The following is a 72,089-nucleotide window of genomic DNA, read 5'->3' on the forward strand; positions in this document are numbered from 1 at the left end:
AGATAGATGCATACATACATACATACGTACATACATGCATATATATACATAAGCCTCATATGAGGTACAGTTTACGTTGGTTATAAAACAATGACTCAGAGGAAGTCAACTACCTTACAGATAATCGTCCCGGCAGGGTTAATCTATGGTTTTATCAAACAAAAGATAAGCCTCATGTGTGATCCTCAACTAAACCAACAAGTTTGATGCAAATCACATCAATACAGTTTTACTTTGTTAGACAGAAACAAACGGGTCAGATTTTGACCTTGGACTGTGACTTGACCTTTGACAGTTTGTTCTCAAAATTAACCCCCTTCGTTCTTGCCTGACGCCTAACCCTTCCATAAATTTGTTTCACATCCGATCAACACTGCCTGAGTTGACCTTACCACATGACCTTGGCCTTTCCCCTTTTCCTGTGACCATGACCTTTGACTGATTGTTTTCAAAATTGAATAACTGCATTCTTGTCTTACCCTCATCCCTTCCCAAAGTTTGGTCTAAGCTGGATAAAATATTTTATGCTGATTTTGTCAGGTAAGATAATGATCTAGCACTGCATCCTTGACCTTTGACCTGTTATGTCAAAACAAAAGGCTTACTCGTTGGGTAGCCCTCCACCTTTCCACCAAGTGTGGTTATAATCGGATACAAACTGTTTGAGCGGTTTTTTTAGTTTACACACACACACACACACACACACACACACACACACACACACACACACACACACACACACACACACACACACACAGTACCTTCATCACCATTCCTGCCACAATAACAATTGCAAAACTTTAAACATCATTGTTAGTGCTTCAGCTAGGCCTGTGTAAATCATTACTACCACCACTAATACAATGAACATTGATACTACAACAGTCAGACTCATCACTCTCGCTACCACCATAAACACCATCATTATCACCGCTACAGTCACAGTTGCCACAGTCACTATAATCATATTCATTACCAAGACTACCACTATTACTAACATTACCTCAGATGCTAATATAAACACCACTACCAAAACTACCACATCCATCACTACCACAAATACTATAGTTACCATCACTACCACTATCACTAACATTACCTCAGATGCTAATATAGACACCGGTACCAAAACTACCACATCCATCATTACCACAAATACTATAGTTACCATCACTACCACTATCACTAACATTACCTCAGATGCTAATATAAACACCGCTACCAAAACTACCACATCCATCACTACCACAAATACTATACTTACCATCACTACCAACACTAGCGTTATGGTAGCACTACCACAAATGCTAATATAGCCATCGTTACCACAACTACCACATCCACCACTACCACAAATACTATAGTTACCATCACTACCACTATCACTAACATTACCTCAGATGCTAATATAAACACCAACACCAAAACTACCACACCCATCACTACCACAAATACTGTAGTTACCATCACTACCACTATCACTAACATTACCTCAGATGCTAATATAAACACCAACACCAAAACTACCACATCCATCACTACCACAAATACTATAGTTACCATCACTACCACTATCACTAACATTACCTCAGATGCTAATATAAACACCGCTACCAAAACTACCACATCCATCACTACCACAAATACTATAGTTACCATCACTACCACTATCACTAACATTACCTCAGATGCTAATATAAACACCGCTACCAAAACTACCACATCCATCACTACCACAAATACTATAGTTACCATCACTACCACTATCACTAACATTACCTCAGATGCTAATATAAACACCAACACCAAAACTACCACATCCATCACTACCACAAATACTATAGTTACCATCACTACCACTATCACTAACATTACCTCAGATGCTAATATAAACACCAACACCAAAACTACCACATCCATCACTACCACAAACAGTACAGTCACCTTCACTACCAACACTAGCGTTATGGTAGCACTACCACAAATGCTAATATACCCATCGTTACCACAACTACCACATCCACCACTACCACAAATACTATAGTTACCATCACTACCATCAATACAGCTATGGTAGCACTACCTCAAATGCTATTATATCCATCGTTACCACAACTACCACATCCATCACTACCACTATTACTAACATTGCCTCAGATGCTAATATAAACACCGCTACCAAAACTACCACACCCATCACTACCACACATACTATTATAGCCTACACAAATACTGCAGTCACCATCACTACCAAGACTACCACTATCACTAACACTAACTCAGATGCGAATATAACCACCTCTGCTACAACTACCACATCCACCACTACCACTAATACTATAGTCACCATCACTACCAAGACTACCACTATCACTAACACTAACTCAGATGCGAATATAACCACCTCTGCTACAACTACCACATCCACCACTACCACAAATACTATAGTCACCATCACTAGCAAGATTACCGCTATAGTAGCACTACCTCAAATGCGAATATAACCATCTCTAACACAACCACATCCAACACAAGCACGAATACTATAGTCACCATCGCTACCACAACTATCGCCATCATCATCACTGCCCCAGCTAGACTCATCATCACTATCACAATAACCACTGTCATTATCATTAACACAGCTAACATTATCACCATCTCTGCCACTACAACAACTTTCACCATCACTACCAAAGCCAGCACTATCACCGTTTGCTTTCTAATTCCGTGTTATTCTTCTTGGCCTTATTCCCAGTCTGGGTTGGTTGGTATTGTGCACCTCCTCCACTGTCTTCTGTCTGCCGTGTCCTCCATCCACTTGCCAGATTATCTGGCTTGACATGCATCTTTCCATCTGAAGCTTTGTCTCGCTCGGGCCCTCTATCCCCCCATTGACTCCCGTCAGGCCACCTTAACTGGTTGCCTATTGTCCATTGTCAACATTAAGTGCATACCAAAGAAATATCGCCTTATCCATGTCTCACTACTACTACTTGGCTTATACTATATTTTATTTTTAGGTTTTCTGTCAATGCAATGTTAAATGTCTATTACAATATCATTGCTGTCCTAGCCACTACTGTCTCATACCTTGCATTAAGTGCCCACACTTCCAATTCCATGTTGTCTATAATTGATGTGATTTGTGAGAGGGACAACTGGAGGTGAGTACAGTTTACGGACGACAACAGGACTAAGGATCACCCAAGGGCAGGTAAGTATTTTCTGGTTTCTAGTTAGGTTAGCTTAGATGGGGTGAGGGGAATAACACATTTCGGTCATAACACTTAATCAGTGATAAGAACTCTCAGTTAAGCTGATAATGTAATACTTGAGTTACCAAAAATGTTGACCCTGCAGTGTTAACTACTGTGAACTCTTTTCATGGAAATGTGTTCTGTATAGTTAGGAGCCAAATTAGCTTGGTTGCCACTTGTGCAATGTTGAGCATTTCTCAGAATTCAAGATGGCGGCGGCCGCCATCTTGAATGTTCAACTTTTGATCTCGATGACACAGTGGGTCGTGTAATACCATTTTTTAGGGGTTTAGAGGGTAGGGAGCCTATGTCTGGAGTTATATCCCGGATAAGGGGTCAAAGCCAAGGTCAGATCAGAGGTCAAAGGTTAAATTTGACCATAAATAAGAAAAACCACCGCTCTTGACCGTATATGTCATTTGTCATCTTCTCGTGGTTTAGTGGTTTACAACTTTTTTCCGTATTTCAGAGCGCGACGATCGGGCGTGATCAGCATCCCACCATCAGTCCTGCAGCACCCAGGCCATCGCAGTCGTCATGGCTGCTGCAAAGGGGAAGTGCCTCTTAAGACCTTGTAGCACCGAGGGAGTATTGCAAACATTCAACACCGTGGCCATGCAGAAGATCGTCGCTTCAAGCAAAGTGAAACGCGATGAACTGTACACAACTCTGTCAGGAAGTGATATTCTAGCTCACAAATCATGTTACTGTAGCTATACATCGAGGACTAGAAACAATGAACAGAGAAAAGAGACTAAAATCCCCAAGCTAGTCCTGGATAGATCATATAGCCCTGCTAGGTGAAGTGAGAGTACTACTCCTCCCAGCAAGGCAGCTACCCTGGCAGGGCGTGAACTCTCGACCTTGCAGTCTCAAGTCACGTGCTCTACCACTGAGCTACCTTTCCCCCCCCCCTTAATGGACAGAGAAAAAGAAGGTCTGTGCTGGTTTATACTGATGTTTCCCAAAGGTTGTTGAAGGCCAAATTTAGTGACCTTGATTTCAAGTAAGACTGTCTGTTGTGTGGGAAAGAGTGTAAGCCAAAAGACAGTAAGAACCCACACAAGTGGGTGCAGGTCAGACAGTGTACAACTGTAGACACAGGTAGTGCTATCACGTTCAAGCAACGGTTGGAGAACCTCTGTGATGAGAGACAGGACCAGTGGGCTAATGAGGTAATGGCTAGACTCAGTGGGGTCATTGATCTGCATGCTGTTGACGGACAGTGCCATGTAGGTTCCGTGTTCCGTGTTCCCGTGATCCGCCCCTCCATCATGGCGCCTGTGGCGGAGGCGCTGAGGTACGTCATGTCAACGATTGCTGAGAACGCAACAGAGACATGGAAGACATAGCAGCTGTAACCCACGTACCTTGCTGCCTCAGGCACTGTGTCAAGAAGACAGTTCCTGTCCAGTGTCACAGCCTACTTTGGCAACAAGTTGCTCCTGCTCCACTTCGAGGGCTGCAACAGCCTAGTTGGATTTTAAGCCAACCTTGGACCATTTATCAAAACTGTCAAGATAAGCAACAACAAGGGCGAAAAAGATGAATTGGAGAAGCTGGTGAGGAAGATCCAGAGTGAGGTCATGGCGACACTTAGGTCTGGGGACTACCTCTTCAGTGCCTATGCTCATCACAATGTCAACTTGCTAATCTTGACAATTTTGATGAAGTGTCCTAAGTTGGCTTTAAATCCAACTGTGCTGTCACAGCCCTCGATGTGAAGCACGAGCAGCTTGTTGCCGCAGTATGCTGTGATGATGGACAGGAACTGTCTTCTTGACACAGTGCCCGAGGCAGGGAGGTACATGGATTAAACCTCCTTTGCCATCCACTTCTCTGTCACGTTCTCAGCAATCATCAAGACAACGGACCTCAGCGTCTCCTCCGCAGGTGCCATGATGGAGGGGCGGGTCACGGGAACACGGAACCTACTGCAACAGGGGACATGGTACTGTCCGTCAACAGCACGCAGATCAATGACCCCACTGAGTCGAGCCATTACCTCATTAGCCCACTGGTCCTGTCTCTCATCACAAAGGTTCTCCAACTGTTGCTTGAGTGTGATAGCACTACCTGTGTCTACAGTTGTACACTGTCTGATCTGCACCCACCTGTGTGGGTTCTTACTGTCTTTTGGATTACACTCTTTCCCACACAACAGACAGTCTTGCTTGAAATCAAGGTAACTGCATTAGGCCTTCAACAACCTTTTGAAAACACCAATGTCAACCAACATAGACTTTCTTTTTCTTGGTTCACTAGGGGGGGGGCAGGGTAGTTCAGTGGTAAGGGACGTGACTCGAGACCGCAAGGTCGAGAGTTCGCGCCCTGCCTAGGTAGCTGCCTTGCTGGGAGGGATAATAGTGTCACGTCACCTAGCAAGGCTATATGATCTATCCAGGACTAGCTCGGGGTTTTTCGTGTCTTTTTCTCTGTTCACTGTTCCTAGTCCTCGATATTTAGCAACAGTAACATGATTTGTGAGCTAGAATATCACTTCCTGACAGAGCTGCGTACAGTTCATCGCGTTTCATTTTGCTTGTAACGACGATCTTCTGCACGGCCACGGTCTTGAATGTCTGTAACACTCCCTTGGCACGACACAGTCTGAAGAGGCACTTCCCCTCTCCAACAGTCATGATGACTGCGATGGCCTGGGGTGCTGCAGGACTAATGCTGGGATGCTGGTCACGGAGGATAGTCGTGCTCTGAAATGAGGAAAATAGTTTTTTTTGGTTATTTTTTGTCAAATTTGACCTATGTACTCTGGTTTAACCTCGACTTTGACCCCATATCCAGAAAATACCTCCAGAAATGGGCTCCCTGCCCTCTAAACCCCCTAAAAAATGGTATTACATGACCCTCTATGTCATCAAGAGCAAAAGTTGAACATTCAAGATGGCGGCTGCTGCCATCATGAATTCTGACAAATGTTCAACGTTACACAAGTGGCAACCAAGCTAATTTGGCTCCTGGCTATATAGAACACATTTCCGTGAAAAAAGTTCGCAGTAGTTAACACTGGAGGGTCTCATAAAGGAATTATAAGGGCGGCAACTCGACTATAAGGTAAGGTAAAGAACTTCAGTAAAGTCACTTCATCCGTCTCAGTTCAGTAGCTTCAGCTAAATTTGGTAATGTTGGGTTTGTTAGGTCAGAGTAGTTTGGGTAGCAGTAGTGGCAACACTGCCTGCACCCGGTGGACTAGGCCTACACTGACCTGACCCCTCCTGGCAGGTCAAGTCAAGGCAGGGACACCACTTGAATAAAAACGAGCCACGACGCTACCTCCTGGGTGGCTTGGAAACGCGTCCACACACACACACACACACACACACACACACACACACACACACACACACACACACACACACACACACACACACAGTTTTTATCCTTGCCCTTTCCTTTACACTTCTTTCATCGCTTCTTCTACATACCAGTACTGTCATCCTGGTGGTAGCTGGTGGCAGCCATCGTCCACTCACTTGATGTAGTATTGCTTACTTCTTCCCTCATCTTTGCGATTCTGTTTCTGTATTTGCTCTCCTCACTTCCTACTTCTTATTTCTTTTTAATCTCCTGGGGAGGGGAAGAAAGAATACTTCACCAGCATCCCTGCCTGTCGTAGGAGGCGACTAAAAGAAGCCTTTTTGTTTCCAGTATTTTTCTCCTTACTGTGCCCTCCCTCTCTTCTGCCCCATCTCTCTTCTTGATATTTTCTTGTTTCTTCCGGCCTTCATTTTCCCTCAACTCCTATCAGGTTATATATTTGATTTTATAACATGGATAGTTTAAGGACCTCCCATTGACACTGACCCTTCCTCCGCTCCTCCCTATGCTTTAACGCTAAACCGTTTCATCACTAAACTGCTTCATCATGAAAGCCACTTCAACGCCAGGCTTAGTGCCATACCAGTATAGCCCATTTATGGCTTTGTGCTGGTTACTGATTAGTCCCTCCTTCCTTCCTTCCTTGCTTACTTCCACCCTTCCTTTTTTCTTTTTTCTTTTTTTTTTGTAACTCTTCTTTCCACTTCAGGTGGCTCTGCACAGAGTGCCAAGTCTAATGGTTTCCTGTAACTCAGAAAACCATTTACAATGCTGGGTGTTAGCCATATAACCAGATCACGGTATGTAGTGGAGCCAGCTATAGTGCCCCTGTTAACTAGGTGTAGAGACGCAAAAGCGGCATCGAGCCAAACCTCCATACTTTTAGCCACGCCTTGCCTCGGCAATGCACTGTCAACACACAAGGGAACATTACTTGACTGCATGGAACGACCCTCCAGGGGCTGTTGCTTGCCTTTGGTCGATGAGTCTGCTGAGCTAGACAGACTGGGGTTCATGAACAACAACAACAACAACAACAACAACAACAAGACTGTCATGCACTCATCATTAGCTACAGTACTTTCACCTTACGCTGAACCAGTCTTGCAATATCATCCCCCTCCCCTTCACAAACACAGTCTCACACCTCACGTCTCATCAATACTACAATGCCAACCTTTGCTCTTACTCTATCATTCATCCCAGACGTTTTTCCCTTGCATCTCAAAGCACCTCTTCTCACATTCCTTTCACTTTGTTTCTCTCTGCTTTGTTATAGCAATTGTCATTTAAAACACACTTGAATTATCTCATAGCCTAATTAAACGATAATACTTACTTCATCAATTACACAGAAACACCCCCGCTAATAGCATTATACCAGTCCTAAATTAGTCTAGTCTATCATGCATTCAATATGGACGGTGAGTATTAGTGTCAGATTGGCGCGTAAGGCACGTAGGCGGCAGGATGGGCCATAAGGAACAGGTTATTAAGTTTATGCCTGTTGTTTTGCACGGCAAATAAAGATAATATCCCAGTTAGTATTACATCCACACTCATTCAGACACGGCAGTCTGAGCCCCATTTCATTTTCTTACGCTCACCCCAGAACCAGGCCCCATTCACCACCCTTTTTGTCGGCTTTTATAACATGTAGGAAATGTGTAGTAGTATTTTCCCCCATAACCAGGGAAAAGTTTTTCGGTGTTTAAAAGACGTGTATACCGTGGTGGTCTGTGTCTACACTAAATATACTGTATAACTGTGTTTATCCCCTGCCCGAAGGTACTGAATGAGTTGAATGAGTACTTATTACTGGTTCCTTTCACTACCATGGTGTTACTTCCTAAGAATGACGGCAGCCAACCAGATGTAACTGAATACACCGGAGGGAATGTAGTTATTTTTGTTTGTAAAATCTGCAAGAAAACCTGGACGAGTAAACTTGGTCAGTGAAGTGAAAATCTGCAATGCCTGTACCTTTGTCCTAAAGCAAAGATGACTGTAGTGAGTGCAAAGAATCAAGTAATACGTCTGCTAAGTGTTAACTATAAGCTTTGTGGAAAGGTGGTGATGAGTAGGTTATGACAGACATCACAGCTCCTGGTGAGTGAGAATGAACAGGCTGGTATTGTGTAGTGTACGTCAACATTATTTTATACGTCCAGCTTTTGGCATAGGAGTAACAGCCAGTTCCATAAGGCCCAACAGTCTTTCTACGTACCATATACAACCCCATGTCACCACTTCGGCGCTAACAGCCACCATCCATATTGAATACACGAGAGGACTGTATCATACAGGTATGGTGTATTGGTATGGGGGAGGGGCGCTTTTACAACATGTCGGTGAATCATATGATAGATCAGTTAAGTCTGACTGAACGAAATTCAAATTTGACACTAATCCCTGTCCCAGCCGGGAATCGATCTCGTGTCCATTAGGGCAGCAGACCACCTCTCTAACGACTGGGCCACCACCTACCCTACTTGCCGGAGACAATGTTCTAGGTGGCCACTGAGTTATTATTTGTATATTTTATACAGCTGGACGGGGCCACTGGTACTTAACACAGGAAGATGTTTTTCTGTGTATTGCACCTTAAATCTGGTGACGTCTTTCTTAGTTCATTCTTGCCTCAGTTTGGCGATTTTTTCTTGGTACAAAATACCTTTCGTACTGAAGAGGTATGTGAAGGGTATATTTGCCTGTCTACTTTTAGAAAACTCTATCGAGCTGAATAATATTGCTTGTTGGCAACAAGTGTATAAATAAACATCACAGTACTGATGGGGTTACGGAAACGAAATGAAGTGATGAAGTTATACGATAGTGGCAGAGCATTTGTAAGAGTGTCTGGGTTTAGAATAACTATGGGAGTGATTTAAGGGTGTGTGATGCCTCTGCGCAGTCGTTCAGTGTTTATATGAATTGGATTATTGAAGAGGTCGCAGCGAATGAGGAAAAAGGGCGTTAGAGAATAAAGAACAGCGAAAGATAAATCATATCGGATTTCAGGAATGCAAGTGAGTTTCAATATTAGTTTCTACTGACGTGGTTATTGTATATACCGGTTCAAAATTTTGCTGTAAACTGAACTAATGATTCCGGATAATAAAAGTGATGCATCGTTCTTTCTACAATCACAGAATCCTTCTAGCTTCTGTCAGTGTTCAGTTGTGTACATTTTTGTATCTAAAATAAGAATAATTTATAAAGACCTTTCTTTCTTCACATAAGTTCTTCAGTCGACTTCTATTATCGTTTGCTCTGGCACATCAGCAAGACCTTTAACATAATTCACGGGACCTGGACCAACTCTTTTATTCATATCATTAATCACAATCACTGTAATGGTTCTGGGCACATATTCCATCATTCAATATTGGTGGTAATAATTCACATCTTCCTCCACACCTCTGTCAACACTGAGTACAAATGCATTAATCAGAACCACTTCTACCGCCTCACATTTAATGTTGACACATATCAAGGTCTGACGTGACACATTAATTACTGCACAATATTCTCCAACACTAATCATTACCAACAAACTCCCTCCTTCCTTAGTCTTCCCACGAACGCTCATACATAATTGTCTAAACATCTCACACCATTCATTCATTTCGTTTCACTTTATTGTCATTAACTTTTTTTTTATACTATAGAAAATTGTGCCGAAATCAAATAAAGAAAAGCTTCCCACAGCCATTGCCTATTAGAAGCCGAACTCCAGAGGGACCTTGAAGTCAAGGTCGCTGATTTTATGCATGTCACTTTAAGTCATCACAGTCTATAAGTCCACCAAGTTTGGTGGCTTTAATGCTTAATGGAAAATTAGATGTCATCAGAAATATCCGGAAAAGTCCCAGTTTTTGGTCGTGGACGACCTCGGAGGATATTCATCCGATTAAGATCATCCACCATCTTGTTGTAGTGATACCCTGTTTTGGGGGTAGCTCTACACTGACAGGTAAGCCAAATGATTTCCTGTAAACTAGGAAAGCATTTACAGCGCTGGGTGGTAACCTTATAACCAATCAACACGTGTTCCCTACGTTACAACAAGTGGGTTGGCGGAGGGTTAGTGCCCCTCCCTGGAAAACAACTAACAAAAAATACGAACAAGACGCCTCGGACCAGGACTGACCAAAAGGTGACGACTAAGGACAGAACAAAGGACATGGTACGGATAGCTACATGGAATGTGAGGGGTGCAAATGATGAGGTGAAAGAAACAGAGATTGTACGGGTGCTTGAGGGTGCGAAAGTGGATGTATATGGATTAACTGAAACTAAATGGGCGGTGAGAGTGTGAGAGAATGGGAGTATGGATGGGGTATAAGCGTGGGAGTAGGTGAGGATGAGAGGGCAAAAGAAGGAGTGTGTAATGCTGTGAGTAACAGATGGAAGGAGAATATAAAAAAGTATGGATCAGTTGACTCAAGGAGTGTGTGGGTAAGAGTGAAAGTTGGACTACAAATGTGGGCGATTGTGTGCGTGTATAAGCCAACGCGAGATCGTGCAAGCAGAGTGAGAGAAGAGTTCCAGAAAAATGTGGAAGTGTGCTTGGAAAAGTTTGAAAGGAATGAGAGAGTGTTTCTGATTGGAGATGTGAATGGAAAAGTAGAGAATGTGAAGGTGGATGGAGTAGTTGGTGATTGGGTGTGCCTGCAGAGATGGATGAGAATGGCAGTGCTTTAGTGGACATTTGTTCCGGGAGGGGGTTGGTGATAACTGATACCCTCTTCAGGCACAAAATGATCCATAGGTATACATGGCGAGTGAGGAGAAGGGTCGATGGAGCACTGAATGAACGGAAGGTAATGATTGATTATGTGTGTGTGGATGAAAGGATGAGAAGGTGTGTAATGGATGCAAGAGCATACAGAGGTTGGAGGAGTGGACTTTCAGACCACCACTAGGTGGTGGTCAGAATCAAAGGCGAAACAAAATGAAGAAATACAAGAAGGGAAGGACAGGAGGAAGTAGTTCTTACAAGGAGAGTAGAAAAGTTACAAGAGGATGGAAAAAATGCTGAATATAAGAGGGAAGTGGAGGAGCGATTGGGTTAATATAGACTGGAGCAGATGGGGGACATCGAAGGTGTGTGCAGGATATTCACAGAAGAAATCTGTGCAGCATGTGGGGTGCTGTGTGGGGTGAAGAGAAGGCGAAAGAGGATGCAGGAAACAGCATGGTGGGCTGAAGAGATGAGAGAGGCTGTGGCACAAAAGAAGAAAGCATATAGTGAGTGGATGAGCAACAGGGAAGTGGAAGAAGTTGAGAGACGGAAGAGTTATATGTAGAGAGGAAGAGAGAAGTGAAAAGATTAGTAAGAGAGAGTAAGAAGAGAGTGGATAAGGAATTTGGAAGGGATTTGAGTTTAAAATGAAGGGAATGTAACAAAATGTTCTGGAAAGAGGTAAAGAGAGTTAGACAGGGTGCCAAAGAAGTTAGTTGAGGAGTGAAAGATAAAAATGGCAGATTACTAGTGGAGGAGTGAGAAAAGGTGAGCAAATGGAGAGAACACTTTAATGAATTGTTGAACATAGAGATTGGAAGCAATGTATGTATAAGTGGCTGGGGAATGGCTGGGAGAGGGAGGGATGTGAGAAGAGGGGAAAAAATCAGCAGGATGAAAGTTGTGGAAGCAATGAAGAAAGTTAAAATGGGAAAAGCCACGGGAATTGATGGAGTGTGTGGTGAAATGCTGAAGCATGAGGGAGAGATAGTAATAGAATGGATGTGTGCAGATTGGCCTGGGAGGAAGGTAGAGTCCCGGAGGATTGGAAGTCAGGTATAATTATTCTCCTGTACAAAGGAAAAGGGGAAAAAGAAGTGTGTGGTAATCACAGGGGAATTTGCCTTCTTAGTGTAACAGGAAGAGTATATGGTAGGATACTTATTGACAGAGTTAGGGAAATAACAGGAATTAGTTGGAGAAGAACAGGGAGGTTTTAGGAAGGGATGAGATTGTGTAGATCAGATTTTCATTTTGAGATCTTTAGTGGAAAAGTTTCTAGAGAAGGGAAGGAAGTTGTATGCAGCCTTCATGGATTTGGAGAAAGTTTATGACAGGGTGGATAGACAAGGACTGTGGAAAGTATTAAGAACTGGAGTGGATGGGAAGTTGTTGAAGGCCGTGAAGAGTATGTATGAGGGTGATAATGCTGCAGTGTGTGTGTTTGGTGAACTGAGTGAATTTTTCTATTTGAAGGCAGATTGATACAAGGATGTGTCATGTCTCCGTGGTTGTTCAGTCTGTATATGGATGGCGTTATAAAAGAGATACAAGGTAGGGCAATGGATGTTGGAGATGCCCTAGTGCGAGAGGACAGTGTTTGGAAACTCCATGTACAGTTGTTTGCGGATGATACGGTGTTGTTAAATGAAAACGAAAGGGAGCTGCAAGGTTTGGTGGATGAGTTTGGGAGAGTGTGTAAGAAACGGAATCTGAAGGTGAATGTAGGGAAGAGTAAAGTGATGGTCTTCGAGAGAAGTGAAGTCAGTCCATGCACAGTGAGATTGGATGGGGAGGTAAAATGGAGAATGTAAGTGGGTTTAAGTACATGGGTAGTGTGATGAGTAAGGATGGAAGCTTAGAAGGTGAAGTGCTTGAAAGGGTGCAGCAGGGAACAAAGGTTGCTGGTTCCTTAAAAGCAGTGATAAGAAAGAGGGAAGTGAGCATGGAAGTGAAAAAGCTACTACATGACGGTATTGTGATACCAACTCTAACGTATGGAAGTGAAGCATGGGCCTTGTTGGAGGAGCAGAAGTCAAGAGTGAGAGCAGTGAAAAGGAGTTATTTGAGAGGAGCATGTGGAGTCACATGGAGAGACAGGTTGACGAATGAGGAAGTGAAGGAATGTTGTGGTGTGGATGTGGATGTGATAGGAAGCGTTGGGAGAAACACATTACGGTGGTTTGGCCATGTGGAGAGGATGGAGAGTGAGAGACTGACGAGGAGAATGTATGTGAATGAGGTGAAGGGGAGGAGAGGGAGGGAGAGGCCAAGGTTGAGATTGAGGGATGGGGTGGAGAGGTATATGAGAGAGGGGGATGTGAGCTGGGAGCAGGGCAGTGAAATGACGGGGGACAGAGCGACATGGAGGCGATTTGTTTGTGGCCACCCCTTACGGGATTAAGGCGTCTGGCAATAGATAGATAGATAGATAGAAGATCATATTCCTTTCAGACCTGCTCCCTGGCAATTGGCACATGCTGTAACAATTCCTGCTTTCTAGCTCCAGTCGTTCCTGAGATAGTGTCAACAATTTGTATCCCATGTTCCGGATACTATCCGGAGATCCGGTTAACACATTCCTTCCAATTTTGCCGGATGAAACGGCCAGCTGGGGGACTCAGCCGACAAGTTTGAAGGTTACAGACCAAACAGCCTCCAAGTAACAGCCATTCAGTTTTCAAAAAGAAATAATAATAATAATAATAATAATAATAATAATAATAATAATGATAATGACAAAATAAAATTGCCACAAGATTGCGGAAACTTTTAATATTTTCTCTTTATGTGTATGGCGGAAGGACTGCTCTCTCTCTCTCTCTCTCTCTCTCTCTCTCTCTCTCTCTCTCTCTCTCTCGAAACTTGCAAATCATCCTGTTGGTGGAGCTTGGTGAGCAGATGGATGGGATGGTGGTGGATTGGTGGTTGGGTTGGTAGGATGGGCAGGGAGTTAGGAGTATCAGCGGCTAGGCGAGTGGGAAGTATGGGTAGTGGATGGGCGAGGTGGAGTGGTAGATGTGGATGGGTAGGGGGTGAGGTATATCAGTGGTTGGGCGGGTGGGAAGGATGGGTGGTGGATGGGCGAGGTGGAGTGGTAGATGTGGATGGGTAGGGGGTGAGGTATATCAGTGGTTGGGCGGGTGGGAAGGATGGGTGGTGGATGGGCGAGGTGGAGTGGTAGATGTGGATGGGTAGGGTGGGTGGATGTGTATATTCTCTGAGGAAAAGGCAGGAGACGGGCATATGCTGCAAACTGTAGTTTTCAGCAAACCTAGCGACTTTTACTAAAATTTTGGTAATCGTGAAACATGTTTGTATAGGACGTTGGACCTTACTTAGTGACAAAACTTCTTATGTTACTGTTTAATTGGATGAACGAGGTTTAGTGAATATAGCTGCATTAACCCCTACGGTCCCAGGATGTCTTTTCCTTATATATTTGTTATCACCTGATTAGTTTTTACGTTTTATTAATCGCTTAACTACCAAGATTCTCTCTCTCTCTCTCTCTCTCTCTCTCTCTCTCTCTCTGCTTGAGGTGTTAAAGGCAGATCCTTTGCCACAGTCATTCTTAACGCTATCCAGCACACATTGCAGGTATTCATGGAGTACAGTTGTCAGTCGTCGCTGCAACACACCTTCTAATCCCACCCCAGGACGGAGGCAAGTCGTAGGCAAAGTTTCACACTGAACCAACACTTGTTATTGGTAGTTCAGAACATTTCCTAACTTCACCAGCATCAGTGCCACTGGCAACTGTTCCCCGTGTAGTCTAACAAAAGGTCGTATTGAAAGTGGATCTGGAGGTTCCTAACACCTTTTCCTTAGTGATTTATTCTGCATACTACTCATCAATAGCCTTTTCATTTTACAGATGCAGCTATATCAGTATTTAAACGATATAAATAGCATACTGTACAGGAGAAAGTCGAGTTTGAACATTCTAAATAAGTTCGAGAGAAGAAGGCGTTCTGGAACCTCTAAAGCCATATTGAACACGACCCAAGGCTTCAAACTGCCACCTGAAGCCACTTCACCCCGATGACGTATTTGTTATTATAATCCTACTACTTTCAGGTGATTTAATTCAACTTAGGAGAGAGACTTTCCGAAGCTGAGGTGTTAGATACAGCCTCCATCAACCTCTGCACAGCAAGAGGTCCTTCCAGAGTTGAATATAAATAGTTAAGGTGGAAACAAGAATTAATGAAAAATGTGTCATTGGACTGATGAACAAGGGATCTTCCAATCTATGAATTCCTTCCAGCCGGGAGAGAGAGAAGAGCGAGTTGTTGAAGTTATGAGTCAACGAACCCTTTCTCTAAATGCTTTAGGAATGGGAAAGTCGCAGATGTTATTAAGGTAAATATTGAAATGATGAACTGCAGTGCAGGAAGAGAACTGACCTGTTTATGGAAAAGCATTTCAGCTTTGGAAGGTTGTAAATGTTGATTATTAAAAAGGTAAAAAAAAAAAAAAAAGAGCGCAATGAACTGCTAATAAGTATTATGCAATGAATAGGTCTTGAGTCAGTCTCCGCGTGTATTCATTCATTATGCCCCTTATCGTTCCAGTGATATCTCACGATTCCGCTAAAGCATTTACTATCAAATGAGATAATACACTGTTCCAAGGTGCAGGTTGGTGTCCCGTCTCACGGTCGTGAAATACGGCATAGAGCATTACCGCATAAAAAAAATAAATAAATAAATAAAAAATCTTTCTTTTACACAAATATTGACAGTATAGTTTCCGGTAACCAATAAAGATACAGTTGCCTCCACTGCCGCACTGGCCACTCACAGCGTTGTCAATGTGTGGGCTGTCTGAGGTGTGAACCACTTGCGTATCGGAAAGTAGAGTTGAGCGAGGCAGGCAGTGGGTGGTTGGGGGTTTTATGGCAGGGTACAGGAGGTACTGTAGAGGTTTTGAAAAATAGTGGGTGTTTGAGAAGGTGGAGGAGACGGTATGAGGTGCATTATTTATGTGAGAGGGAATTTCTGGGTAATTCAATCATTAAAGTGTGTTACATCTCATTGTGGTGGTTACAGTTAATAAGAACACTACGAAGATATAATGCAGAATGTGGGATGAGGAAAGACCTAGCTTCGGCCATGTCCCTCATGGCTGTTGCCAGAACCTAAGAACCTTAGAGATATTATTTCATTGTCTTTTATGTAAGATCCATGACGTTGTATAAATGACATAACCATCGGATTTCCGGACACAACGGAATGTTACAAATTATATATGTTACCAATATTGTGCGAAAATAACGTATTGTATAGAATGGTTAGCATTATTTCGCAAAGTATGAAACAAGCTTATTTCATTCTGACCTTACATACACTACCTACAGTAGTGATTTTAATAGAATGCATAGGTTTTCTACAGAACGTCTAGAATATTTTTGGCAAAGTTTAATAGACGACAGGGGGTTAGGCTGGGATAATCTAGGTTAAGTTTAAGTTACGTTAGGCTGGGTTAACGCAGGTTAGGTTAGGTTAGGTTAAGTTAGGTTAGGGCAGGTAAGGTTCGGTTCGGTTAGGTTAGGTTAGGTTAGGTTAATTTAGAAGAAAGCTGTGTTGAGCGTCTATTTAAATTAATCTAACTTAACCTAGCCTAATCTTACCTAAGCTTAACCTATATTATCCTAGCCTAACCTAACCGCAGCTTAAATTAACCTAACGTATACGAAATGTCTGATTTCACAGTTTGCCTGTGTGTTGCAGTTTGGTAATTTCACACGTTGCCTAAAACGAACTAGGTAATCTATAGAATACCTAGGACATGTGTACAGATGACTTTATTTTATAGCCTGTCTTGAAGTTTTAGTCATTCTATAGAATACCTACACATTCTATACAATGACGGGTTTCCCACTTTGCCGGTAACATATATATTACCACGGCTGCCACGCACTGCTCAAGGATAGCCCCAACTCCCCCACCCCTCCACCTCACTGAGCGTGTCATTAGCAGTATGTGTTCACTAATATCCTGTATGGATTTCAGTAATGCTGGTAGAGGATGCAGTTACAAAATTCATAGCATTACATATCATCAATAAACAGTGAACTTGGTGTTACGACAAGTGGTACAGTAATTTCCATTGTTTGATGTAGGCTCAGTGCAGACAAGAATTAATCTTCACTGCAAGTGTGACACAGTATGCCGTCGGGCTTCCAAATCGCTCTAGTGTTAACATGCTACAGCAGCAGCTTCCAGCAGTCATTAACTCGCTCTCCCCCACGTAGGTATTCCTCTATGGCGTTACTATACACGTAGAGGCTCATTATTATCAGGTGTTGGCTGATCTATTATCTTAATAGGGGATGGCAGTCATCTGTATAATGCGTCCTGCTAATGGGGTTATGTTGCCTAGATTAAATAAAATTATGTACCGGTCTTTGAGCCCACGTCGTGTTATTTCATCGAAATTTCGCTTAATTGGCCAATACAAGACTCTAAACCCAGACCACATAAATGTAAGTATATATATATATATATATATATATATATATATATATATATATATATATATATATATATATATATATATATATATATATATATATATATATATATATATATATATATATATATATATATATATATATATATATATATATATATATATATATATATATATATATATATATATATATATATATATATATATATATATATATATATATATATATAAAACATTACCGATAGCATTTGCACCCACTATATAACAACTGGTAAATATCTAGAGAGTGGCTTTTGTTCACCTTATAATAGGGCAAGCTACATAGCTGTTGCTGAAGCAGTGATGTAACAACGTTCCTGTGCTGCATGTGACGAGCATTTTGCGGACATACTGGAAACCTGGTCATCCTTCACCCCCACCAAACTCAACCCTCAACCACCAAATCCTGCAATGGGTTGTTGGTTGTCTGAACACGGCAGACAAGTTTACACAGTAGAATATTTCTTCCATATGAGTGTCACACTTGTAGTGTTATGAACGTGTCACATAGAGTACAGTTACCGTCGGAGAGTAACGTGCCACATAGCAGATTATGATCTGTATGATGAACAAGTGTCTCATAACTCAGTTACGTCATAACCGTTTCTCATAGCCAGAAGGCCTGCAGTGCCACACAGTCACACAAATATTTATAAAAATGATAAAAAACAATATAAGGGTACTACACGGAAACTATTTATTCAAAACTACAATTATTCTAAACAACATCAATATGAAGGCGTGTCTGCCAAGGCCGCCAGCTTCGCTACCAAGTTTGGCACAACATCTCAGTCTGGAGGTCCAACAGCGTCAAAGTTAAAATTATATATATATATATATATATATATATATATATATATATATATATATATATATATATATATATATATATATAGATAGATAGATAGATAGATAGATAAATAGATAGAGAGAGAGAGATAGATAGATAGATAGATAGATAGGTAGATAAAATTATTTTTTAGTATTATTACCCCTGGGGGTAGGGGGGTTTCAAGAATACTCCCCCAGTATCCCTGCTTGTCGTACGAGGCGACTAAAAGGGTTGGTGGTGGGTTAGTGCCCCACCCCGTAAAAAGAACTAACTAAAAAGCAAATAAAGCGCCTCGACCCGGACGGACCATACGTTGACGACTAAGGAACGGACAAAGGACATTCTGAGAGTAGGAACGTGGAATGTGAGAGGAGTGAATGATGAAGTGAAAGAGAGAGAGATTGTCCAGGTGCTTGAGGATGCAAAAGTGGATATATGTGGATTGACTGAAACTAAATGGAAAGGTGAAAGGATGAGAGAATGGGAATACGGTGTAGGTATATGTGCAGGAGTCAGTGAGAATGAGAGGGCAAGAGAGGGAGTATGTCTGATGATAAGCAAGAAGTGGAAGGAGAATATAAGAGAGTATGGAACAGTGGGTGCAAGGATTGTATGGGTGAGGATGAAAGTAGGTATACAAGCATGGGCGATTGTATGTGTGTATGCTCCAACAGAGGATCGAGTGGCAAGAGTGAAAGATGAGTTTTGGGCGAGAGTAGAAGCATGTATGGACAAGTTTGAGAGGAGCGAGAGAGTGCTGTTGATTGGAGACATGAATGGCAAAGTCGGGAATGTACGAGTGGATGGAGTGGTTGGTCAGTGGGGTGTGCCAGCAGAAGTAGATGGGAATGGTAGTGCTTTGGTGGACATCTGTGCTGGAAAGGGGTTGGCAATAGCCAACACCTACTTTCGTCATAAGATGATCCACCGGTATACATGGAGAGTAATGAGGAGGATGGATGGTGAACTTGTTGAACGAAAGGCAATGATAGACTACGTGTGTGTGGATGAGCGAATGAGAAGACAAGTGTTGGATGCAAGGGTGTGGAGAGGGTGGGGAATGGAGTCTCGGACCATCACTTAGTGATGGCCAAGGTAGGAGCTGCAAAGAAAGTGGTTGAGGAGGCGAAGGGGAAGACAGGAGGAAACAGCTCCTGTGAGAAGAGTGGAGAAATTGCAAGATAGTGAGAAGAGGACAGAGTATAAGAGCATAGTGGAAGAAAGATTGGGAAGGTATGAGCTAGAGCAGATGGAAGGGGTGGAAGACGTATGTAAGATATTCACGGAAGAGATAAGCGCAGCGTGTGAGGGGGTTTGTGGAGGAGGAGGAGATGCAAGGGTGTGCAAGGGACAGCATGGTGGAATGATGAGGTGAAACGAGCTGTGGAACAAAAGAATAAGGCATATGGTGAATGGCTTGGCGAGTAGAGGTAGGGAGAAGATGAGAGAGAGAAGAGAGAGGTATGTGAGCAGGAGAAGGGAGGTTAAGAGACTGGTGAAGGAGAGTAAGAAGAAAGTGGATGAAGAGTTTGGGAGGAATCTGAGTGTGAAATGGAGGAGAGTAAGAAATTGTTTTGGAAGGAGGTAAAGAAAGTAAGGATGTGTGAAAGGGGAAATAGTAGGGGAGTGAAAGATAGGAATAATAGATTGTTGGTAGAGAAGAGAGAGAAATTGAGGAGATGGAAGGAGCACTTTGAGGATTTGTTGAATGTAGAGAGTGAGAGCAGTGTGAGTATAAGTGGTTGGGGAATGGCTGGGAGAAGAAGAGATGAGAGGAGGGAGGAAGAGATCAGTAGGTCGGAAGTAGTGGAAGCGATGAAGAAGATTAAGCTGGGAAAGGCCCCAGGAATTGATGGAGTATGTGGTGAAATGCTTAGGTATGGGGGTGAGATTGTTGTGGAGTGGATATGGAAGTTGTGTAGATTGGCTTGGGAAGAGGGAAGGGTTCCAGAGGACTGGAAATCAGGTATAATTGTTCCTCTGTACAAAGGAAAAGGGGAGAGAGAAGTATGTGGTAACCATAGGGGTATTTGCCTTCTTAGTGTGACTGGTAAAATATATGGTAGAATACTCATTGATAGGGTTAGGCATATGACAGAGGAGCTAGTTGGAGAAGAACAAGGGGGATTTAGGAAGGGAAAAGGGTGTGTAGATCAGATATTTGTTCTAAGATGTTTAGTGGAGAAGTATCTAGAGAAGGGAAGGAAAGTGTACGCTGCCTTCATGGACTTGGAGAAAGCTTATGACAGAATAGATAGGAAAGGTATGTGGAAGGTATTAAGAATATATGGAGTGGAGGGGAAATTGTTGAGTGCTGTGAAGAGTATGTACGAGGGAGCTAGGCTACGGTGCGAGTGGATGGTGAGCTGAGTGAGTTCTTTGATCTCAATGTGGGACTGAAACAGGGGTGTGTAATGTCTCCATGGCTGTTTAATATATATATGGATGGGGTCGTAAAGGAGGTACAAGGTAGGGCAGTGGATGTGGGGTGGCCCTAACGAATGAGGGTGAGATTTGGAAGCTTCCGGTGTTGCTGTTTGCTGATGATACAGTATTGTTGAGTGAAGATGAATGGGAGTTGCAAGGTTTGGTGAATGAATTTGGGACAGTGTGTAGGAGGAGGAAGCTGAAAGTTAATGTAAACAAAAGTAAAGTTATGGTGTTTGAGAGGAATGAAGTCACAGAGTGTGCAGTGAGGTTGGATGGTGAGGATATGGAGAATGTGAGTGCATTCAAGTACTTGGGTAGTGTGATGAGTAAGGATGGAACTTTGGGGGATGAAGTGCGTGAAAGGGTACAGCAGGGAAGGAAGGTTTGTAGGCATGCTGAAATATGTGATGAGAAATAGGGAAGTGAGTATGGAAGTTAAGAAGTCTCTGCATGATGGTATTGTGATCCCTACCCTGACGTATGGAAGCGAGGCGTGGACCTTGCAAGAGGGGAACAAGTCAAGAGTGAGAGCAGTGGAAATGAGTTACTTGAGAGGAGCATGTGGAGTGACATGGAGGGACAGGTTGACGAATGAAGAAGTGAAGGAACGTTGTGGGGTAGATGTGGATGTGGTTGAAAAGATTAGGAGAAATACACTGAGGTGGTTTGGACATGTGGAGAGGATGGAGAGTGAAAGACTGACTAAGAGGGTGTATGTGGGTGGGGTGGAGGGAGGGAGAGGGAGGGGTAGACCGAGGATGAGGTGGAGGGATGGAGTGGAGAGGTATATGAGGGAGGGGGGGGTGAGTTGGGGGGAGGGGAGTCAAATGGTGGGTGACAGAGTGACTTGGAGGCGTTTTGTCTGCGGCCACCCTTTGCGGGATTAGGGCGTCGGGCTATAGATAGATAGATAGATAGATAGATTGACCTTCGGACTGAGGCGGTGTGGCAAACGATTGTGAAGCTGGAAGCCTTGGTACCCACGCCTTCATACTGGTGCTTAATATAAATGTAAAACTTTACTAACCCCACATTCTTCATTATATCTTCATAGTGTTCAAATCAATCGTAACCAACACAGGGAGGAATAACACACTCTAATGATTTAATTACCCAGTAATTCCTTCTTATATAATAATGTACCTCATATTGTCTCCCCCACCTTCTCAAACACCCACTAGTTTTTCAAGCCCTCTACCTCCTCTACCCCAGCATAAAACCCCCAACCACCCACTGCCTGCCTCGCCCAACTCTGCTTTCGATACACACCTCGATACTCGGGTGGTTCACACCTCAGACAGCCCACACATTGACAGCGCTGTGAGTGGCCAGTGCGGCAGTGGAGGCAACTGTACATCCTGTACATACACACACTTTTGTTGTTCCTCGAATATGTCAGTACATGCTGCACATATTTGTACTCTATGATATATATATATATATATATATATATATATATATATATATATATATATATATATGTTATTTATATATGCATAGAGAGAGAGAGAGAGAGAGAGAGAGAGAGACAGACAGACAGACAGACAGACAGACAGATAGATAGATGATAGATAAATAGATAGATAGATAGATGGGGCCTCGGCTTCTGTTTGTGTTCGTCAGTCTCCTAAAAATTGGTAAAGTTGTCCCCAAACGGCAAAAAAAAAAAAAAAAAAACCCTGCTGCCATTCGCCCGGCTTCTCTGCGACAATTACCGCAGTTCCTGGGTCCATAAATCATTAACATTAGGAACGCGTGAATTTCCCATCATCAGCTTTTACAGGAATGCCATATTTTTACCCAGCAAAAAGGCGAACACAGAAGGTTTATGGAAATTTATGAGGCTCAAAGCATACTCTGACCTTATTATCTTTTGCTTTGGGGTTTATTATTCCTTTCTCTTTTTGCATGATGCTCCACTCAGAATCTGTATTATAGCCACAGACACACTTGCAACTTTGTATATATATATATATATATATATATATATATATATATATATATATATATATATATATATATATATATATATATATATATATATATATAGAACATATGTAGTGTTCTTGTGCGTATATAGATATTAGTGTGTGTGTGTGTGTGTGTGATCACATGCCGTATCCTCCAGTCACCTCAACACAGGCCCCCACCATGTAGCTGCTCCGCTCGCTCAGCAGGAACGCCACCACTTCAGCCACTTCTATATTAGGAAAAAAAAACAGTAAAATTATATAAGAAAAAGAAACAGTATAAACATTAATAAAACTGAACAAGTTTGTTAAGTTCGTTCACTGTGGCTATTACCTATAACTGAAAATAGGGACCTGGATGTAAATCAACGGTTGCTTGTCGTGTTCTGGGGTAATGGTTGTATGATTTCCTTCTCCGTCACACTTATATTTGTTTGTTATTGTCCCCTGCCACAAAATACTACCGCACAAGGTGGGTTAAATTAAGCCCCAACACTTCTTCTTTCAGCAGCAAACCACTTTCTTGAAACGATTTCTTCCCCTGTCCCACTCCTTCCTACCGATTTGGTGGTTAGCCACCAACATCTGGTTCTTCCCTTCTCAGTCACACAGGCTGTATCATCGTTAGAGGGATGGCCTGAATATTTAGATAGCACGTGTTAGATAACACTGGAGTTCTGTGATTGAACCCACAATTTATCAGTCTTGTAGTGTGTTTCTCCTTACTTACTTATTTTTTCTTAACCAACCTCTTCAATGCCTCTCATCATACATTCAGCCCTTGTCTTCAACCTCTCATCTATTACATACTCATCATCATCATCATCAACATCCAATCCTACATTGCCCCATGAGGAGCGTGGAAGCCGGGGGCTAGGCAGTTGGTCTCGACCTTTAAGATGAGAGTGACCAGTCTCACTCATCCCTGAGTGGCATTACATGAGCAATCAACCCCAACCATCCCTTGGATATAAACCTTCACCGGCTTAATCCGATTGGAGCGCAATAATTGCCCACTAAACCACCAGGTGCCAAAATTTGGCTATATGGTTACCACCCAGCGTAGTAAATGGTTTCCTGGTGTACAGGAAACCATTTGGCGTGTCACTCAGTGTAGAGTCACTCACAGGCAGAAGGAAAAGGAAAGAATGAAGGAAAGAAAGACAGAAGAGGGATTGTAAAGTCACCCGTAGTCAGAAGGACAAGGAAAGAATAAAAGAAAGAATGACAGAAGAGGATGGAAGGAAAAAGGATAGTATAATTTCTAACCTCATTCTAGCCATAAACTTGTTATGTAGCTCTGCTGTTGCAAAGAACACATTATTGCAGTTTCCACAGACGAATACTAGAAAGGCTCCAGAACAGAACTGCATTAACAGACATTCCTTCTACCTATAACCTTATCATACACTGGTTAAAAGTCAAAGGCCAGCTTAGGAGCGTGCATACTGTTAGACATTTTACAAGAAAAAATAAGAAAGACACGTTTTTTTCTTCTCCCTGTACACAAACGGGCTCCCAAATCCACTGAATGTCCCAGACTGTGTTACTCATTTACTGAGTCACTGTACTCTTTTAAAAGGATGAACTCTGGTAAGCTGCAACCACAGAATTATATGAATGTCACTTATGGGGGCTGTTGAAGAGTGGGAGTGCCAGTGGGAGTGCATCTGAGATGCAGGTGTTTTGCGTTTTGGGTGTGTCTGGAGTTTATCTTAGCGGTTTCTCCAGACAAAATATATGTTGGGATGTGTCCGTGTGCTGGATACGGTCTGAGTGGGTGTAGTTTTGAAACGTAGGCTGAGATGAAGGCGCCTGACGGCATCAAGCTGGTAAATACAAGTTCTGTGATTGGTTTTTATATCCATTGATGACGACGCTGTTTTTTTTCAGTAATCATGTGTTGAGTACCAGTAGATGCAAGAAAAAGTGGCATGTATGACAGAACCGTTAATATTACAGTAAACAGAAGCCAGTAAGTATTGTTCACGAGATCAAGAAACAAAAACCTTACAAAATAAGTGAGCTTTTATTCTCTGATGTGTTTGTCTACTTATTCTTATCATAATAAACCTGACATGCACACAGTACCTTGTGGAATACTGTATTATTTAACAGGGGGCGAAACTTATATATACATGGGTTCCTACACGCACTTTTTGCCACTGGACGCAGGTTACACTTCGCCAGGCATATTATCAACCTGCAGACGATTTTTGTATTCAGTCGACCTCCATACGGCTGAATATAGCTTAAGGGAGACCTCTTTTGTGGGAAGAGTTAAGGAAGGCTACATTGTCTAACACATCCAGTTTGAAACCACTCTCATGACCAGTTTTAAAAATATCTGGAGATAGCAAGAATAAGATAAAGGAAAACGTTATGGTTGTGAAAGAGTAAATTTCGACAGTTCGGTCCATCTGTTGCTGAATTCGCCATCCAGACGCTTTTATCTCATATATAAGGGTTGATGAAGACTGTACGAGTATCTACAGTAGCTGACAGTTTAATTGGTCCCTTGAAGAGTGTATAGAAAGAAGCAATCACCAAGGGTGTTAGTACTGGTTGTTGGAACCCTCTTTCGTTGAGTTCAACATCCTGCTTCAAATTCTTCGATCCCCTGAAGCCTCCCTGTCCGTCTTTATTCACCATCAGATGATTCTATGCAGCGACATATATCACTGATATATTACAGAATTAATGAAGGCTGCATCTAACCCTTCAGTCGAAATATGCCTCCTAATATGCATTAAATCATCTAAAGATAACAAGTAAATAAGGTGATCTGTGCAGGAGGTAATGCTAATTGTTGGAACCTTCCTTCACCGCGTTCATTATCCTGCTTCATTTCCACTGAACCCTTGAAGCTGGCAAGAGAATAAGAGATGTCCCATACCATGATAGGGTTAACAGTGACGGTATTCACACTATGGCGGTATTTTCGTCCTGCCCTTTGAGCGGTCATAACCAGTCACAACCCGAGGCTTCCCGTGACGTGACTGGTGTAGACATTTATCTCGTCAAAATGGCAGCACGAAAATGTGGTGTAGGTCATATGTGAGCGATATCGATTGCCGTAGCTGGAACAAATATTACAGAGGAGACGTCCATGACAGGGTTTACAGTAATGATTTTATTTTGCTCTCTCTCTCTCTCTCTCTCTCTCTCTCTCTCTCTCTCTCTCTCTCTTACACACACACACACACACACACACACACACACACACACACACACACACACACACACCAGGCCCGTAATTTTCAACACATATTTTGTGGGGCGGCGAGACAAAATGTAGGCCTATATACCTTCGTACTAGAAACTTAACATTAAATCAGAGCGCTTCATTTTGCAGAACATCCGATATTTTTCAGTCTGATTCTACCTACAAGTTGATGTTTAATGAGGCAAGTATGTTTAGTGATTGAGCTGGATGTGTAAATAAAAGGCTTCACTTTCTGCCAGTCTGAACATTGAGCTCAAACTGTAACCAAGTTTAATAATTTGGCCATCCTACATTTATGGTGTAGTAAGCTGCACCCTCATCAAGATTGTTCCTACACGCCTGCGGTAGGATTCAGGTTGAAACATACCGCCCTGCCTTTATTCTTTTGGAAACGATAAGATTATCAACAACTAAGTACTAGCCTATTATGATTTAGTTTATGATCAGTTTGGATCAGAATTGGAAATATTCGATCAAACACGCGTAGAATTGTTGGCATTTTCAACAAAACCACACCAAGTTTTTCTTCCATTTTATTTTCATGTTCAGCCTTATAAGTCCAACGTTGTTTTCTTTCGTAGTAAAGTTCACTCATCTTCCATATCATAACATGTATTTGCCCCCCTCTTCCCCACACACATTTGCATTCCATCATAAAACCCTTGATCTTAGAGCATACATATTCCACAATACGATATGCACAAATTATAAACATTTATTCAACATGCCAGACACGAGCAAACATGGCTTTTCTTCTCTCAGCTGTGTCAATAAATTCGTTCAGAACCGCCTTCAGATCAAGAGTGTCAAGTCTCAAAGAATGAACACTCAGCATGTGGTTTAGCCGGTTGTGGGCCATTGTGCTATTCAAGTCTCTCAATCTTTAGTGTTACGATAACAAAACACAGAAGCATAATTATAAACACATTAGAGAGAAAATAGACTCACAGGCCAGAAGGCAATAGGGAGCTATCGACACGCTTGGCGAATGACAAGAACAGCATTGCCACACAACGTAAACACTGAAAAACATGTAACACTACCACGGTGCGTCTCAAATAGTTGTACCAACAAGATTTATGATAGTATTCGACATATAGTATATTTACTTACAAACTTGGTCAGTGTCACGAGTTGTTACTGAACCCACAATGTTAGGTGAAGTTTTGACAAATATACAGAAAACATTGGGGGACTATAGCCCCCCTAACCCCCCCAGAAATAACGGCCTAGCACACACACACACACACACACACACACACACACACACACACACACACACACACACACACAGCATCCTAGTTCTGTTCCACATTTACCACCATACATACTTCCAAGTACCCATTGTCGTGTCGCAGCTCGGCAGGCTACCTCTAGAAATATCCCGCCATCCTAACCCGCCTCTGATTACATTAGTGCTGTCCTTTGTGCATATTTTCCTTGGCTGAAAAATCGCTTCTCATGATGAGTTACACTTTTTACATGCAGTGATCTGCTCCCATTTTTTTTTTCTCTCTCTCTCTCTCATTTGTTTATTCAGATGCTTTTTATTGACAGTAGCTTCTTTGCAATTGGGCCAATGATGATGCTGATCTATGTGCAACGCTAGGGAATTAGAAACTCTGTGACATCGCACATCCGTTTTGTGTTTTGCTATCTTTGTATCCATTCTTCGTCCTGTTTTCCCTGTGTACGCTTTTGAGCATCCAATAAGCGGTATGTTGTATATTACATTGTTCTCGTTTTTACTTCCTCTCACTTTTGCGTTCACTATTTCTCTTATTTTACATCCCAGTGGTGGTGCGATCCTAAGGCCTGCTCTCTTTAAGTACTTGTTGATAACCAAAGCTTTGGCTGTGTTGGGGACAGATGCATATCTTGTATTGACTTCGATTGATTGAATATTGTAATTATCTCTTTTCTTTTTATATATCATTGTCCTTCCATTCTAGTTTTAGTAACATGCCTACTGTATAGGATAGTTTTTTAAAAGCTTCCATTATATATTAATAAGCTATGCTATCCAGTAGGCATGTTGTTATAACTAAGAAGGAAGTGCAGAGGTAGTCCCGTTTTACTTGTATAAAAGGTGACTACATGTTTACCACACTTACTTCAAGGAAGGAAGATTATCAGTTGCAGGTCTTGTACAGCGGTATGATTATGAACTACTATGCGCAAAAATCCAAAAGAGTGAGAGGGTTGAAGCCTGCTGTCCCACGACACGCATATTAATATCTCAGTGCACTATGGTCGTGTAAGAAACGCGTGATACCTTTCAATTTATCATTGCTGCTTCTCTAGTCTGTCTTAGGGGGATTGCTATATTTATGGGACAGATTATACCTGGAAATATTTCATGTCCAGTCCCTATGTTTGTCATTCCAGATGGTTACGTTCTACGTTTGTGTCATTCCAGATGGTTAGGTTATTTATCTTGGTTAAATACTTCATTTTAACTATATAAAGTAGTTACAAGAAATGGGTGTGACACAACACTTAACAGCTATTTGGGATGAAATTGTTAAGTGTTACAAGTGAAAACTGCCATAGCATGATGAAATGAATAACATTATCAAATTATTAAATTTTAAGTGGAGTCAGAAGTAAAAAAATACCCCAAATTCTGTACATATCTGAGTGCAGAAAAGTGAGCTATTGACAATTTATCTTCACTGTCTACTGTGCAAGGCAATAAATGAGATACAGAGATCCACTACATCCTCTGGAAGTCAGTTATGAATACTCTCTTCATACTATTAGTTTCTAAATCAAGACACTCTTCCCTTCTGTGTGGTGCTGGAAGCACATAAAGTACAACACACAGGACAAGAAAGAACGGCTAATACACATACTATTACTAGTTCAACTGTAGTTCTGGTTCTTTGAACAGTGTGATTAGGAACTCTGCAATAGTCCTGTAATACAGTTATTGTTTAGTGCGACTTATTTGGCAGCAGTACTTTTACTACGCCTGTATTTCACTATGAAAGATCCGAGGAGGGACACGTCTATTGCAGGTAAATATGTCTTAACCAACCTACGGCAGCCCCACCTACTGCCTAATGTTGGTGCTGTCATTATCTTGTAAATGACTGCTGATCCCTCAGAGTTGCTTCTGATGGTACCTGTGATTGACTGAATAAAGGCATGGTGTCAGCTGCTGCCAAGGGAGATTTACAATTACAGAAGTTATGCACAGGGTGATGTGTCGGAGAGAAATATCTGGTTATGAGAAATTTATGCTTGGGATCTGTCGTCTTAACATCACAGTAAACAATAGCACCAGAAATTCAGATATTGCGTTTTGAGCATCGTAAGTACGTGTTTTGTGTATAACGCCCAGGAAACTATTAATACACAGGGTGGTAACCATATAGTGAAATGGAGGCGTAGTGTCTAGTGGGTTAAGGCATTCCATTAGGATGAGGCTCATATGAATTTCCATCTGCAGGGTGGTTGGGGTTCATTGCTGACATGACGGCACTGAAGGACGAGCGACGCTGGTCACCCATGCCTTACATGTTGGGAGTGAGTACTCCAGCCCCGAACCCCTATGATCCCAGAGAAGGACTGGATGATTAAACATACATTTTATAAGTTCATGGCATTAGATATTATTACACCTGCACGGACGATAGTTCAGCAGATGTAATGCTTTTCGTAGCACATGTGTGCATGTGTGTGTGCAACTATCTGTGTTTGTCGGTGTAAACAAATTACCGTAACTCAGTTTAGATCTGATTTTAAACAACTCTGTGGCAGTGTTGAGGATTAGTCAAGCGATTAGCAAATTCTTTTGGAGACCAATCGCTCAGAGGTCAATGTCCCATGGCAATGTTAACCTCAATAGATTTAGTCTGATTTAGAACAAACTTGGTGGAAGGGTTGAAGGTAAGGCAAGACTGGAGAGAGAAATTTTTTCAACAATCATTTAAAAGTCAAAGCCACACAGAATCGTCAAGGTTCTTCCCGTATGTGTCTGTGTGAGAAGAAAATAACTATAAGTTTCATCTGATTGGTACCATCCTTCTTAGAACAAGTGGCGATCAGTCAAGAGGTTGATCTATTTTCTTTATCTTTTTTTTTTTTTTTTTTTTAATAACAGTAGGACAATGGTCAGGATCTCATAGTAGAATCTATGTAAAAAGTTTATGTTCAATTTTCACCGAACTTTCTACAAAAGTTCAGGAGAAGCAAGGATAAAGGAACTGGATGTTGAGAACAATCAATCAAAGGCAAAGGTCACACAGAAAGACCAAAGATCAAAATCAGATGGCATGGTCAGCACAAACGGTTTTAATCCAATTTAAGGCAAATTTGGTGGAAGGCTTGAAGGAAAGAAAAGACGGAATTGTTCGATTCTAAGAACAGTAAGTCAACAGTCAAGGCCAGAAGGCAAGGCAAAATGTTCCACCCTATGACTCAGACAGTATATAGTACAGTTTAGACCAAAGTTAGTGGAGGAATTAACAGGTAATCCAAGGACGAAAAGATCTGATTTTGAGAATAAGTAAGAACAACTAAGACAATTTTGATTCAATTTGGACCAAACTCAGTGAATGGGTAGAGTCAGGCGAGTCATACCCAAGTCAATGATTCCTCCCTTAGATCATTTGTAAAAGCAGAGGTGTTGCACTCTCTGAGTGCTCATTCCTATTTACTCTGTCACTATGAAATATGGAAGGTTATACCATGTGATTCTTTAACCTGCCCCCTGGCCACAGTCTTCTCAGTGAATCAGGAGTAAGCCTTACCAGGATAACAGACCTTGCTAGTTTACCTGTTACCCCATTTCGCATGTACTACATCTCATAACATAGTCTTCTGCAGTACAACCTAGCACATAAGATTTCATACTTTGTTGTTGTTGTTGTTGTTGTTTCTTGACCCCAAACTACATGGCCAAGCAGACCCGTCAACCACGGGTAAGCAACTGCCCCACTGGGTTCGTCCCACAGATTCCCAACCCCGTTGATGCTGTCTGCATTTTAGTGTGGTACAGTATGTGCTATGCAGTGCTCCATAACGTGTGTTATATTGCGTGGGTTCATTCTAGAAGCGCGGCATGTACAGTCTTTAGTTCCACCCAACGTGAATCTACACTGAAGTGGATTGGGTGATGTCCTGATCTAAATCTAGCTTGTTGTACTCGATCAGGTCTGTCGAACCCTCAAACGGCGGGCTACTTTCCAATTTTACGTCCGTGTGGGATGAGTTATTTTGGAAAAAATAAAGTGTTATTAAATCAGGCTAAACATGCATAAATGGATCAGAACAGCAGAAAAAACAAATGATTTGATGTTACTCTCTTCAGATTGCACGCGGGCTGGGTGGTGGTGGGAGGTGAGTGAGAGGGGTGGTGGTGCGTCAAGGTCACTCTCAGTGGCACGCGACTGACAGCACACAGGCACAGTCTTGTTTACTGCTTTTTTTTTTCTTTTTTTCTTTTTTTAACATTATGTATACTGTTCTGTCATCAAGGTGCACTATGAACACTACACACATTATATGTAAATTATTTTTACTTTACGTTTCTACAGGTATAATTTTACTTTATGTAAATATTATGTACAACTGTTCATATTACCACAACTGTTCACACTAGTATGTTACAATATGGTATTCTGTGAAGCAGTCAGTACAGAGACCCACACCACACTCCTGGCATATAATAGGCCCGCACTGGAATGTGTTCTGGAACGTCGACCGCCTTTTCCTTGACGGATGTTCCGGAACGTTGTCGCCTTTTATGGGTTAAGAATGCCTCTGTTTATGGTAATTTTGAGAGGAGGAGCTTGTAATATGCTGTTCTGAATGAGATTTGTACTGACCTGCGCAAGAAATGAGTATGTTGGTAATTCTTCATTGCCAATGTTGGAATGTTTGGAGGTGGAATGATGTTGAAGAGAGTCTGGTAATGTTTGTGCGTGTTTGTTTTATAGGCCTAGTTGTGTTGTGTGGCCCTGTTATATAATGACAGGGGTAATGTGGGTTGGGGTAGGCTGCCACACAGAACTGTATGCCTCTCATATCAAGATACTGTCTAATAGCAATGACTCTAGTTTCAAAGAGTAAGTGAGTTGTGGGAGTGGTTTTGGTGCAGCCAGTAATGATGCGTGGGACGTTGTTCTGTATGGTCTGCAAGGTGCTGTAGTGGGTGTTGGAAAGGATGGGGGCACATGCCAGGCAGGCACAAGGCATCACTGGTGTTGTAAATAAGCTGCAGAGCAGCAACAGATGGGATATCATTCTGATTCTAACATATGTAAAAACTTATTGCAAAACATATAGAATGAAATTGTTATTGTAAATATTCTCACAATATTAGTTTCTTGTTTATAGGTACTGTGTTTTTGACAGTGTTATCATGCATGGCAGTCAATACCCATATTACTGTACAATGCACAAGGTTTGCAGAGGAAATATCTGTCGCGTACAGGAAACAATTACTGGATCTCTCACTAATGACTTGATGTCATCAGGCTCCTTCATCTTGGCAGAAATACAAAGAACTACCATATCGTTTATATTATATTTTACCTTAAATCTAATGAAACTGTTGCATTCACGTGAATTCTTTACATGACGTTCCTGCTTTTCTTAATCTGATTGAATGTTCGTATAAAAAGTAAAAGAATATAAAAAGTTGAATAGGAATTAGTTTTATATCATTTAGCTTTGGTTAGGACGAATATTTGAAAATACACTTCTGCTTTCCAACCATTATTGTGTCCATTTATGTAATGTGAATTTATTTAGTTTGTGTAACAGCAGAGCTATGGATGAAAGAATCCGAACATATAACCTGGTAAAGCCTGGGGCAAAAATGACACCTCACCCTTCCAGCCACTCTTCTTCCTGGTGTCGGACGTCTACACCCAGCATATTAAATATTATCACCTCACAAATCCAGCCACCAGTCATCTCACAACATCGACCTACTCACTGCCTCCACTAACCTTCAGGGCGGCCAGCTCTACCCAATGGTGTGAGCCGCTTGAAGTTCTCACGTGACTCCTTACTTCGGCGTGCAGTCATTGGTGTGTCAATCAGTCCAGGAAGCACACAGTTTACACGTATGGCTTTGCTGAAATGGTATTGAGATCCAGTAACTTACATTTCGGTATGGATGAATCATATTACATAAAAAAAATCGTTCTTTATGTACAGTATGAGGAAAATGAATACCAGCATTAATGCAAATACTGTACATGGAAGCCATGATCAATCCATTGCCTGAATGCCTATATGGATTAGCTACCTCGCCAATTCCGCAGCACACGTCTTGGTGAGTGAAATAACTCCTCCTTTACTGGCAGTATAGCCAACCCTGTCGGTAAAGCCTGTTTTCCCCACAATACTTGCAATATTCACTACTGCACCCTTGGAATCCTTCCCATTTTCCAGCAGTGACGTTGCGAAAGCCTGTGTTACCAAGAAAGTTCCCTGGGGAGTAAAATATGATAATAATGCTAGATTCATTGTTGCCTGAGTATAAGTATTTTCATAATAGTTTGAGCATTTTCTCTTACTTTTTATGTCATGTACTATTAAACACTGAAGTGATCGTCACAACTAGGAACTGACCGTCAGGTTGACATCAATATTTTTCTTCCAGGAGTCACCATCAGTGTCTAAGATGGGAGCTATGATGGCCACGCCGGCACAGTTGATTAGCAGCGAGGGCGAGGCACCACACTGGTCCTGGGCTGACTTCATGGCGTCCTCCACACTGCTCCTATCTCTCACGTCCATGGCCACAGCCACGTGCTGCCGCCCACCTGCCAGAGACGGGAATAATACATATGTTCTTTACTATGAAATATTACAAGAAGTTTCGTAAATAATAACACCAAAGTCCTGCACACCAGAATATTTTCAGGTGCAAATAGCAATGACAGGAAATGTTTGGTGCAGCAGCAATTCCCAAAAAAGTATGTTTGTGCTGCGAGGAACTTAATAATGACCTTTGATTCCAATTAAAAAGTTAAATGGACATCACCTGAACGGACCTAAATGCAAAATTAGAAGTTTTACCTCAGGACTGCAAGCGGGTCACAAAAAGAGTTTCATTAGATTATTTACCGTCAAATACACCAGGAAAAATGCCAACCTTCTCCCCAGGCAATAAATAACTGTACCATCCTGTCTTACAAGTGGAGGTGTGGACACGCTGACACCAAAGAAAGCAGAAATGAGCGAGCTGCACCACTTGTGAGACTGGCTGGCCTCCCTGAGATGCTATGGTCAGACTCAAATATGAAGTCCGTTTAGGTGGGGCCCGCGCGGGGATTTCCCTCTCTACAGCTCTGCCAAACCTCCTCTCTCTCTCTCTCTCTCTCTCTCTCTCTCTCTCTCTCTCAGTTGATTGAGAAAGTTTTAATATATTTATAAGTTTTGTTTTCTCCTATATTGTTTCGACCTTTTTTCCACACCATCACTGAGGTAAAAGTCTTGGCGCGTTTTTTTTTATAGAGGTTTCCCCAGTAGGCATAAGTCCTCTCTTTGATCATTCTTCTAAAAAATACTTGTTCACATTGTAAATAAGTTCTTTCTCCCGACTGTGGAGCACACGAGAGCGAGTCGGAGTAGCTGCCATCGTGGGTGGGGATCAGGCAGGAAGTGACCGGTCACCTGTAGTCTGAGGTGGGTGTCCTTGACCTCTGGCAACGTCGGAAAGCGACGTTGTCACGTGGTGTGGAATTTATACAAATCATTGCTATTATCCTAAAAAGCGACACATTCATAGCACTATATAGCCTTATTTAATATATTTAATAAGTACAGAATATTTAATATATAATTTCAAATAGTAAATAGCTGACATATGACAGAGAGAGAGATAGGTACTGGGGTTGATGCGGCAGAGCTGTAGAGAGGGATATCCCCTCTCAGGCCCCACCCAAACGGACTTCATATTTGAGTCTGACCATAGTGTTATATTCTGATTCAGCTACTGAGTAAGCAGCCTGATCCACAGGCCTGGGGAGATTATGAGAGAGAGAGAGAGAGAGAGAGAGAGATCCACTAATTCTGAGCATTCCTGAGCACATATAGAAACAGCGTTTTAAATACTCACAAAGAAAAAAAAAATCGTCGAGTCAGCATGGTCAACATTGTCAGCCTGTTCACTGCACCAAACACACCGTGCAATATATAGTTTATAGAAGGAGAATGAAACAAAAGCATTTCAGTTTAACTGATATTTGTTTATCAGTACTTGGTTTTCCCATCCATAACCTTCAGCACAACTATTAAGCGACTTGACCTGCTGCTGGAGATACTATACCTATCTATCTATCTATACAGTATATATATATATATATATATATATATATATATATATATATATATATATATATATATATATACACACACACACACACACAAATAGAGGCTTCAGTGGTGCAGTATATATATATATATATATATATATATATATATATATATATATATATATATAGAGGCTTCAGTGGTGCAGCTGCACGAGGCTTACATGAAGGAGTGTTAGTGCCAGCTTTAACATATGGATGTCAAACTATGGTGTGGCATGAAAATGAAAAGTCATGAATAAGCACAGTGGAGATGGGACTGCTGAGGAATATATGTGGAGTACAGAGGGTGGAAAGGATATGAAATAATGTGATTCGTGAAAGATGTGGAGTGAGGAAGTCGGTGGACACCAGAATCGAAAAGAGTGTACTGAGATGGTATGGTCATGAGAAGAAAATGGATAAAAATAGAGTGGTGAAAAAGGTATATATGGGCGAATTTGAAGGAGGGAGGAGGCGAGGTAGGCCAAGGAGAAGGTGGAGAGATATGGTGGATGAGTGTGTGAGGAGGAGAGATTTGAAAGTAGATGAGGCTAGGAAACTGACAAGAGATCGAGCTGGCTGGATGAATGTTATGAGGAGAAGTGCATGATCAGTGATCTGGCACCCCTTTTAACGTGCAGCATCCGGACTGACTGTCGGAAACGTTTTCGTGAAGCTACAGAACGTGGTGAATGTTTCTGGCGTATCCGATAGAGCCAGGATTCCGGAAGCTTGAATGATGGGTGAATGGAAGCGTAGCCCACTGGACTGGGCAAATTTAGGCTGTCTGGACAGTGCTACTCCTCGTCCTGCCCGAAGGTGGGAAGGGAGGTTCGGATGATGATAATATATTATATATATATATATATATATATATATATATATATATATATATATATATATATATATATATACATATATATATATATATATATATATATATATATATATATATATATATGGGGCTGAAACATGGAACATGAGAGTAGCAGAGAGGAAAAGTTTGAATGTAATGGAGATGAGGTGTCTGACGAGTACAGTATGTGTGGAGTGACGCTTATGGATCGTGTGAGAAATAATGAAGTGCGAAGGAGAACTGTGCCTGTATTAATAAAAACTCCTAGGAGTAAAAGTTCCTCTCAAAATGAAATTTGGCTCCTAATTTCTAGAAGTACTCCTAAAAGTTACTTTCAACTCCTAAGTTTACTCGTAAAATCGCTAAAAAATAAAAGTCCTCCACAAGGACTTTTAAGGAGTTAGGAGGGCTTTTAGTGACAGTAATCACAGTAGCTGCGTCCCTCAAACACCAAGAGACAAGACATCATAGACCATGGCTGACCGACACCATCCACCACGCAGAAATTTTCGAGGTCGGAAGGATGCATTCATGGAATATGATGATCAAGAACTTGTAAGAAGGTACCGTTTCGATCGTGAGGGCATTCTGCTTATTACTGATTTAGTAAGAGATGTACTGGAAAGACCCACACATCGAAACCATCCTCTCACATCCGAGATGAAAGTGTTGATACTATTTAGGTACCTTGCAACTGGAAAAATGCAGCAGTGTACTTGTGATGACTTTGGACCATCGCAGCCATCAGTGAGCAATGTGATAACGGAAACACTCTATGCTCTAACTGCTCCACACATTGTTAAGAGGTTTGTGAAGGTCCCTCGTACACTTTTTCCGTCCAGTTTCTCTTTCTCCTGAATTTATCTGCAGCCTTGGAATCTTGAAATTGTGCCATTGGTGACGGTCATTGTACCATGTACACACGATGCCCCGATGGTAGCAGGTACGATCAGCTGACCACACGATGTGTTTACAGTTTATCCATTTTATCGACATTCGTAAAGAATCATAATATATGATAAAATAGATGTTGTTTCTATTTATAAAAACTAGTTTTTCATTTTTTAACTACATACTGATACTCTAAGGCTTTGTAATGGTAATTTTTTTAATATATTAAGCAGAGATTCTTTGTGTTGGTAACACTTCGTGGTAGGAGCGATATTACTACTACCAGTCCTCCTAGGAGGAACTTTTAGAAGCAACTCTCAGCTACAACCACTTTTAGTAGCAATTTTGGGAATACTCCTAGAAGTTTTTATTAATACAGGCCCTGGAGTTGTTCGGGAGATGGCTGATTGAGTTGAGCAGACGGTGTTGCGATGGTTTGGGCATATGGAGAGAATGGATAATAAGCGATTGGTGAAAAAGATAACTAGAGCTGATGTGAGAGGTGTAAAGCTGAGAAGGAGACCACGAAACAGATGGATGGACAGTGTGAAGAAAGCGTTGAATGCGAGAGGGATGTCTGTTGAGCAAGGAAGAGTGGCTGTGCGGGACAGAAATAAATGGAGAGAAATTGTGAATGAATAAATGATGACGCAGCCCTGGGGGGATATTCTCCCGCATTTGGTCTGATCAGCTAATCAGGTCAGGTGCGGGTAAGGGGATGGGTCTATTATGATGTGGCAGGGGTAAACCAGCTCTGCTGTCGGGCCTTGCTGCGGATGTCATTGATTGCACTGCGCAGTTGACCCTCGTGCGGTGTGGTGAGGAGAGGATCTGTCCCTTCTTCTCTCTGGGGCTAAGATGCAAATGAATGTGTTTGAATGGATGAGTAAATGGGGAGTGTGTCGTCCTGTCTCGGCTACCTCCCTTTTCTTGGGGGAAGCAGCCTAGGTGTATGTATATATATATATATATATATATATATATATATATATATATATATATATATATATATATATATATATATATATATATATATATATATATATATATATATAATATATATTAGTATATTTAGGCAGAATGTTTTCTTTAATACAAAAATCATTAAAGACCAAGGCGTAGCCATTGTTCACTATTTTTCTGTTGATCTTTTCGAGTTTTCTTACACATTGTTTTACACTATGATTCAGGTTGTAGATAATATGTCCAAGATCCATGTCGTAACTATATTTTATTAATTATTTATTTTCATTTTTCGTAGGACGTTTCGTGTATCCTTACACATCATCAGCGACTGTAATATAGATACAATACACTATAAAACATGACATATACAACATAAACCTATACAATATATATACTGAAATGTACAACAACGACTAATAAAAGTGTAGAGTTACAAGAGTATGGATAAAAGAGACAAACCCTTTAGGTGAAGTCAAGTATGAGCTACAGTTAAAGGTGTATGGATAAAAGAGACAAACCTTATAGGTGTAGTCAGCTATGAGCTACGTGGTTGACTGCGAAGGTTGTATGGGTGAGTGGGTGTTTGTGGCTGTGTAGTGTTGCCAGTTGTGTTATTGTGTGTGTAATGTTCATTTGTAATTGTGTATTGTATCTATATTACAGTCGCTGATGATGTGTAAGGATACACGAAACGTCCTACGAAAAATGAAAATAAATAATTAATAAAATATAGTTACGACATGGATCTTGGACATATTATCTACAACCTGAATCATAGTGTAAAACAATGTGTAAGAAAACTCGAAAAGATCAACAGAAAAATAGTGAACAATGGCTACGCCTTGGTCTTTAATGATTTTTGTATAAAAGAAATATATATATATATATATATATATATATATATATATATATATATATATATATATATATATATATATATATATATATATATATATATATATATATATATATATATATATATATATATATATATATATATATATATATATATATATATATATATATATATAATGAAGAAATGGAAAATGTGAGTACGTTTAGGTACTTGGGTAGTGTGATGAGTAAGGATGGAAGTTTGGAGGGTGAAGTGCTTGAAAGGGTACAACAAGGAAGAAAGGTTGCTGGTTCATTGAAAGCAGTGATAACAAACAGGGAAGTGAGCATGGAAGTGATAAGTTGCTACATGACAGTATTGTGATACCAACTCTAACGTATGGAAGTGAAGCTTGGACGTTGTTGGAGGGACACAAGTCGAGAGAGGAGTGGAAATGAGTTATTTAAGAGGATAGCCTGTGGAGCCACATGGAGAGACAGGCTGACAAATGAGGATGTAAAGGAGCATTGTGTTGTGGATGTGGATGTGATAGGAAGCGTTAGGAGAAACACATTGAGGTGGTTTGGCCATGTGGAGAGAATGGACAGTGAGAGACTGACGAGGGGAGTGTATGTGAGTGAAGTGGAGGGAAGGAGAGGGAGGGGGAGGCCAAGGATGAGATGGAGGGATGGAGTGGAGAGGTATATGACAGAGAGGTGTGTGAGTTGGGAGCAGGACAGGGATATGGCGGGGGACAGTGCGACATGGAGGCGATTTGTTTGTGGCCACCCCAAACGGGATTAAGGCGTCTGACAATATATATATATATATATATATATATATATATATATATATATATATATATATATATATATATATATATATATATATATATATATATATATATATATAGTGGAGCCTCTGTGGTACAGTGGTAGAGTGTGCGTTTTATACACGGGTGGACCAGGGTTCGCGCCCCGCTAGGGTATTAAACTTTGGGAGTGTTCACCCGGCCACGTACTGCATTGGCGGACACAAGAGGTGCTGTGGTTGAACCAGTGTCGCTTACTGTAAAGTATGCTTGCACCCAGTCGGCTTGCGTGGGCCGATTACACTTGGTTCACAAACTACACACAAATCCAAAGCCACTCCAACACTACAATTACATTTACAAGCACTTCTCACCCTACATACAATCTCTACTAGACAGCCTAAGCCACTCGGTAGAGATACATTGGCTGTATCGTCCCGACCTCGGTCGGGATAGGCCGGTCCTGCAGTGGATACTCAAACGGCTGATGATGATGATGATGATATATATAGTGGTAGGTGGGGGTGGCGGCGCTCACATGCATTCACTCGGTGTAGTGCTGCTTTGGGTGGCTGTCCTTTCCTCTCTTCCTTCCTCTTCTGTCTTTCTTTCCTTCATTCTTTCCTTTTCCTTCTACCTACGGGTGACTTTACACTCCCTTTTCTGTCTTTCTTTCCTTCTTTCCTTCCCCTTCCTTCTGCCTAAGGGTTACTGCACTGAGTGACAAGCCAAATGGTTTCCTATACACCAGGAGTAGACTGTAGCACCAGTCGAGCAGGGCAGTACTCCTGAGGTGGATGGAAAGCTGATGACAGGGAGTGCTGGAGCTCCCGTTTCATCAGCCCTCAGGACTAGTTCCTGACCATCCTCCTTTGCTGAACTTTTTCAGTGTCTCAGTTACACAGGGAGAAGGCCAGCATGCTCTCCAGTACAAATTTCTCTAACTATCTACACCAAACTACATACACAGTACACACTACACTTCATATTCAAAATGCATTTAAAATGGCGTCTCTTCACCAAGCCTCGGAGTCCCCAGGGGGGGGACCATAAATGCCCCAACCATCCGCCCCTCTCCCGGTGACGACTCGAGTTGCCTGAAACCACTGTCTGACTCTCTTCTTCTTTATTTCTGCAACATTCGCGGCCTTTCCTCTAACTTTCGCTCTGTTGAGCACCACCTCTCCTCCTCTAAACCTCACCTTCTTTTTCTAACTGAGACTCAGCTGTCTGGGGCAACTGACAGCAAACCCTTTTCTGTATCCTCCTACTTTCTCTATACTCATTTCAAAGCCAAAGGTGGCTGTTGTGTATATATACGCAACCTTTCATCTTGCTCTCGTGTTCCTGAACTCGATTCTTCTGAATTCTCTACACTCTGGCTTCGGCTTTCCTGTCATTCTCTGACTAAATATATATGTGCTGTTTACATATCCCCTAATTCTACTGACTATCAAAAATTCTTCGACTATCTTACTTCTACGATGGAACACATTCTATCCATTTCTCCTTTCTCTGAAATCTCCATTCTAGGAAATTTCAATGTTCACCACCACCTTTGGCTCTTCTCTCCTTTCACGGATCCACCTGGTGAACAAGCCTACATCTTTTCTATCCTTAATGACCTAGAGCAGCTTGTACAGCACCCTACCCGTATCCCCGATCGCCTTGGAGAGAGCCCCAACATACTTGACCTCTTCCTCACAACTAATCCTTCTGCTTACTCTGTTAATCTTTTCTCTCTGTTGGGCTCCTCCGATCACAATCTTATTACCTTAACCTGTCCTATCACTCCGGTACGGCCTGTGAACCCTCCAGGGAAACGTTGTCTGTGGCATTTTGGAGCCGCGGACTGGGAGGCCCTCAGGCAGTACTTCTTTGATTTTCCCTGGAATGATTATTGCTTCCATGGCCGTGAGCCATCTGAGTGTGCCTTGCGCATTACGGAGGTTATTCTCTTGGGCATGGAAGCATACATTCCTTTCTCATATCCTTTGACTAACGCAAGAAAGCCTTGGTTTAATCACGCTTGTTCTAATGCTGTCCGCAACAAGGAGAGGGCCTACAATAGGTACCGGAGCCAACCCACCTCTGAATCACATCATCTTTATGTTTCTGCCCGGAATCGTGCTAAGTCTGTTCTTCGCTCTACTAAAAATAATTTCATCCATACTAAATGCTCTCAACTCTTCAACTCGAATTCTTCCCCCTCCTTCTGGCACCTTGCCAAAAATCTTTCTAACAACTTTACTTCATCATCCTCTCTATTCTACTCTGATGGTTCTGTAGCTATTTCTTCTACTGATAAAGCAGATCTCTTCGCACAGACTTTCTCCTCCAATTCCACCTTAGACGATTCCGGTGCTGTTCCTCCATCTTTTCCCCCCTCTGACTTCCTCATGGCTGACATTAAAATTTCTTCAGTTGATGTATTTTCTGCCATCACTGGCCTCAGTACTAACAAGGCATATGGGCCTGATGGGGTCCCTCCTGTTGTTCTCAAGAACTGTGCTTCTGTGCTTACACTCTGCCTAGGCAAACTCTTATGCCTTTGTCTGTCAACTTGTACCTTTCCTTCTTGCTGGAAGTTTGCTCTCATTCAGCCAGTCCCAAAGAAGGGTGACCACTCCCAACCCTCCAACTATCGTCCAATTGCTTTAACGTCCTGTATTTCAAAAGTTTTCGAGTCAATTCTCAATAGAAAAATTTTAAGGCATCTTTCCTATCACAACCTTCTTTCCGATCGTCAGTACGGGTTCCGTCAGGGACGCTCCACTGGCGATCTTCTCACCTACCTTTCAGACTCCTGGTCATCCTCCTTTCGGGACTTTGGCGAACGCTTTGCCATTGCACTTGACATCTCAAAGGCTTTCGATCGAGTCTGGCATAAATCTTTAATTTCCAAACTGCCCTCCTACGGTTGCTATCCTTCTATCTGTGTCTTCATCGCTAGCTTCCTTTCTGGTCGTTCTATAGCCGCTGTTGTAGACGGCCATCGTTCTTCTCCTAGATCTATCAATAGTGGTGTTCCTCAGGGCTCTGTCCTATCACCTACCCTCTTCCTTGTACTCATCAATGATTTTCTAAGCTGTACATCTAACCCTATCCACTCATACGCTGATGACTCCACCCTTCACCTTTCCATTCGGTTCCCGCAACGCCCATCTCAACAGTTACTTCAGCAAACAAGGGATGAGGCTATGGCACACCTAATGTCTGACTTGGCTGGTATCTCTGACTGGGGTAAAAATAATATGGTTGTTTTTAATGCATCTAAGACTCAGTTCTTACACCTATCAACCCGACAAAATCTTCCACAGGTATACCCACTAATGTTTAATAATATTCAGCTTAGTCCTGCATCATCCTTGAACATGCTTGGGGTTTCATTTACTCGGGACTTATCTTGGAAAGATCATATTATATCTCTTGTAAAATCTGCTTCCAAGAGATTGGGTGTGCTAAGCCGACTCCGCTCTTTCTTTACCCCTGCACAATTGTTGACTCTATACAGGGGTTTTATCCGCCCCTGTGTGGAGTACAACTCTCATGTGTGGGGAGGCTCCCCACATACAGCTCTTCTCAATAGGGTGGAGTCAAAGGCTTTTCATCTCATTAACTCTCCTCCTCTTACTGACTCCCTTCAACCTCTGTCTCTTCGCCGCACTGTTGCATCTTTATCTCTTTTCTATCGCTACTTTAATCGTCACTGCTCCTCTGAACTGTCTGCTTGCATTCCTGCACCTCTACGACGGGCGCGTTGCACCCGTCTGGCAGCAAACTCTCATCCCTTTTCTGTCCAACTCTCGAATGCAAGAGTTAACCGTTACTCCCAGTCTTTCATTTATGCAACAGGTCAGCTCTGGAACTGTCTCCCTCTGTCTGTATTTCCTGCTGCCTATGATCTCCAGTCTTTCAAACGCAGTGTGTCCAGGCATCTCAAAATAATCGGATCTTGAATTTGGCTCTCTATTGTATTTTGTTTTTCTCTTGGAGGGAACTGTTACTGCGGGCTCATGGCCTTTGGTTCCTTCTTCCTCGGATAAAAAAAAAACTACGCTGGGTGGTAACCATATAACCAAATTATGATGCCTGGTGGTTTAATGGGTAATTAAGGCGCTCCAATCGGATTGAGCCTGTGTAGGTTTATATCCAAGGTGTGGTTGGGGTTTAGTCCTCACGTTATGCCACTCAGGGATGAGTGAGGTTGGTCACCCTCATCTTAAACATCAGGACTAACTTGAGTAGCCCCAGGCTCCTATGCTCCTTATGGAGCCACATAGGATTAGATGATGGTATGGCATATATTAATATTTGTGTGTGTGTGTGTGTGTGTGTGTGTGTGTGTGTGTGTGTGTGTGTGTGTGTGTGTGTGTGTGTGTGTGTGTGTGTTCAATGACGGACTTTTACTCATCTAACGGCCGTTTGTGATCTTCCAAAATTGTTCTTTCATTTTCACCTTTGTTGAACAGTCACAGACGAAGGTAACTGCGTCACTCTTTTCTTCCACCTGGAGCCTAGTATGGTCCAACTATGATATAGGTGTTGGTGGGTAGGGGAGGTTAGCTGACATAAACAAATCGTCTATCAACATTTTTTTTTTTAACTTCTCCATCAGTTCTGCTGTTCATAGAGGATGTAAAAATTGGTACGTGAGGTTTGGTACGTCTGCCAACACTCTTGTGCTATGAGACAGTGGTCTAATTTCAAGGAACAGATTACTAAAGGGTTAAGTCCAGGGTGGTCACAGAGGGTGGCAGGTTACATTGTCCAGGGTTATACCGCAGCTATTTCTTTTTTTCACAGCTTCACTTTTTTCCAGCTTTTATCTCTCCCCAACCCCCTTTATCATACTGGGGACTCTCTGGACTCCAGACGGAAGAAAAGATTGATGTGATAACCTTCGTCTGTCAATGGCTCAATAACTGTGGAAATGCAAGAAAACTGTAAGATGACAAACTGTCTTTAAACAAGAACACCATCAATGCACACTTTGCGTATTTTGGAAAAAAAAAAAATGTTATGTGGTACGATGCAGAATAACTCCATAGCTATATTAAAAGCCATGGATGGGAAGATTAAGTACCAATAAACAAGATTAGTCAAAATGCAGTGAAGTTTCTTTATTATTCATCTATAACGACTGCATGTATTGGCTGATGCAATGAACAGGCCGGCGATGTTTACTGTACCGTTTTTTTTTTTTTTTTCTTTTTTTCTTTTTTTTCGAGCTGAGTATAGTGCCACTGGTGTCAGTGCAGAGGAGGTGTCACAGATCAAAGGTTTAAATTTCGGGCACTTTGTAAAGCCAACGAAAAAGTTATGACAAATGACTGATTGTCTAATAAACCTTGACTCTTAAATATTACCGCACCTAACACGGTACTGTAGGTTAGAAGACTGTAAATACTTCGTAAATTATTACATACGATTATGAAGAATTAGTTGTCATTATTTATATTCCTTAGTCTGTGGTTTTGGAATGCAGCAATTCTAAGAACTTGATGGCCTGGCAACCTACGCCATGGACTATTCACGAAGCAATTCTTGACCAGGGATGTGAGGCTAACACTGTTTAAGATAGTGCATCACAGCTTTATTTATGAAACTTATACAAATACAAACAATAACATACCTATGTCTGTGAATGTGATTATTTAATGAACTGATGTAAATTAGTAGTTGGCATCTCTAGCCATCAATGAGAGAGACAGATACTGCTGGGGAAACTATACTCTTTTCACGCTAACTTGGCCTAAAATTGTCACTGCCCCTCTTAAATGTTAAGTTGAAACAACACTGTAGATTAACACTGGAATATGTTGCTAGTCACGAGGAACTGCTATGGGACGGACATAAAGGCGTAGCACTGTCTTCTGCCACTGAGCCACATAAGCCGCCAAAGGTCGAAAATCTTGGCCAAGTCAAGGTGAGGGAACTAGAGAGGACATGTAAACATCACCCATGACAGTAACAGAGTACTTTACTGGTGCTGAATAATTGCCATATTATGCCACTCCAATGGCCAGAAAGTTATCAGCCTGATATTTATAATCATGTTATTGTCAGAATGCCCTTAGTTAAAGAAAGTGAACTGAGTGAACTGGCGTTGTAAGGTGAGAACCATGTATTTATTGAGGTTTGTTAGACTAACTTAAGCAGCGCTAAAGCTTTCATGGAGAGAGAGAGAGAGAGAGAGAGAGAGAGAGAGAGAGAGAGAGAGATAATGACTGGGTGAGAGGGTGGGAGGGGAGTGGGTGAGCTTAATGCGTTCACAGCTGTGGCATGAGTCACTCAAAAATTGTATCCCAGTGCTTGGGAAGTTCAAACATGACCATTTCTTCTCATTTAAGAAAAGTTGTATGTACAATATTAAGTGACGTAAATGTATGTACAGTATACCTACCACCGACACGTTAATTTACTCTCTCTCTCTCCACACACACACACACACACACACACACACACACACACACAATATATATATATATATATATATATATATATATGTGTGTGTGTGTGTGTGTGTGTGTGTGTTTAATTTTAATTAGATAGACAGATACACTGATTAACAGAGAGAGAGAAAGAGAGAGAGAGAGAGCGCGAGAGAGAGAGAGAGAGAGAGAGTGTTGTCAGCAGACTGTTGCTTATGTTGACCATTTTCTCCATAGTATTACACTGAACACAACGGCGCATCATGCAAACATAACTTTACCTCTGGCTAGTCTGTGACGCAATGGACAGGAGAGTGACTCACCAGGCAGGAGAGTGACCCACCAGGCAGAAGAGTGACTAACCAGGCAGGAGAGTGACTCACCAGGCAAGAGAGTGACTCAAGTGACTCACCAGGCAAAAGAGTGAGGGTGTGTTTGGCCGCCTGAAGATTGATATCAGTGACCACCACTTGGGCGCCCTCCCTGGCCAGCACCTGACAGCATGCACGCCCAATGCCGCTCCCGCCGCCTGAAGTGACAGGCAGTAATCAGTTCACAGTAAAATTTACACTTTAAATATCTAGCATTATATCTAGTGAGTGCTCTGCTATCTCAGTGAACAATTTTCTCAGTCAGTCAGCACCCGGTGCTCTCTCTCTCTCTCTCTCTCTCTCTCTCTCTCTCAGACTCAGTTCATCAGTGCTCAGTGCCCTCCGCTTGCTGCACAGTAGTCATTCAGTACTCAGTGCTTCTTGAGATGTACAGGGTTTTCGTCTTGATATTACAGTTTAATGTACAATGGTGGATAGTAATATCGCTCTGCTTTTTTAGCAGAACAATTATCAAACTCTCACGCAATATTCTGAGCAGACTCTTGAGTTCCAGGGATCGCATCACTGGGTTTTGAAAGTCATTGCTCACAAGTCCCAGTATTGATGATAATAAAGTGAATCGATATTTATTTCTGTAATTGTCCCAGCATCCATACATCACGGCTCTGTATACAAACTCCATGAGACCACCTTATACCGTAGGACCAGACACTCAAGAGCACATTTTAATCCATTCATTCCGATTGTTCATTGTTCTTGTTACCTTCATACAAATGTATTCAAAGTCGGGGAAACATTATGTATCAAGGGATTAATCAGTGCTGTATCAAACCTTTCCAATTCGTCTAAGCTGACTGATATCGCCTGGTGGTAGCAAATATAATATTAACAGTATTACATCGGACTGAAAGGATTAGTGATAATACAGAACCGGTGAGCACTTCTCCAATCTGATGATAACAGGGAAACTAACAGTATGACGGTGTGGTCTTGAGAAATCTTACTGACCAGCATAATTTTACACAACTACACACTGCTTGGTTACCAAAGACTTAGGCTGCCGTACAGTCAACAAAGGCGGTGTCGTCTCGCCAAACTGTTCATCTGCCCTGAGATTTAACGCCTTATTCTATGTGACGTGGCAGGTTTCCTAGCACATCTTCCATAGCGGTTTATTTTAATTTATTTTATTTTGTTTTATTTTGTGTGCTGTGGAATGCCTGAAGGGTGGTGGAGTGACTATTGTTGACTGGTTAGTAAGATTGTTGAATGTGTGTTTTGTGAGAGGTATGGTGCCAGTTGACTGGGCAAGTGCTTGTGTGGTCCCGTTGTATAAAGGCAAGGGTGATAAGTATGAATGTACTAGCTTTAGGGGTATAAGTCTGTTGAATGTTGTAGGTAAGGTTTATGGTACAGTGTTAATTATGAGAGTTAGAGAGGGTACAGAGGGAGTGATTGGTGAAGAGCAGTGTGGCTTTAGGAGAGGGAGGGGATGCGTGGATCAGGTGTTTGCTGTGAGACAAGTGTTTGAAAAGTATTTAGCGAAAGGCAAGGATGTGTTTTGGGCATTCATGGATTTAGAGAAAGCATATGATAGAAATGATAGGAAGGCTTTGTGGACTGTTTTAAGATTGTATGGACTTGATGGTAGGTTACTAAAAGGGGTGAAAAGTTTTTATGTAAATAGTAGAGCGTGTGTAAGAGTGGGAAATGCTGTGAGTGACTGGTTTCCTGTGAGAGTGGGGCTGCGACAGGGATGTGTGATGTCGCCTTGGTTGTTTAATATTTACATGGATGGTGTTGTAAGGGAGGTGAATGCAAGAGTTTTAGGTGGAGGTCAGAGTCTGGTGAATGTTGATGGTGGAGAGTGGAATCTGAAGCAGCTGCTGTTTGCAGATGATACTGCACTGGTGGCTGATTCAGAGGAGAGATTGAGACAGTTGGTAGAGGAGTTTGGAAGGGTGTGTGAAATGAGGAAATTGAAAGTAAATGAGAATAAGAGTAAAGTGATGAAGTGTACGAGGTTGGTAGATGGTAGGGGGATGAATATAGCTTTGAATGGCGAGTTGGTTGAGGAGGTAGAGTGTTTTAAATATCTAGGGTCACATGTTGCTGTGGATGGAAGAATAGATGCAGAAGTGAAGTTTAGAATAAATGAAGTAGGAAAGGTGCTGGGAGGAATGAAAAAAGTGTTTAGATGTCATTCGCTTAGAATGGATGTAAAGAGAAGGTTGTATGAGGGTGTTGTGGTACCGACTGCATTATATGGGGCTGAAACATGGAATATGGGTGTAGCAGAGAGGAAAAGTTTGAATGTAATGGAGATGAAGTGTCTGAGGAGTATGTGTGGAGTGACGCGTATGGATCGAGTGCGAAATGATGAAGTGCGAAGGACAACTGGAGTTGTTCGGGAGATGGCTGGTAGAGTTGAGCAGAGGGTGTTGCGATGGTTTGGGCATATGGAGAGGATGGATAATGAGCAATTGGTGAAAAAGATAACTAGATCTGATGTGAGAGGTGTAAGGCTGAGAGGAAGACCACGAATAGGATGGATGGACAGTGTGAAGAGAGCACTGGATGCGAGAGGGATGTCTGTTGAGCAAGGAAGAGTGGCTGTGCGTGACAGAAATAAATGGAGAGAAATTGTGAATGAATAAGTGATGACGCAGCCCTGAGGGATATTCTCCCGCATTTGGTCTGATCAGCTATTCAGGTCAGGTGCGGATAAGGGGATGGGTCTGTTATGATGTGGCATGGGTAAACCAGCTCTGCTGTCGGGCCCTGCTGCGGATGTCGCTGATTGCATTGTGCAGTTGACCCTTGTGCGGTGTGGTGTGGTGAGGATCTGTCCGTTCTCCCCTTGGGGCTAAGATGCGAATGAATGTGTTTGAATGGATGAGTAAATGGAGAGTGTGTCGTCCTGTCTCGGCTACCTCCCTTTCCTTGGGGGAAGCAGCCTAGGTATATAGATAGATAGAGATATTATTTTATTTTTGCTTAATGACCACTAACTTCATCTTGAAAGCTATTTGCAACGTTTTAATATTGCCACATCTGATATCAGTAACAAATAAGAGGATACCGAGATATAATGTATTACTAAGGAAGATGTCTTATAAATTCTCCCTAGCTACTTCGACTATGACCTATATATGCCAGTCAAGTAAGTGGTGATGAAGAGTTATCACCACGCAATAAGTGTTATCCTGGACTAGATGGTGTTTTGCCGCCATCACTGTGACTGCCTGTTGCATCTCAAGTATTTGTTCAGCGCCCAGTAACCATCATTGCATTACACTGGCCTCATCAAAATTTTATAAGAAAATCTAACCAGCACTACAAATGGTTACCAGATTCTAAAGAAGAATATATCATCCGCAGGTGCCATACAATAGCTAGTTAGTTATGGCGGAAAAACTTGGGTTGTTCAGCAATAGTTAGGTTGTTCAGACAACATTTAGCTTTATCCGAAATCAAAATAGTAGATACGGTATACCCACCATTAGCTTTGCTGACTTCATTGGGTGTATGGACGCCAACTAGCGGCTGCCTTTGGATGAGGAGTATTGGAAATTATGTACAAGATATTCTCATGGAATTTAACACTATTGCCTCAAGACAGTAGACCACCTGCAAACTGTGTGTGTGTGCTTGTGTGTGTGTGTGTGTGGATAAGGAGGGAGGAAGGAGTAGCGTTAACTTTGGATTAGTGGAGTGATATAGCACCGTAACCTGCATGAGCTCTTTTCAGTATTGCTCTACTGATTTTCCCGGTAGCTAATTATCTCAGTGTTAGTGCCACTTCCATCTCTGCAGTTACAGTTTGACTGCCTTCAGTATGGTTGTCAATCACATGCCAAATTAAATCAGTTGTATACACGGGACCAACACGATAACAGCATATCTTTTGTGTGTGTGTGTGTGTGTGTGTGTGTGTGTGTGTGTGTGTGTGTGTGTGTGTGTGCGTATCATCATTCTGTACATCACAACTGTCTCTGCAAGGGCGAAAATGACGTGGGCAACACACTCGGAGTGTTTGTTGGTCAGCCATCTTGCCTCCCGTAGGGCTTGTGAGAAACTCTGTAAGTCCTCTTGACAGCTGCCCACCATTCCTAACTGGGCCCTGAGATGTGAGAAGTCACAGTGCTTACGTGGTTTCATAAATAATTCTTGGGATTTCTCTGTTTAGGAACGCTCAAAAGGATTTTTGAGTCATTCTAACCCCACAGTGGCCACTGGCGTCGAACGACGTTTAGCCGATAAATGACCTCAGGCATCATCTGAGCGCAGCCTATAAAAAAAGGCAAAAAATTTTGGGAAGTGAATGAACGTTCTGAATGGCTTGACTCTTGAGACTGACCTACCCCACATTCCCATACACCCCACATGTCAGTACACCGTGCACTTCTGTGATGAGTGGACGTCAGAGCTCTGCCTCTCTCCCTGCCCTGACCCCCACCCAGCACTGCCCTCTCCGGGCCCGTAGGCCGCTCACCAGCTCTGAGATCAGGGGTGGAGCTGTTTCCCTGTGGGGGAGAGAGCAACAAGGATCAAATTGGGTCTGACATGGAGGTGGAGAGTATGGTGGGGAGTAGTCGAGAATGGTGATGAGTGGTATCCCTCTCCCGCACCATGTGAAGTGTAGGTAAACATACAGTTTTACCCTTTTTCCTTACCCACGCAGAAAATATCATACTTTCCCACACTCATGACACACAGACAGCAACATACATTGCAAAAGTAACAAAGTAAAATTATAGAGAAACGTAAACGTGTTATTACGGGGAAAATACTTTTTTTTTTTTCCCCGTCCGTATACGTATTTATTTCTGCTTTATCTCTCTCTCCCAAATAGTTTGACATATTCATAGTTTTGAACCTGCATTATGATTCTATTTTAGCCATGCAGGTGGTGTGGGAGGGGCTAAAAGTGCCTCCACTCCCCTACCTCTAATCTGAGCTGACCAGGTGCTAATCCACCCGACCATCCACATTCATCCCATGTGGGAGAGCCTACCCCCGGGGGGACCTGCAATTTTATCATATAGGACTGAATATTTAACCCTTGCACTCCCTCTTCCAACCATACTCACAACGCTAACGTGCAAATAACTCGAAACTGCCATAAACATATTTTATATAAAAAATGGGAAACAAATATTCATATGTTTTTTCGAGCCAATCCAAACATATTATGTATTCAAATCATTCGATATCATCATATCTAATATATGCGCAACATTTCAGCACCATTCACATTGTTTTGGGGTAAAAAATATAACAACACGTGTGATGTTGCAGAGCAGCAATACACCACTGGGGCGGATATCCGTTGCCGATATTTCTTCAACTTCCGCGCTCCATTGCCAGCCACAGAATGGGTCTAGGAAGCTGGGATTTGCATTGTTAGGTGCGTCTGAACTTCCTCTTCAATATGGTAAGAAAAATAATCAAGTTACAAATTCAGATAATGGCCCCGGCATCGGCCAGGGACGCACGTAAAATTCCAGACCTACGGCCAGAGAGAGGCTAAAGACTTAAGAACTTCAAAAAATGCCGGCCAAGAGGCCTAATAATAAAAGAAATTAATTGGTAAGCTACTTTCTCACCGGGTTTATTAACGTCTTGTGTTGGTATTTTCTTCATGAAATTATCTGAAAGCTTTTACAATAAATAATAACAGTTACAAGAAAACTGAGAAGACAGTCAGCACACTGCTTGGATATTCATCACCTTCAATCACCCTAAGCTATATTTAATCGCCTGGCGGTAGCTATAGAATAAAATATCAAACACGTATCATCATTAGCCCCTTCAGTCAGAGTAAGGAATTGATGCTTTACCTATCTCACAATTGTACTCAGCTTAAGAGAAAGTCTTCGCTTCGAAGGGTGTGCTGTATCATTCCTTAACTCTTTCAGTGTTAGGGCGCTCTCCCAGGTGGAGTGAAATCGTGTGGCAACAGCAAGAATACACTACAAACAACTTGTCCTGCAGTGGCGGCTAAGAGACTTGCTGTGTTATCATCTGTACACGACTGACCTGGGCTGGTATTCTCGTCGGCTAAGGGAGATTCCTAACACCTCTGGTGATTTAGTGTCATTCTAGCTGTTTGTGAGTGCAAATTTAGCGGTATTTGTAGCTCTTGATTTAGCATCACCACTCTGTGCCTCATCTTCCTTACCACTTTATTGTTCGTGTTACACCTTAACGTAAGTTTTTATTCAGTTATCATTAAATTTTTATTTCTAAATGTATTTCTTAGACGAGGTCTTTCCCACTATATTGATGAAATAAAACCTTCACTACTCCATTCATGGTAAAATTTCTTTCCTAAATGAATTAAATTATCGAGAGTTTCCAAAAATAAATGTACTGATACGTTACCATCGTGAAAGGATTAATATTATGTTGCATGTTATCTGTTTTTAAATGTAAAATGTTGACATTGCTTACAATTATAACTATGTAAATGAAAACTTTTCTTCATTGCCATTAACCTTTCAATCCGCTGGCGTTTTTTGTACACTGTTCTTGCAGCTGACGGACGATTTTATTCACTTAAGGGGAGATTCTCGTACTGAAGAACTTACCATTAATTTCACACCACTTTCTGTGCAAGGTATTTGTTAAAGTAAAATTTCTTACTGAAAACTATTGTAGTTTGAGCCAGAAGAATTACCCAGTCCTCACCGATAACGTATTATTCCCTTTTACCCTCGCAACTTACAGATCTTCCTATGTAGTATAGGAGTATTTTCGAAATGGTGGAGTAATACGAGTATATTCCCTCCATTATCCATCACTATAGGGGACGCTCTCCAATATTAACAATAAACATCTTGAGGCAGCAGCAGTATTATTAGCAGTCCTTGTAGCCCCTGGTTCATCTGTAACGTGAACCTGGTGGACTGAAGGCTGAAACTGTCCTTCTCAGACAGTTCACCATCCCACTTTCGGGGGTTAGGGATGCAGCTGAGGGATAGGCAGTTTAGCCGACCGGCTATGTCGGTGCCACCACATGAAGGCATCCCTCTCCAGCTTGGAAAAGTAGCAAACACAAATTAACAAACACTTCTATCAACAGATGAAGTCAAGCTGCTGTATATGATAAAGTGCATACAATGTTACCTGTGACGAGAGCGATTCTGCCTGCGAGGGTGCATGACGGTGTGGTGGTGGTGGTGTCTGCTGACGCTGCCATTACGACTGTTCACACTCACGCTATCCTACCGCACTGACTGCCTCACACTGGCACAAGGCCAATTTGTGTGTGTGTGTGTGTGTGTGTGTGTGTGTGTGTGTGTGTGTGTGTGTGTAAGGAGGGAGGAAGGTGTAGTGTGAACTTTGGATTAGTGGAGTGATTTACCATCATAATCTGAGAGAAAGAGAGAGAGAGAGAGAGAGAAACGGAGGAGGGGGCTAAAATGCTGGGTTCTGTGGTAATGTGGTTGCGAATACTGTACAAAAGTACGTCGTAAACATTGTTCAATGAAAAAAAAGCATTCACGAACCAAATGCTAATCGCCCGCCAGAATTAGCTGTTGGCGAAGTCCAAGATTTAAGCCATATCTTGATACTCTGAAGGTTTCATGTTGATACCTCAAACCGTTCATGAGATATAATGGTGCTAAAGGTGGACGATAAAAACAAGTTGACCTTTTGCAGCCATTTTGGTGACCTTGACCTTGACCCATTTTCGAATTTGTCTAAGATTTTCCCTATATCTGGATACCAAGAAGGTTTCATTTTGAGATGCCTGGATGCAGTGCGTTTGAAAGACTGGAGATCATAGGAAGTAGGAAATACAAACAGAGGGAGTCAGTTCCAGAGCTGACCTGTTGTGTAAGTGAAGACTGGGAGTAACTGTTAACTCTAGCATTAGAAGGTTCGAGAGAACAGAGATGAGAATATGTTGCTAGACGGGTGCTATGTGCCCGTCGTAGAGGTGGAGGGATGCAAGCAGACAGTTCACAGAAGCAGTGACCATGATGTAGCGATAGAAAGGAGATAAAGATGCAGCAGTGTGGCGAAGAGACAGAGGTTGAAGGGAGCAAGTAAGAGAAGGAGAATTAATGAGACAAAAAGCCTTTGACTCCACCTTGTTGAGAAGAGCTGTATGTGGGGAGGCTTCCCACACTTAAGAATTGTACTCTACACAGGGGCAGACAAGACCCGTGTATGAAGTCAACAATTGTGCAGGGGTAAAAAAGGTAAGGAGTAGGCTTAGCACACCTAATGTCATGGAAGCAGATTTTACAAGAGATGTAATGTGATCTTTTCAAGACAAATCCCGAGAGAATGAAATCTCATGCATGTTTAAGGATGATGCAGGATTAAGCTGAATATTATTAAACATTAGTGGGTACTCCTGTGGAAAATTTTGTTGGGTTGATAGGTGTAAGAAATGAGTCTTTGATGCATTAAAAACAACAGGATTACTTTTACCCCAGTCAGGGATACGAGCCAAGTCAGACATTAGGGGCTGAGATGGAAGTTGCAGGAACCGAATGGAAAAGTGATGGATGGAATCATCAGCATATGAGTAGATAAGGTCAGATCTACAGCTTAGGTCACTGATGAATAAAAAGATGACAGTTGGTGATAGGACAGAGCTTGGAGGAACACTACTGTTGATAGATCTAGGAGAAGAACGGTGGCCGTCTATAACAGCAGCTATAGAACTACCAGAAAGGAAGCTAGAGATGAAGGTACAGATATAAGGAAAGAAACCATAAGAGGGCAGTTTGGATATTAAAGACTTACTCCAGACTCGATCGAAAGCCTTTGAGATGTCAAGTGCAATGACAAAGCTTTCACCAAAGTCCCAAAAGGAGGATGACCAGGAGTCTGAAAGGTAGGTGAGGAGATCACCAGTGGAGTGTCCCTGACGGAACCCATACTGACTTTCAGAAACAAGGTTGTGATAGGAAAGATGCTTCAAAAATTTTCTGTTAATAGACTCAAAAACTTCTGAGACACAGGATGTTAACGCAGTTGGGCGATAGTTAGAGGACTGGGAATGGTCACTCTTTTTTTTGGTACTGGCCAAATAAGAGCAAACTTCTAGCAAGAAGGAAAGGTACAATTTGACAGACAAAAGCAAAAGAGTTTACCTAGGTAGGGGGCAAGCACAGGAGCACACTTCTTGAGGACAACAGGAGGGATCCTATCAGACCCATATCTCTTGTTAATATTGAGGCCAGTGATGGCAGAAAATACATAAGCTGAAGAAATTTTAATGTCAGCCATGATGAAGTGAGAGGAGGGAAGTGATGGAGGAACAGCACCGAAAACGTCTAAGATGGAATTGGAGGAGAAAGTCTGAGTGAAGAGATCTGCTTTATAAGTAGAAGAAATAGCTACAGAGCCATCAGAGTAGAAAACAGGACCGCAGGATGTTGAGGGAAAATTGTTAGAAAGGTTTTTGACAAGGTGTCAAAAGGAGCGGGAAGAATTCGAGTTTCAGAGTCGTGAGCATTTAGTATTGATAAAATTATTTTTAGCAGGGCGAAGAACAGACTTAACACAATTCTGGGCAGAAACATAAAACTCAGGGATGGGTTGGCTCCGCTACCTTTTATAGGACCTCATCTTTGTTATGGACAGTATTAGAACAAGCATGATTAAACCAAGGCTTTTTTGCATTAGTATGTTTCCGTGCCCGAGAGAATAACCACGGAAATGCTGAAGATACACTTAGATGGATCTCAGCCATGGAAGCAATAACCATTCAAGGGAAAATCAAAGGAGTACTGCCTGAGGGCCTCCCAATCAGCAGCTCCAAAGTGCCACAACTGATGTTTTTCTTTGGAGGGTTCACAGGCTGTACTGGATTGATAGGATAGGTTAAGGTAATGAGGTTGAGATCGGAGGAGCCCAACAGAGAGGAATGATTAACAGTGTATGAAGAAGGATTAGTTGCAAGGAAGAGGTAAAGTATGTTGGAACTCTCACCAAGGCGGTCAGGGATACGGGTAGGGTGCTGTACAAGCTGCATTAGGTCATTAAGGATAGAAAAGATGTAGGCTTGTTCACCAAGTGGATCAGTGAAAGGGGAGTAGAGCCAAAGGTGGTGGTGAACACTGAAATCTCCCTACAATGGAGATTTCAGAGAAAGGAGAAACGGACAGGATGTGTTCCGTCATAGAAGTAAGATAGTCGAATTCAGAAGAATTAAGGGATAGTAAACAGCTCACATATATATAGTCAGAGAATGACAGGAAAGCCGAAGCCAGAGAGTAGAGAAGTCAGAAGAATCAAGCAAGGAGGAGAGAAGTATGGAGGGTGAACTCTCGTCCACACAGTGTGTAGCCATAAAGTCCTAACTAGCCACCGTTTAGTTAGGACGGGTAGTGCTAGATGGTGCCACCGTCACGTGTGTCGTCTGCAGTGAAGCAGACTCCTACGTCATATGGCGCCTTATACGATGTTTCATAATGGTCGCGGGAGTACGAAATGTCATTACAGGAGTTGGTAACATGCCGTCGCGAGGCCATGCCTGTGTTGTCTGTAAAAAGAGGAAAGATCGTCAGACATCTACGATTATATTTATGTTCTTAGATATATTGCTATTTTTACTATTTCTCTGTTACAGGCGGTCTGCAATATAGTACAAAGGGCATTTGGCGCATTGTTTAGGATCCATGATTTTGTGGATAATACGCACATATATATATACTGTATATTGATCGCAGTAATTCAGGTAAACACACATGTTATGTTACAACATTGCTATATTGTATGTAGATACTGTACCTTATTTTCTTTCTATTGTAGAAGTTGCAATGCACATATCTACAAGTATTTATGTAATTACCTTTGGGGACCGGTGTTCCCCCACACCTAAAATTAGTAACGATGACCACACACGTATGTCACAGGACATACTATATAACGTGTAATGCACATCATTTGTGCAAAATGTGCATGTGTAATTGCAAACACTTGTAGTTCCATATGCCATACTGTCATTGTCACTAATGCAACGACATAACCATTTTATGTACTGTATAAAACGCTGATTGCCTTTTAATGGTTAATAGAATTAGGTAACGATTGTTAGTGTATTTTATTAATTATGGTATTGTAAAATATGGTATCTTTATATGCTTATAATGAAATGCTGACACATAAGCTCATTAGTCATATCACCTCTGCCCTATTATGCTGTATCAATGGTCTGACTAACGTATATATTGTAAATTTGTGATAATGCTCTATGGTCTGTTGAAATACCTTATAGTTTGTGGTAATGCATTCCTTTGGTAACTGTTTCTGTAATGCATACTGCAGATAATTACATGTGTCAAATATACATCTTGAATCCAACAACTTAATTAGTGATAGACAATGTGGTTTTAGCCACGAAAGATCCACAATAGACATACTCAATCTCCTAACTCATACCATCCATCAATCAACTGATCTACATGGAGAAACTCATGCAGTAGCTTTTGATATTTCGAAAGCTTTCGACAGAGTATGGCACTGTTCCCTGCTGTCCAAACACCCATGCTATGGACTAACGTCTTTTGTTCCTTTGATTTCTTCATATCTTAGTGACAGGAAAATAAGAGTAAAAGTAGATGATGTAGATTCCAATTTCCATTTAATTAACGCCGGCGTGCTGCAGGGGTCAGTTTTTGAGCCAACCCTATTCGTGGTTCATGATAATGATCTCTTATCTGTCACCCACAATCCCATGCATTCATACGCAGATGACTCAACACTACATAGGTCATTCACACTCAGACACCTATATTCAAAGTCTAATATCTCTACCTCTCAACTCAGTACAGCCATCTCCATACATCAAGACCTATCTACGATCAGTGAATGGGGACAAAACAACCTGGTCTCTTTTAATGGTAGTAAAACTAAATATGTACAATTTACTAATAGACAGATATTGCCAGATTCATACATCACCTTCAGTGCCACTAATATTCCCATCTCCAAAAGTATTGAAATTCTTGGCGTCTCACTTAACAATGCCCTCAGCTGGACCTCTCATGTTAGATCACTTCCTAAAACCGCCTCAAAGAAACTTGGATTATTGTACAGAGTCCGTAACTTCTTCGCTGATGAGCAGTTAGCTCTAATTTATAAGAGTCATGTGCGCTCTCAGCTTGAATATTGCTCACCTTTGTGGAATGGATGTGGAGAGGTTGCATTAAAACAACTAGATAAAATTCAGAACCGAGCTGTTAGAATTATTAACAACCCTGCCATTACAAATAAACTACCTCCCTTGCAAGTAAGAAGGGATGTTGCCTCCCTTGCATTATTTTACAGATATTTTTTTGGCAAATGCTCAGTCGAAGTTGCGTCCATGGTGCCACCTCTCCATGCCTTCCCTCGTGCTACTCGGGCATCTGGTAGCTCTCATGACTGGAATGTCACTCAGCCATATTGCAAAACATCTGCCTATCAGATTTCTTTCATTCCCCGAACTGCATCTCTCTTGAACTCGCTTCCCCAGAGTTGTTTCCCGCCAAATTTCAACCCATAGATGTTCAAGTCTAACTGTTACAGATATTTTATGAATAGAGGACACCAGTAATCTGGTGTATGGATTATTTTTTTTTTTATTACTTTGTTTTTCCTTCCTCCGTTCTGTTATTTAAAAAAAAATACTATAGTGTGTTTGATTAAGATGACATACAATTCACCAGCAACCTTTTCAGTATAATATAAATTATGTATGTATCATACTCATATCGATATATTAGGCTGATTGTTTTGCGTACAGAACATTATTTCACACGTTCGTCAAATGTGTTTGGTTAGATTATTAAATGTGAGTTATAAACAACTGCCTACAATAGTGCACCGGGTATTTAACATGAACCGACATTCACAGTGCGGATGCATGGGGCCTATTGGAACTCCAAATTTAAAGCCTTATCATATAATCTGCCACTGCATGCCAATGTATGTGTACGTATGTTTCTTGTTCACAATTCATACACGTGCTCTGATGAACTTTTACGTCATATTATACTTAAAACACTAGTATATTATGATTCACCCTCCGATACGTACATCATGGATACACATGCTGGCCTACAAGTATGGTCGTGAGGAATATTAGTGTGTACATTATGATTACCCTAATAGCCACAGATGTAGCTTTAGTACAGTTATCCCAGACGAACATTACCATTACTCCGTTTTCTATTCTGGGTTTTGGAGTCGAGAGAATGGAACCGCGCGTGGCGCCACGCAAATATGCATTGTTTTTGAAGGTGCTCAACAGAGAGAAAGTTAGAGGAAATGCCGCAAATGTTGCAGGAATAAAGAGGTGAGTGAGACATTGGTTCCAGGCATTAGTTGAGTCGTCACCAGGATGGGGGCGGATGGTGGGGGCCTTTATGGTCTCCACCCCTGGAGACTCCGAGGCTGAGGCTTGGTTATTAGATGCCATTTTGGTTTAATTTTTGAATATTAAGTGTAGCGTGTAATGTGCATGTACTTTTGAGTTGACAGTTAGAGAAACTTGTACTGGAGAGCATATTGGCCTACTCTCTGTGTTATTGAAACACTGAAAAAGTACAGCAAAGGGGGATGGTCAGGAACTAATCCCAAGGGCTGATGAAACACAAGCTCCAGCTCTCCCTGTCATCAGCTTATCATCCACCTTGCGAGTACTGCCCTGCTTGACTGGTACCACAGTCTACTCCATGGTGCTAAGGGCGGGCAATACAAATTGGTTGATCTTTGGTAGCCATTTTGGTGACTTTGACCTCGACTCCGAGTGCCCAATTTCGAACTCGGCCAAGATTTTGGTTATATCTTGATACCCTGACGTTTTCATCTTGATAGCTCAAGCCGTTCATGATATACAATGGGAACACACACACACACACACACACACACACACACACACACACACACAGGCAAACACATTATCGCTCTGCCTTCTAAAGGCAGGTGAGAATTATGTCATGAACGTTGTCCAATATGCAAAGTAATGGGCAGTAAAATACAACGATGGCTGAACCCCCCTCCCTTTTTTTCCTCCAGGCCATGGCATTTTACTGGGCCAAGTGATACTGAGAACTCTGCCATGATGAGTAAAGCATCAACCACTTCTTATCTATGTCGTTAACTTTATTTGCTGCTGCTTCCAGACGTATTCTTCAGCTTCGGAGAGCCCCATGGTAATAAATGGAACTATGCAGAATACAGTAGGTACGTACAGAACGCAAGCTTACAGTACGCAAATCTCATTGTACGCAAGGACCTATTGCTTATCGAATTTTAGTGTATTTTTTATTAGTATGCAAATTGAACTCGTAATAAGCGAGACGGCAGTGAAGAGTGGCCCAAATCCGGGGTTACCCCGAGACCAACGCAGAGCAGGAGACCGCAGCAGAACAGCCAGCACCACCAGTGATGGAGAGTGGAGACTTGTCGATGATGGAGATCAGCTGGGTACTGTGTGTCCTAGATAAATTCAAATTAGAATTCAAGGACATTGAGCACTGTCAGTTGCGAACGGAGGAAGTGATGACTTCACTGGACAGAACCTTCTACTACTACACAGACAGACTCAGCCAAGAGGTTAACAGAAGGAAGCAAACCCTCATCACCCGTTACCTGCGGCCTCAAGGAAGTGAGGAATCACTCCTTCAACATCAGAAGAGCCATTTCCTGGGGAGGATCAAGAGGATGATGCAATGCCTGAGGTGTCAGAAATAGACTTTGGAGAGTTTATGAGTGAAGTGAGTGCATTAGCTAGTGAAAGTATCGAAAGTGTGGGTGACGAGAGTTGTGAGAATGGTGGTGTGTCGGGTGGTGTGGTGGGTGGTGCAGAAGGTGCACGCTAGGTGCCTCACCCTGCCTCGGAGCCCCTTCTTACTTCCATCGAACCTGTTGTCCTCTTGGGTTAAGGTGAGCAGCCATATTCTTGTTGATTTAGTTAAGCCATATCCTTGTTGATTTAGTAAAGCCATAATATTGTTGCTTTACTTTATCTTGGGTAATATGTCTTAGAAACAGTGAAATACTTAGGTCTGAAAGGAGTCTCAAGGGTTCCAGATGAAGGGGGGTGCCACCCATATGTAATTTTTCCTATAAGTTTATGTATTCACAGTACTTGAATTCCTAGTAAGTGACCTCGTCTGCCGCCCATAAACTCGTGCACTGTGCGTACCTACTGTATATATATCCATCTATACGTGTCCCCCTATCAATCTATACAAATCCACATTTTGAAAAGTCTTTAACAGTGTAAATTCATCTCTTGGTAGCAAGGACATAATAAAGAAAAAGGCGTTATCATAGTGTACAGTAGGTGATAACGTTATCAGAAGTTCCACTGTGACATGCATTTTTGTATTGACGGAAGTTGGGTTTCTTTCAGCCTACTGGTCTTTTGTCATGGCCTCCAGACTACAGTGCCTTTGTAAAAATTCCCATCCAGACTCTATATATAAGTCTTCAATGGCGGAAAGAAATGGGTCAACAGTTTTTCATTTCCTTATTTGGGGCTCCAGTATTACTTTAATCAGGCTGCCAGAAGGGAAAAAAATGCATACAGCTATGCCAACCAACAATATATATATATATATATATATATATATATAAACCAGTTCTGCTGTCGGGCCTTGCTGTGGATGTCACTGATTGCATTGCGCAGTTGACCCTTGTGCGGTGTGGTGCGGTGAGGATCTGTCCGTTCTCCCCTTCGCGGCTAAGATGCGAATGAATGTTTGAATGGATGTGTAAATGGAGAGTGAGTCTTCCTGTCTCGGCTACCTCCCTTTCCTTGGGGGAAGCAGCCTAGGTATATAGATAGATAGTATATAAACCCCATAAAATCTCTCTCTCTCTCTCTCTGTATATATATATATATATATATATATATATATATATATACAGTATAAACCCCGTAAAAAGAACTAACTAAACAAGCGAATAAAGCACCTCGGACCAGGACGGACCATACATTGAAGACTAAGGAACGGACAAAGGACATTCTGAGGGTGGAGACATGGAATGTGAGAGGAGTGAATGATGAAGTGAAAGAGAGAGATTGTTCAGGTGCTTGAGGATGCAAGAGTGGATGTATGTGGATTGGCTGAAACTAAATGGTGAAAGGGTGAGAGAATGGGAGTACGGTTTAGGAATATGTGCGGGAGATAATTAAAATGAGAGGGCAAGAGTGGGAGTATGTCTGATGATAGGCAAGAAGTGGAAGGAGAATATAAGAGAGTATGGAACAGTGGGTGCAAGGATTGTATGGGTGAGGATAAAAGTAGGTATACAAGCATGGGCGATTGTATGTGCGTATGCGCTAAAAGAGGACCGAGTGGCAAGAGTGAAAGATGAGTTTTGGGCTAGTGTAGAAACATGTATGGACAAGTTTGAGAGGAGCATGAGATTGTTTTTGATTGGAGACATGAATGGCAAACTGGGGAATGTACGAGTGGATGGAGTGGTTGGTCAGTGGGGTGTGCCAGCTGAAGTCGATGGATATGGTAGTGCTTTGGTGGACATCTGTGCAGGTAAGGGGTTGGGAATAGCCAACACCTACTTTCGGCATAAGATGATCCACAGGTATACATGGAGAGTCATGAGGAGGACGGATGGTGAACTTGTGGAACGAAAGGCAGTGATAGAATACGTGTGGGTGGATGAGAGAATGAGAAGACAAGTGTTGGATGCAAGAGTGTGGAGAGGGTGGGGAAATGTAATCTCAGACCATCACTTAGTGATGGCCAAGGTAAGGCTGCAAGGAAAGTGGGTGAGGAGACGAAGGGGAAGACAGGAGGAAACAGCTCCTGTGAAAAGATTGGAGAAGTTGCAAGATAGTGTGAAAATGGCAGAGTATAAGAGCATAGTGCAAGAAAAATTGGGAAGGTATGAGTTAGAGCAGACGGAAGGGGTGGAAGACGTATGTAAGATATTCGCGGAACAGATAGGCACAGCATGCGAGGTGGTTTGTGGAGTGAGGAGGAGATGCAGGGGTGTGCAAGGGACAGCTTGGTGGAATGATGAGGTGAAACGAGCTGTAGAACAAAAGAAGGAGGCACATAGTGAATGGCTAGTGAGTAGAGGTAGGGGAGAAGATGAGAGAAAGAAGAGAGAGGTATATGTGAGCAGGAGAAGGGAGGTGAAGAGATTGGTGAAGGAGAGTAAGATGAAAGTGGATTAAGAGTTTGGGAGGAATTTGAGTGTGAAATGGAGGGAGAGTAAGAAATTGTTTTGGAAGGAGGTAAAGAAAGTAAGGCAGTGTGAAAGTGGAAATAGTAGGGGAGTGAAAGATAGGAATAATAGATTGCTGGTGGAGAAGAGAGAGAAATTGAGGAGATGGAAGGAACACTTTGAGGACTTGTTGAATGTAGAGAGTGAGAGCAGTGCGAGTATAAGTGGTTAGGGAATGGCTGGGAGAAGAAGAGGTGAAAGAAGGGAGGAAGAGATCAGTATGGCGGAAGTAGTGGAAGCAGTGAAGAAGATCAAGATGGGATAGGCCCCAGGAATTGATGGAGTGTGTGGTGAAATGCTAAAGTATGGGGGTGAGATTGTAGTGGAGTTTTATTATTATTATTTTTTTTAATATGTCCGACTCTGGGCAAAGGCTTCAGGGCCTATATCTCGGAGGCAGTGGCCTATCCCAAGGCCGAGTAGTCCTCCTACACCTCCACATGTCACCACTTCGGCACTAACACCCACCGTCCATATTGAATACATGCTAGGGCTGTCTCATACAGGACTGGTGTATTGGTATTAGCGGGGGCATTTTTACGACATGTCGGCGGGTAATCTGGTAGATCAGGAAAGTCTGCTTTTTATGAAATTCAAATCCTTAAACTGTTCCCTGCCCCAGCCGGGATTCGAACCTGCGTCCATCAGGACTGCAGGCCGCCTCTCTACCGATTGGTTTGGGAAGAGGGAAGGGTTCCAGAGGACTGGAAATCAGGTATAATTGTTCCTTTATACAAAGCAAAAGGGGAGAGAGAAGTATGTGATAACCACAGGGATACTTGCCTTCTTAATATGATTGGAAAATTTAAAATATATGGTAGAATACTCATTGATAGGGTTAGGCATAAAACGGAGGAGCTAGTTGGAGAAGAACAAGGGGGATTTAGGAACGGAAGAGGGTATGTAGATCAGATATTTGTTCTAAGATGTTTAGTGGAGAAGTATCTAGAGAAGGGAAAGAAAGTGTATGCTGCCTTCATGGACTTGGAAAAGGCTTATGACAGAATAGATAGGCAAGGTATGTGGAAGGTATTAAGAATATATGGAGTGGAGGGGAAATTGTCGAGTGCTGTGAAGAATATGTACGAAGGAGCTAGGGCTACGGTGTGAGTGGATGGTGAGCTGAGTGAGTTCGTTAATCTCAATGTGAGACTGAAACAGGGTTGTGTGATGACTCCATAGCTGTTTAATATATACATGGATGGGGTTGCAAAGTAGGACAGTGGATATGGGGGTGGCTCCAATGAATGAGGGTGAGATGTAGAAGATTCCGGTGTTGCTGTTTGCTGATGATACAGTATTGTTGAGTGAAGATGAATGGGAATTGCAAGGTTTGGTGAATGAATTTGGGACAGTGTGTAGGAAGAGACATCTGAAAGTTAATGTAAACAAGAGTAAGGTTATAGTGTTTGAGAGGAATGAAGTCACAGAATGCACAGTAAGGTTGGATGGTGAGGATATGGAGAACGTGAGTGCATTCAAGTACTTGGGTAGTGTGATGAGTAAGGATGGAACTTTTGGATATGAAGTGCGTGAAAGGGTACAACAGGGAAGGAAGGTTGTTGGTTCACTGAAAGCAGTGATTAGAAACAGGGAGGTGAGTATGGAAGTTAAGAAGTCACTGCATGATAGTATTGTGATCCCTACCCTGATGTATGGAAGCGAGGCATGGACCTTACTAGACGGGAACAAGTCAAGAGTGAGAGCAGTGGAAATGAGTTACTTGAGAGGAGCATGTGGAGTGACATGGAGGGACAGGTTGACGCATGAAGGAGTGAAGGAACGTTGTGGGGTGGAAGTGGACGTGGTTGAGAAGATTAGGAGAAATACACTCAGGTGGTTTAGACGTGTGGGGAGAAAGGAGAATGAAAGACTGACTAAGAGGGTGTATGTAGGTGAAGCGGATTGAGGGAGAGGGAGGGGAAGACCGAGGATAAGGTGGAGGGATGGAGTTGAGAGGTATATGAGGGAGGGGGGAGTGATCTGGGGGGAGGGTAGGCAAATGGTGGGTGACAGAGCGACTTGGAGGGAATTTGTCTGCGGCCACCCTTTGTGGGATTAGGGCGTCGGGCTATAGATAGATAGATAGATAAACTTTAATATGCCACTTTCTTTCTTTATCCCTGCTCTCATTTTACTCCATGCTGGATTCGCCCCAGGTCTTCTTCACATCCACCCATTTAGTTGCTATCGTGATTGTTAAGATGAGAGTCTTACAGCAAATGCCCTGTGAAGCATCTGCTTTATTGCAGCTGCCTTTAATGTCAGGTGTTGATTTATAGCCGTGAAATCGAGCTGTGCCACATTATATTAATTCACATTTATTTTTAGCAGCTCAGATTATTTTGTATGAAGCCTGTAAACTATAATAAAAGAAGAAAAGTATACTCTGCAGCCAATAATATATATATATATATATATATATATATATATGAGGCCCCTAATAACATAGTGTACCGAACGCCACATGTTGAAAAAGGAAAAAAAAAACGCAGTTAAAGTTGCGTAACTTTCATGCCATAACTTTGGAACTAGTGAATATTTTTTTGTGCTTTTTTTTAAATATTTTAGCTTGAAGTTCGTACTTTCATGTCATGCTAATCTTAGTAGAAGAGACATTAGTAGCATTCTAAAAGGTACAACAATAGCTGCGTTTTTCTCCAGTGTGTTTATTGAGAGACAAAACGTACTCTCAGTAAGCATTTTTAACAATCAAACCAACCAAAGATACCAATGGGAAATGTTTACAAAAGCAAAACAGATGTATGTAATACTATTTTCAGAATTAAAAACCATTATTAAAAAAAAAAAAATCTTTCATTTTAGCCATTTGGGATACTGGTAAGCTCTTTTTCGGTTATGAGAAGGACCAGCAGCTTTTTGCTCACTACTAGAGTCACTCATGTTCTCGAGACAATGAGATAAAACACTAAAACAGCTCTGAAAATAGCCAGTTAATCCAGGCAGTGTTCTAGACCGGCAGGTAAACAAAAAACAGTCACGTCGCAACAGATTCCCAGATCACAGTTGCCAATGACTTGGTGAGCTCTCTGTCTTTCTCATTTTATGTACATTATGGCTAATTTACCCTTAAAATCATGCAATTTTATGCTAAACTATTATGTTAGAATAATGGTACAATAATTGATAATGCTATAAAAAAAAAAAATGCATGGCTGTGAGCATAAAGAAATGCTAGTATCTGGTAACACCAGACAACAAGTTGCTGGGAGGCACTTGGTACATGCTGTGACCAGCATGAAAGCTTGCCGACGCACTGAGGTGAAGCAGGCAGTGAGACCATGTTACAGAAGGGGAATTTGGACCCTAATGCCAGTTGCTTTCTGTACCTCATGGTTGTTTTCCAGCTCAAAGAGGGTTTGGGCTACATAGTGGTATACTTAACTCGGTTTCGCTTGCAGTGACACTCGGTACACTAAGTTATTAGGGGCCTCATATATATATATCATTTCCTGTGGCACTTCACGGGATGCATAGGGCCTCGATGAACTCTCTCCACCAATATTTGTCTCTTGCCATCGCCTTCAAGTCCCACTAACACTCCTCTCCTGCTTCTCTTTTCATTGTCCTCAACCAGGTCTCACTCGGCCTAACTCTGCCTCTTCTTCCTCTAGCAGTCCACTCTGGCACATCCTGTATTAAGCTGCCTTCTTTTCTATATATATGCCCCAGCCATCTCCACGAGACAATCTCACATATTCATCAACTAGTTCCACTCACGTAATATCCTTTACTCTTTCATTTGTAACTCTGTCTTGCCACTTTACCCCAAGAATCCTTCTTAGTATTTTATTCTCAAATCCTAATACTTTCTGATCTGTTGCAATTGTATTGTATCATGACTCATGCCCATAAATTAAAATTGGTCTAACCATGGACTTCTAAATTTTTACTTTAATATGTACCGAAAGCATATTATTATTCCAAACAGATTTCAACATTCCAACAGCTCGCCAAGCCTGTCTAATCCTATCCTCAGTTTCATTGTTTAATGATCCATTAGATGATACAATCATTCCCAGACATTTAAAATTTTCTACATTCTTCACCACCGTTGACTTGGACAGGAAATGGAGTAGCTGTACACTATGCAAAATATTTACAGTACATTTTATATATATATATATATATATATATATATATATATATATATATATATATATATATATATATATATATATATATATATATATATTGTTACGGAACAGAGAAAGATAATGTACACTTTAAGTGAGAATACTAAAAATCACTACTGTCCCGTAAAGTTCCAGGTTCAAAACAAAAGAGTTAGGTAAAATTACAAGTTAAAGTTTAATGCTCAAACTAACAACAAAACATTCAGGACTCATAAGGATAATGTAATGGCAAAAAAACAGGTTAAATATATGGTTAACTGCAATAGCCTCTATTAACACGAAGTTAGCATGAGTAAATTTATCTAAGTCAGCCCTGATAAAATGAAAATACACTGGGTAATGCTTCGTGAATGCAAGATAAATTATTACAGATACAAATTATTAAAAATGATGACTGACATAAAGAACCTTACATGAACCACAAAGACCTCACTAGGCCCACAAATTAACAACCCATGCTACACAGTACAAGAACAAAATGCAATAACACCCATACTCAAACCACACAGCTGCTAGATGGTTGGAGACTTCCTGAGCACTCACAATAATAACTGTACAGGGGAGGACAGAGATGTGAACAAAATGAGGAGTAGATGTAAGTGGCAATTAATGTAGAGACTGAGCTCATTATATAGGGGCCGGCAGAGCTTGATACAACTTGTAAGAAGGACGCGCAAATGAAGCCATGGGGACAAAGAGTTGACAATCCCGCTCTGAACAACAGAAAGGACGACTTACTCTACTATAACGGTAGAAGGGTGGTCTGAGGTAGAACACGCTCGTGATCAAACATGCAGCATACTGTGCATTAAAAATTACACAAAGGATGATGAAATCATAGGCTATGTAACACCTCCCCACAAAAAAAAAAAAAGAAATTTACAAAGGAAATTTCTTATTACTCTAAAACAATCTGTCTAAAGTCTAGATAAGCAATCTGCAATAACATTTTCTTTCCCCTTGACATGTTGTATGTCTAATGAATACTCCTGAAGAAGTAGACTCCATCTTGTCAATCTCTGATTTTTATCTTTAAACTTACTAAGGAATTTCAGTGGGTTATGATCGGTATAAATGACTATGGGGTCAAAACCAGAACACAAATAAAATAAAAAATGCTGTAAACCCAAAATCAAGGCCAAAAGCTCTTTCTCAATAGTTGAGTAGTTCTTTTGAGGTGGAGTGAACTTCTTACTGTAATAAGATACAGGGTGTTCAATACCCTGATCATCCTCTTGCAGCAAAACAGCCCCAGCTCCTGTATCATTTGCATCAACAACCATCTTAAAAGGCTTAGCAAAATTCGGAGTAGCGAACACTGGCTGACTTAATAGGATAGCTTTAAGTTTGTTGAAAGAAGATTCACAGTTATCGGTCCAGACAAATTTAACTCCCTTTTTCGGTAGGTCTGTAAGTGGTGATACAAGAATAGAAAAGTTAAGAACAAATCTCCGGTAATAACCTACCATTCCCAAAAATCTTTGTAGCTCTTTCCTACTTTTAGGTCTGGGAAGATCACTTATAACCTGAACCTTAGCTCCTGGTGGTGCAACATGTCCATCACCAATTACGTACCCAAGGTACTGAACTTTAGCTTGACCAAACTCACTCTTTGATAAATTAGCTACAAGATTAGCATGGACCAAACGCTCAAGAAATTTACTGACATGGCATAGGTGATCTTTCCAGTTGTCACTGAAGATTAATACATCATCAATATAAACGACACACCCTGCCAAACCCTCTGTTACAACATTCATGAGCTTCTGAAATGTGGCTGGTGCATTCTTCATACCATATGGCATTACAGAACATGCAAAAGTCTTTCCTAGTGTTACAAAACATGAGATCTCCCTAGCACATTCAGTCATAGGTACTTGCCAGTATCCCTTTAACAAATCAAACTTACTTATGTACCTAGCCTTTCCGATCTTGTCTATGCAATCTTCCACGCGAGGGAGAGGGTAAGTGTCTGTTTTGGTTATCTGATTAACACGTCTGTAGTCGATGCAAAGCCGCTGTGACCCACCTGGCTTAGGGACTAGAGTGACAGGAGAACTCCACTCGCTCTGACAGGGCTCAATTATCTTGTGGTCCAACAGGTAGCCAAGCTCCTTCTGGATGAGAGGAACTTTCACTGGGTTCACACGGTAAGGAGGCAGTTTAATTGGCTTTGCGTCTCCAACATCGACATCATGCATCAACACAGTGGCTCTTCCTGGAGTGGCACAGAACACTTGCGGGTACTCCTGCAGTAATGCCGAAAACTCCTGCCTTTCCTCGGGAGGTAGATGAGAAAGCTTAGTCTGGAGATCATTCATGATATCAGGATTCTTCCCCAGACTATCACTCAGGCTCATGCTGCATGGGAGAGCTTCACTTGCAGACTCGGGTGGAACAGCTACAGTGTAGACTGGGTTATTTTCGTCTTGCCTGTGATATAACTTTAGCATGTTGATGTGACAAAGTTGCTTGTTCTTTCTACGATCTGGTGTGGCGATGACATAGTTGACATCACTGAGTTTCTTCTCCACGAAATAAGGACCACTAAACTTGGCTTGAAGAGGTTGCCCATGAACTGGTAGCAGAATCAAAACCTGATCTCCTGGCTGAAAGTGGCGTAACCTGGACTTCTTATCATACCAAGTCTTCATCTTCTCCTGAGCAGCTCCTAAATTCTCTCTCGCCAGCTGTAAAGCAGTGGACAGCCGTTCTTTGAACTTCATCACATACTCCATCAGGTTGACGTCATCTTCCTCCGACAGCCAGCATTCCTTGAGTAACTTAAGGGGTCCTCTTACTTCATGGCCAAACAGTAGCTCAAAAGATGAGAAGCCCAGTGATTCATTTGGAGATTCTCTTGCGGCAAATACAACGAATGGAAGACCTTTATCCCAGTCTTTCTGATGTTCCAAACAGTATTTCTTGAGCATCGATTTGAGTGTTTGATGATATCTGTCCAACGCTCCTTGGGTCTGGGGATGGTAAGCTGAAGACGTGATCTGGGTGATGCCCAACTCTTTCAGAGACTGCTTGAAAACATTTGACATGAAATTACTTCCTCGGTCTGACTGTACCTCCTTGGGCAGACCAAACTTTGTGAAGAACCCTAGCATTTCCTTAACCACGTTCTTTGCTGAGATATTTCTAAGTGGAATGGCTTCAGGATAACGAGTAGCCATATCAATCAGGGTCAACACATAAGAAAATCCTGAAGAAGTCTTAGGAAGAGGGCCCACAATATCCACCAACACACGGGTGAAAGGCGCCTCAAAAGAAGGAATGGGAACTAGAGGTGCAACCTTTTCGGTTTGATTACACTTCCCCACAACTTGACAGGTGTGACAAGACTTACAATACCAGGAAACATCCCTGAAGATACCTGGCCAGTAGAAGTGTTTCAAAATGCGTGCCACAGTCTTCCTCACTCCAAGGTGTCCTGCCAAACTGGAATCATGAGCTACTCTAATGATATCCTGCCTACAAACACGAGGGATTACAACTTGATGTACAACCTCCCATTCACAGTCGGCTGATGCTGTTGGGGGTCTCCACTTCCTCATAAGTACTCCTGACTTTATATAATAACAAGTAGAAGCACCGGCTGACTCTTCCTCACTGCAAGCAGAGTTAGCTAGACCTTTCAACTCAGGGTCAGCAACCTGCAACTCAACCAACTCTTGACGAGACAAATTATCAACACTACTCGGTACTGCCTCATCTGGTGAGTGGTCCAAATTAGCAAGAAAAGTGTCAGCTAGGATAACATCATCATCATCATTATCCTCTAAGTCACCAGTAACTTTAGACTTAGCCCTAGTGACAGCACATGCAGGGAACACATCAGGGACATCACAATCCTGGGACGCAGCCACTGGCTCACTGGACAACTGAGGAGCTGGACACACTTGACTTCCACCAATATCATTTCCAAGTAAGAAAGTTACACCTGACATTGG

The 72,089-nt window shown here is 41.9% G+C and overlaps 1 protein-coding gene across 1 annotated transcript; it reads right to left on the minus strand.

Moving 5' to 3' along the window:
• Nucleotides 1-23,229: 23,229 nt before the first annotated feature.
• LOC145394424 ((3R)-3-hydroxyacyl-CoA dehydrogenase-like) lies at nt 23,230-53,965 on the minus strand. Its single transcript, XM_080268291.1, has 6 exons — nt 53,891-53,965; nt 46,840-46,956; nt 33,908-34,101; nt 33,582-33,766; nt 33,280-33,407; nt 23,230-23,321 (listed from the first exon to the last, which is right to left on the minus strand). Exons 1-6 carry the CDS (start codon nt 53,961-53,963, stop codon nt 23,230-23,232), a joined length of 789 nt encoding a protein of 262 aa, XP_080124417.1. The 5' UTR covers nt 53,964-53,965.
• Between the last annotated feature and the right edge of the window lie 18,124 nt (nt 53,966-72,089).

The sequence above is a fragment of the Coenobita brevimanus genome, chromosome 27 (genome assembly GCF_032717465.1).
Source record: "Coenobita brevimanus isolate Jiangsu-jjx chromosome 27, ASM3271746v2, whole genome shotgun sequence".
In the NCBI taxonomy this organism is placed as follows: domain Eukaryota; kingdom Metazoa; phylum Arthropoda; class Malacostraca; order Decapoda; family Coenobitidae; genus Coenobita; species Coenobita brevimanus.

Excerpts from the sequence above, each read along its gene's own strand:
- LOC145394424 (XM_080268291.1), bottom strand. The coding sequence starts at position 53,963 with ATGGCAGCGTCAGCAGACACCACCACCACCACACCGTCATGCACCCTC. Across the intron at positions 34,102-46,839 it reads CACCCTCACTCTTTTGCCTG|GTGGGCGGCAGCACGTGGCT; the intron begins GTGAGTCACTTG and ends CGTCTCTGGCAG. Across the intron at positions 33,408-33,581 it reads TGTGCTGCGGAATTGGCGAG|CAAAGCCATACGTGTAAACT; the intron begins GTAGCTAATCCA and ends ATACCATTTCAG.